Below are 60948 nucleotides of genomic sequence, written 5' to 3'. Positions count from 1 at the left end.
ATAGAGCTCGTATCCTCAGAAGGTGTCCATAACCTCCTCCACTCAGCCATCACCCTTTCTCTCCCCATTGATCCTTGAGTCTTTAACCCCATATTCCTTTCTTCCTCTAGATTCCCACACTCTGGCCATCTAGCGTTCTGTGGCCTCTTTCACTGAGAACAGCTTTTCCTGGTCCACCTACATTAGCACATGTCCACAGTTCAAACGTTAACTACAGAATCATATTCCATGTGCAGAAGGGCTACATCTGGCAATTCCTTCAATTGTTGATGAAAAATGTGCTTCTTTCTACTCCCTTGTACTAGCTAACAGCAGATACGCAGATTTTAAGTGAGGTTCTCAAAGAATTTTATTGAGAACGCAAGCCTGAGAAAAACCCTCTCACTGCTGGCAGAGAACCCCAAATTTGGGATTGTGGAGTAGAGATTTTATGCACTGTGTAATGCAACCCAAGCACGAAGGTTCTGATAACTGTATTAGGGATGCAACGATTTGTGTTATCCAGAGAACATGTGTCCTCTCTTGGTGTTTTCTTTACACTAAGACAAACAGCAAGGTCCTTAATCTTTCCTTGTCTGTCCTGTCTCCACTTCTGGAACTGAGAATGGTGTCCTGAACCTGCAGTTTTCTTTATCCCTGATAGTTCAGGATCTATCTTGCCTTTGGTGCTCTGTTACTTTCTGCCTATTTGGAGAGAGTTCAAAATCACAGGTAGTTCCTGTCAGGAATGGGGTGTTTTTTTTTGGTATGCAAAATAATTTTTTAAATTTTATTTTCATAATGTTTTCCACAATAATGAATTACATTCAATATTTCAATCCCACCACCATTACACCATCCCAACACTATTATTTTTAAGCTTACCACCACCACCACTGAAGGCTGCCTAACAGATACTTTATTTTGTATAGCTTATTATGAATAGCATGAGAAGTCATATGGCCACAAAAGTGGCTGCACGCCCTGGAATTCTAAAATTTTAAATAATTAGTGTCTGATGAAATCTCTGCAGCTGGCTGCTCAATTCTGAGATTCATTTTTGAGTCTCTGGATCATGGCCATTACTGAGCTTAAATGGCACAAGGAGGAATGCAGTTCATGGGCATGACATAGAGGCGAGGAGATGGGAAGGAGCAGCTGTCCCTGATCACTTGAGGACTAAAGTTAGCAGTCACTGGTCTCACATACCTGGGTTTTCCATTGGGCTCTGGATTCGTCAGGGGCAGGTGGAGGGACAACACCTGCCCCTGTCTGAGGCACCCCGGTGAAATCGGCCTGCTGCAAGATCAGGAGACATCCCTTTAGCAAGCTTCCTGGTTCCGAGATTCATTTCTTGTTGGGAATGTTTTAGGGTAACCTTGAGGCTCCTCCACAGCACCAGTAGCTTCTGGTGTGAAGTGAATCAACATGCCTGATCATGCATTTGGTCCCTAGAAGCAAGAACAGTTCCTGGGCACCACACTAGTTTTGTTGTACTTTCTCTAAAACTGTGATCAGTGTGGTAGAAATGAAGTATGTCCAGACTCTATGGCACAATTGAAACAAGGCAGTCAGACCATTCTACTGCTCCTGCATGCTCCTTTATGGGCACACAAAGTCCAGCATCCAGACTTCAGAGCAGATCAGCTGCCCTGCAGGGGACCCAGATACAGCAGCGGGGTCTGTGCTCATTCCCATAGACTAGCCCATAACCTCCAGGTTGTTCCTGTTGGCGTGCTCCTTGCCACCTGGCCCCACCCCAGCAAGCTCTGGGAGTTTAAACAACACTGACCTGTCTGGAGAAAGCTCTGCTCTCCACTGGGGAGCACTGAGGAAGCCCTGCAGTCACAGTCAGGGAGCTGATGGGTCCGTGGGCTCTTCCTCCTCCATGGAGCAGACCCTAGAGGGGCAGCCGGGCTGTGGAGGTGGATTGGATGGAGGAGACTCTGAGGTGGTGGTGCTGATAAAGGACCTGAAAAGTTGGATCAAGCATCTGGAAAGCCCTGGGGACCTGGCTTTTACCTGTTAGAGCAGGGATGGCAGCTTGCTGAGACCAGCTCTTCATTCCTTTGAAATGGGAGGGGAGTGAGGGTGGAAAAGGGTCTATCTGGGGCTTGGGAGGTATTAACACAGTCTGCTACCATGAAAATACACATCTCAAAATCCCTGGAGAGGGAGCCATGAATTATGTGACCAGGATAAAGATTGAGGGTTGCATTTTCTTGGGATAGGTGGAAAACAAAGGTCTCATTATCAGGCCTTGAGGATCCTGGAGCCCCAGAAAAGTCTCGCTGTTTGTGTCAAGTTCTTGGGATTGGGTTGTGTCAGACTAAAGCTATCCCAGATCACATGCAGGTACACCTGTGGCTGTGACTGGAAAACACTTGCAGGTGTACCTTCAATTGTTGGTGCTTCGGCAGGCTTTGGTGCCCACTTTGCCCAGGTCCTGTGCTCTCTGTATGTGTTGTTTCCAAAAGGGGACACCTGGGATAGGCTCTGGAAATGGCAACAGCCCCTGCAGTAGCCAAAGGGCCATGTTGCACACCCCACAGTTGGAACAGCTCTGGTGAGGGTCCAAACTGCACATCCAGTTGTGGGCTAGGTAAGGGCTCAGGCACTCGATCATGGAAGGGAAAACAAAACCCGCACCAGAGCTAGGTGAGAAGAGTTTCTGCAAATCTGTGTAGGCAGGTTCAAGCTGTGCAGGGGCTAGGGACTTACATGAGTAGATGGTCCACAACTCTGTGCCAGAGGAGAAGTCCTAGCGAACCCTTCATTGATGGGGCTGGATCAAACCCAGGTTCTAGTAGAAACTTGGTATGTGGATGACTCTAGTTATGGCCAGGCAGATGGAGGCCAGTGTTAATCCAGCCTTCTACAGAGGGGATTTGGTGTGGTCCCAAGAGGAGGTAATGCGTGCCTTCTGGCGGCACATGCACTCTTGGCCTCCCTGCGAGTTGCCAGGCTGGGCTCTGCTGAGGGACCTGTGACTCAATGTGCCCAGGAGACACAGGGCCTGGATACATGCCACCCAGTGGCTGCCTGCCAGGCTGCTGCATGCTGGCTCCAGAGCTCTATGGGCGGTAAATCGGGCTTGGTTTGATAGCTCCACCCTGGAGAAGGAAGTAGTGCTATGGGCCTCAAAGGTGTTTCCAAAGATCAGACCCATTGACAGGGACAGCTCAAACAAAAATACACAAATGGGACTTCATAAAATTAAAAAGCTTCTGCCTAGCTAACAACACGGTCTACAACGAAATGACACCAGACTGAATTGGAGGAAATATTCATGTGCAACACATCAGGTAAATATGAATATCCAAGATCTATAAAGTACTCAAGAGGACTCACCCCCCCCCCCATTCACAAACCCTATTTAAAAATTGTGAGAGGAAAGAAATAGACGCAACTTCAAAGTAGACTGATGGCCATGAAATAACACATGAAAAAGGGTTCATTATCACATGTTGCTGGTCTTCACTGGGCTGGAGCAATAGCACAAGAGGTAGAGCGTTTGCCTTGTACATGGCTCACCTGGGTTTGATTCCTCTGTCCCTCTCAGAGAGCCCAGCAAGCTATTGAGAGTATCCCGCCATCTTGGCAGAGCCTGGCACTCTACCGTGGCATATTCGATATGCCAAAAACAGTACTAACAAGTCTCACAATGTACACGTTACTGTTGCCCACTCAAGCAAATTGATGAACACCGGGAGGACAGTTTTACAGTGCTATCACTTACTCTCAGTGAAATCCAAATCAAGATGATAATAAAGTATCATATCACACAAAGGAGAATGACAACTGTCAGGGAAAAAAAAGTGGGCACAATCTGTGGTGTTGTTGGGATGTGGTGGAAAAGTAATCCTTACCTGCTCTTGTTGGGAATGTTGTCTGGCTTAGCTCCTGTGGAAAACAGTTTGGAGGTTTCTCAGAAAAGTAAGAACAGAGCTGCCATATGATCCAGCAATGCTGCATTTTCATATTACCCCCAAGACACAAACACATTCATTCAAACGAACAAATGCACACCATTATTCATTGCAATACTCAACACTATAGCTAGACATAGAACCAACTTAGGTATCCAACATCGGATAAACAATTCATGAGAGTATGATATGCAAACACAGTGCAGATATAACGGAAGGTGAAGTCATACAGTTTGCCACAACCTGAATGGAACTGAGTGAGTCAGAAGGAGGACAAATACCACAGACAAATGTCACTTGTCTGTGGTATATAGAGTAACAGGGTAATGAATGCAAGGTAACAAATGGGATACCTATATGACCCTTGACCCCTGATTACAGAAGTAAGGAATAAAGGGAAGGAAAGAAACTGAAGGGAGGGAGAAGAAAACGAAAACGATGGAGGGTAACTGGGGTAGGGGGCATGCACAGTAGTAGAGGGGAGAGTTTTATCTGTATATTATGTCTGAATAATACAGCTAACAACAGTCAAAAATAAGACTCAAACTACATCAGCCAAATAAAAAAAATGTGCTCGTCCAGGGGTATGTTGCTGCCATGAGTCAACCTGCATCTGTGAGGAGAGCGCATCAGCAGCCAGACCTTCTCAGTGTCTGGATGGGCTACCTGCCTCCACCTCCCTGTACTTGTGGAAGCCTCAGCAGTTACATCCACACCGCAAAGCTGCCACACTGTTAAAAAGCTACTCCAGCCTTACCGAGTCAATAAAAATACTGAATTCTCTGAACAAACTCCATGACCTCTTAGCACCTGTATTGTAAACCATTATGCACAAAAGGAAAAGGAGAGAGAGAATAAGAAGAAAAGTGCCTCCCATAGAGGGAGATTAGGGATGAGGGATGGGGCGTTGGGGGATGGTGGGAAGGAAACAGGGGACACTGGTGGTGGCAAATGTACACTGGTAGAGAGTAGTCATGTGCTGGATCATGATATGACTAAAACCCAACTATGAAGAGCTTTGTATTGGTCCATCTCATGGACATTCAATTAAAAAAATTTTAAAAAGTAATGTGGAGTTCATGCTAATTCAATCAGCTTAATCAATGGCTGAATAAATAGCAGTACTACTACATTTAATATAATGGTAATAACAAAATATACCTGTCAAGGAGACAGGCTGGGGGGTGGGAGGAAGCTTTGGGAAACTGGTGGAGAGAGGTTAACACAAGGGGTGAGATTGTATTGGAACATTGTATACCTCAAAGTCAGCTATGAATAACTATGTAAGTAACAACTCCTTAATGCTTAACAAACTTTTTCTACATTTAAAAAGGAAAGAATAACTGTAACACTGAGAGGATCAAAGAACAAATATGATTTCATCATCATGGGGAATGAGCAGCTACCGCAAAATATCACCCATAAGGTAGGGCCAGAAGGGTCCATAATTCTCTCACCAGTCAGTGGTTCATCATCTGAGGTTGCCTGAGGACCACATACCTGTTTTTCTGAAGGGGAGGAGGGAGAGGCACATGGAGTTGATGGAGCCCCGTGAGTGGAGCCATAGGTGTCAGCTGACCTGACTGGAGAGGTAGAGCTTCATCCCCCACCCCTAGTAAACTCCACAGAGAAAGGGTAGGTTTGTGCTAACTATCAAGACTGGACATTGTACACAGCCCCTTGGCTCTGGACACTTGGCTGTGACAGGTGTGTTCTTTCCCCCACTGCCCTCCCCTCTTCCCTGGGGATTCAGAGTCTGAGGTCAGAGGGAAACCCAGATGCTGTCCTCCGACACCATAGAGAGGGGATGGGATGGGGAGAACTGTGAACTCTGTGCTCAGGTTTGCCCTCCCTGCCCAGGGCTGTGGGTGGCTAAGGGAAGCTGTCTCTGGCCTGCCTTTCCCCTCCTCCAAAAAGGACCCCAAAGAAACTCAGAAGTAAGGTCACAGCATCACCTGCTGGTATTGGAAGAAGAGGCGATTGAGAAATCACAAGCTCGCAGGCTTCAAGAGAATGAACCTGTGAGGAAGCATTCACATTCTTCTCAGTGCATGTGGATCGTTGTCCAGTTCAAATAAATCATAGACCTCTACAAAAGTATCAATAATCATATAAATATTTAAATGAAATTAAGCATCTTTTCCCACTACAAAGTGATGAAGGAAAAAAAATCAACCCAAAGCAAACAGTAAGAGTCACACTATACAGATGCAGAACAAGATTCTTCTGAAAATCTCTGAAAAATGAGTAAATAAATAAGATATATGAATATTAACAAGAGACACAGTAAAAAAAACTAGGGGATGAGGCAAAGAAAGTGATGGGAATGAGGGAAGATCAAAGAAATACAGGCCTACCTTTCAAAAAAGAAAAGAACAAGTTAGAAAGTCTCAAATAATCAATTTGAGCTCACATGTGATGACTATGGAGATGGATAGATCAAAAAATTAGCAGAAGGAAAAGATAAAAACGTGATCATAAATAAACAAAATTTTAAATGACATAGGAGCCCATATTATTTGAATCTCCTTCCTACAGAGCCTGGTGGATGTGATGGCAGAAAAAAATGATTATCTCATGCATGCTTCTTTTTCTAGAAACTCATAAATGACAAAGTAAGGGCCTTTGATTGTAGATTTCTGAGATATTCTCTCAGACGGGGACCTCCTGTTTACCACATGGCAACCGGCTGGTCATCACAGTGTGCAGGAAGCCCAGGGGTTATGGATGATCTCTGGTGGCCACGAGGCCGTGGAAGGCCAGTGGCCATGGCAGGCCAGCCTGCAGTACCAGAGCATTCCTCCCTGTGGAGCTGTCCTCATTCATTTCCACTGGGTGTTCTCTACTGCCCACTGCTTTACAAAGTGAGTTGTTTCTCAGGTCCTAGCAGCCGGGCTGGCAGGGGGAGAGGGTTAAAAGATTAGAGCCCCTGCGTCCTCAAGGCTGTGTGCTGGGACAATCTGTGTCCTTCTAGTCCAAGTTTTTTTGCCTGTGACCTGTCATCTCCTGTATTGTCCTCTCTCCTCACCTGATTTTGCTCATCTTCTATCCTCATCCCTGTGCCTTTCCTCGACACAGGTCTGCCCCCTGAGATGGCAGTGTTCATCCTGCCTCCCAGGAGCAATGTCATCTGGCTCTGTGTCACCTCACACCACGGCTTCTCTCAATGTCCCTGCAATCCTGGTTGTCAGAGGGAGGCTGGAACCTGAGATGCAGTGGCAGATGCTGGTGTTCTGTACGTCTCTGGCCTGGGGTCTCTGCTCACCACATGTCTATTGGTCAGCTGCATGGACACTAGATATGGAGTCCCTGACCTTGAAGAAGAACAGAGCTGCTCTCTGTCCTGGGTCCGGTTGGGTGTTCCCAGTGGTTTGGGAGGGGCAGTAACCTGGAGTTGGATCTTTGGTACATACAGAGGACCAGAAGCATCTGCTTTGTGCTGTGTCCCACTGGAGCCCCACTGTGGATTAGGTTGGCTTGACCCACCTCACTGTGTCTCCATTTAGTCAGAGCAGAAGTTCCCCCTATGGGTGAGAAGGACTGACACCATTGGAGTGGAGAACTCAGATGGGCAGGCTCCAGTGGGCAGGGATCAGTTTGTGGATGCGAGAGTTTGGTTACCGGCTGTGTGGGGAGGAATTTCCAGGTGAGTGAGTGGGAAGGTGGAATGTTTCGTCCCTCATGGTCAGAACACAGGACATCCTGCACGCATGGTCTCCTTTGACCAATGATTTTGTGCAGTTTCAGAACAGGTGAGTACCAAGAAGGAGTGAGAGAAAGGAGTGGTGCGAGGGCAGTTTGGTCATAAGTGGGGGGTCAAGAGCCAAGATGGAGCCAGGGCGCTCTGCATGTGCCCAAGGTAGGTCAGGATTGTCCAGCCCCATGGGACCTGCAGCCCTCCATGATCCTTTCCAATAGTGGGTGTGTGCTGAGATGTGATGAAAACCGCCCTGATTGCTAGGGAGTAGGTCTGACAGAAAGGGAGGGTTCTGTGCGGTGGTGCAGACAAGGCAGTGCTGGGGGTCAGATGATGGTGAAGAGGCACAAGCTGCCATATGCAGAAGATGATGACTGTCACCTTCCATTCTGCAGGAAGTCTCAGGCCCCTGAGGATTACTGGGTGTGTTGGGGAAGTACCCAGCTCTACCAGGACACACAATAGGCCAGGAGGGTGGCTGTGAGCTGCCTTATCATCCATCCAGACTTTTAAAGGCTCCACCATTTTGCAGCGGTGTTACAATTGCAAGGTTCCATCCCAATGGAAAACCAGCAGGACTGTACTACTATACAAGAAAGGAGACATCTACGACATTGGCAACTATCGCCCAATCTGCCTATTGTCTGTCATCTACAAGCTATTCACTCGAGTCATCCTGAATAGGATTAGCAGAACACTAGATGAAGGACAACCATGTGAACAAGCTGGATTCCGAAGAGGATTCAGTACCATCGACCATATCCACACAATAACCAAGCTCATTGAGGTATCTCGGGAGTTCAAGATGCCGCTCTGTCTAACGTTCATTGATTTAAAGAAGGCTTTTGATTCTGTTGAGACGGAAGCGGTCATGGAAGCCCTAGTCAATCAGGGCGTACAAACTCAATACATCAGGATCCTTCGTGAGCTCTATTGCGGATTCACTACCAAGATCTCACCATTCTACAAAGAAGTAATCATCCATATCAAGAGAGGGGTTCGGCAGGGTGATACCATTTCACCAAAACTCTTCAGTGCCACCCTCGAGAACATCATGCGACGACTGGAATGGGAAAACATGGGAGTGAAGATAGATGGTCGGCAACTACACCACCTCCGCTTTGCTGATGACATCGTTCTAATAACACCAAACATCAACCAAGCGGCACAAATGCTGAACGACTTTGACCGTGAATGTGGAAAGGTCGGACTACAGCTGAATCTTACGAAGACAATGTTTATGAGAAACAGCCTTGTTCCTGACGCTCCATTCGCTCTCAACGGAACCACCATCTCCGAATGCAACAGTTATATATACCTAGGTCGAGAAATCAACATGATGAATGACCTGGCACCTGAGTTGCCCAGGAGGAAGAGAGCGGCTTGGAATGCCTTCAAGAGCATTGAAGAAATAACTAAAAGGACAAAGAACCTCCAGCTACGAACACATCTCTTTGATTCCACTATTCTTCCTGCATTAACATATGCCTCAGAGACCTGGACCCTACGAAAAAAGGATGAGAACACTATTCAGGTCTCTCAAAGAGGAATTGAAAGAACTATGCTTGGAATATCACGATTCACTCAAATGAGAGATAGAATCCGGAGTTCTGATCTTCGTCAACGCTCAAGAATCAGGGACGCTGTCTCATTTGCCAAGACATCAAAAATCAGATGGGCTGGACACGTAATGAGGTTTACAGACAACCGCTGGACTAGAGCCATTACTGATTGGATTCCACGAGACATCAAAAGATCATGTGGACGCCCACCTATAAGAGGGTCAGACTTCTTCGTCAAGACCCTAAATGATCGGTTTGAGGCTCTACATGTTCCTAAAATGAACAGATACCATTGGGCTACGCTAGCACGCAACCGGGATGAATGGAGACGTTACTGGCACCCGCTCGAATAAATCGATGAATAATGGGGATTAAGTGATTAAGTGATTAAGTGATTAAGTTACAATTGCACCAACCTGTGAACTTCAGCTCCTATATCATCCCTGTCTGACTTCCAACCCCTGGCATGGAACTGCTTCTTGGCACATCTTGTTTGATAAATGCCTGGGGAAAGCTCTCTGAGGTCAGTGAGTGGTTATGTTGTGGGTGTGTATGGGAGACAGGGACTAGGATTCTAGCTCATCAAAATCTCTAGTTAGCGTGGAGGCCTATGGACCTTGCGCCTCTGTGCCTTATTTCCTGAAAACTGGACTTATCCTGTTCCTCTTGTGAAAAATGTGTCCTTCTGAAAGCTTCAAGTTACTCAGGTCGAAGACACTGAAATTCTGGGTCCTTTGATTTTGGGTGTCAGGAATCTGGAAATCAACGTTTCTCTGTCTTGGGTGTAAAAACTTAACTAATAAGTGAATTGATGTAGGGTTTCTCAAAAATGCTGTTTAGGTGGCCTGAGAACTCCTCTCAGTGATGTATGGCCCACCTTCTCAGTTTGAGGATGCAGTGTTGTTAGGTTCTGCAGTGACAGGGTTAACCAGGCCATCTCAGTGATGCTGGGGAAACCTCTAGGGCACATCTGGTTGTGCTCAAGGGCCTGTAGGGCTTTATCTTGATGCTCAAGGAACATGTCATGCCAGAGATATAACTAGCAACGATTTTGGGAGAAGCATGTATTTCACACTTCTGTTCTCTTCTAGCCCCTTGGTTCGAATATTTCAATTTGATGTAGATCAGACGTGACTTTGTCAACTCAATTTGTCTGAGTGTTCCTCTTTCTACTGTGAAATACCTTAATTTTTCCATGGCCATAGAAGGAACATGTAAAAGTAAGAAAAAAGCTCTTGGAGAACCTTGGGGAAGAATGATCACGACCTAAAATCATCTCAGTTCCATCACCTAAGTTTTGTTCTTCTCCTTACCTGTGTCTCCTATCTGCATCTTGGATTTGTCAGGTGAATGGAGTAATAGGGTGAATACAGGGCAAAACTTTGTGGAGGTTTTCAGTAAAATGAGGAGAAGTATAAAAATTTGTATAAACATGAACTTCTTCAGAGAAGTGTGTTTATCCTTTAGTGAAATATTGATGCATAATGATTATGGAAAAGAACATATTTATTTGCCTTTTAAATTTTTTATATTTATAAAGTTGTTCACAATAATTTATTATATTAAATATTTCAACACCAATCCCACCATCATTTACCTTCCCACCACCATTATTTTGAATTATATCTTTAACTTTATATTTTTATATCTTTATATCTTTATGGGCTGGAGCGATAGCACAGCGGGTAGGGCGTTTGCCTTGGACGCAGCCAATGTGGCCGACCTGAGTTCGATTCCTCTGCCCCTCTCGGAGAGCCCGGCAAGCTACCGAGAGTATCTTGCCCACATGGCAAAGCCTGGCAAACTTCCTGTGACGTATTCGATATGCCAAACACAGTAACAAGTTTCACAATGAAGGCGTTACTGGGCCCGCTCGAGCAAATCGATGAACAACCGGAGGACCGTGGACCGTGATATCTTTATATTTATCTTTCTTTTTTTCTGTCTGTCTGTCTTTTTCTCTTTCGGTCTCACCCAGCAATGCTCAGGGGGTTGCTACTGGCTCTGCACTCAGGAATTATTTCTTGGGATGCTTGGGGGACCATATGGGATTCTGGGAATCGAACGTGGGTCGGCCGCGTGCAAGACAAACGCCTTACCTGCTGTCCTATTACTCCAGCTCCCCAACTGCCTTTATTTCTAATGTCATTATTTGGTACAGTGCTTCTCTTCAAAGGTGCTACATGCATTTCAGACAGACCATATCTTACGGAAATGGGGTACAAAAGCATTCCAGATTCTTGCCTGAATCAGTGGCAGGAACACTTCCTTCCTCATAACCAGCCCCCAACTATACATGCACATGCACACACACACACACACAAACACACACACATGCTCACAGACACACTCATACTCTCACTCAGTCATACAAGCTTATACTGCGTTTGTCTTGAGGTCCAGGACCATGCCACAGACTTATCATTAGTCAACCTATAGAATTTCAGACAATCAGCTTCTGACTTTTATGGGCTTAGCTGTGACCAGGTGGCCTCACCTCCAGTGCTCCCATGCCAGCCCGCCATCACAAACATCCTTCTGCCCATTACTTCCTCTCCCCTTCTCCTTTCTCTCTAGAAGCTTCTTTGTTTTCACTGGGTCTGCAAGTTAGAGTTGTCATTTCTTCGTGATTGTTTTCCTTAGTAAATCATCTTCTACATTTGAGCAAAATCTGTTAATTGTCTTTGGATAACTAATTAGTAGTGGTACTTTAGAATCATATGGAATTTCCGTATTAATTTTTTAAGGACTGCATATCGTTATCCCTAGCAACTACACTAATTTCATTCCCATTACCAGAGCCCTTTTCTCCACATCCTTGCCAACAATCATTTCTTCTTGAACCATTTTCCCAACTATGAGCCATTTCCCTAGTTATAAGTAATTTTGAAGTTTTTAATGTGTCTGTATGACATCTTTGAGGAAGTGTCTGTTTATGACTTTTGAATAATTTTTATTGTAATTTTTTCTGTTTTTTGGTTATATGTGTTAATATATTCTGGGTATTAATCCTTCCTTAGGCATGATGATCAAACAGCTTTTGCCTATTGCTCAGTTGCTTTTATTTGTTTGTTTGTTTATTTGTTTCCATTGTAGTTTCCTTTTCTTTGTAAATGCGTTTTAGTTTTATGTTGTCCCATTCTATTGGATAACATTGGGTATCCTTGCTCCTCCTGCAGAGAGCTTAGGTTTTATGAGCTGCTCTCACAACAGTGCCCCTGAGGCATACCCAATTCCATCAAGCACCAATAATCCTATATTACTTTCTCTTTCCTTCATGCCATTTGCAAGAATTATTTAGCAATGTCCATTTTGTATAGACACAGAAAGACACTTGATGGTTATGCTTTGTAACATGAAAGTTAATTGGCTCCAAAATAATATTTACTCCTGGTCATCCATATTTACTTGACTTAAGCCTCAGTTTTGCTTGGTTCCAAAAGCAGGATCCTGACAAAGGGACTGGATGGGCCCAGGGTAAGCTGAAAACTACCCTGGCATTGGAAAGGGACAAGCTAAGTGTATGAAGTATAATAAGTTAAGAGCATCATCATGGAACAGACTCTGTCATGACGCAAGAAGAAGTTACTGAATAAGGACCCTGCTGAGGTTAGGGTCAACTAGCCTGGCCTGAGGACTGTGGTTTGGAATATATAGCAAGATGTCCCAGGAAGATCCAACCTTTAAGCTTAATATAGTTCTTACTGTGTTCATACAAAAATGACTAGAAATTTTATAAGAAGTTACTATGGTTGTTTAAATGAATTACTTACTAGCTGAGGAAAGGAGAAAGCAATACACCCTAAATGCAATCCCACCCTTGTACAGATCTCCTAGTGCTCCTAGTTATCTGGAGTGCTGAACCCTCAGATGAGATTTTGTCCTTGAGTTAATCTCCTAGAACTTCCCCTGAATGACTAGCTTTATCTCTGTTTGATATTCTGATATTGTTCAACCCCACCTATGTGTACCCACACCCTTCATGATTTCTATATTACTATACTGTAAGGGGAAAGAGGGGTCTAGGAGGATGACAAGGAATCCAAGGACGATGACTGGAAGTAGAAGACTTTGAGATCTATAAGGAGACTATGATGATGGAACTATGATGACTGAGACTATGAGCAAAAGTACAACGATGGTTCTGCAGTAAGGAGAGAGATCAGACTACATTGGGGAGGAGAGAGAAATAAACTGGCTACTGAGAATTCTGGGGCCTAGTTCCCCTGTTCCCGCAATCCTTTGTCCATCTCTTGCTGTCATCTAGCCTGAATGGTGGCTCTCGTCCACCAAACACTTGAGTCCCACATGTGTGCCCACTCCTTTATTTGGAAACTCACACCATTCATGTATTCTTGATTGCTTTTCCCTCCCCATTGGAGATGTGTCTGAATGTATCCCTGATGTTGAAATCCCAGAATATACCCCCTAACTTTTCTTCTGTGTGTTTTATGATTTTATAGACAACATTTCTCTGTATGTGTTTCTCTGTGTGTTTGGGCCATTTCTCAGAAATTTCAGGAAATTTCTGACTCTGGAGGTGAGGGTTTCACTCCTTTAGCTTCAAGGGGACCTGCAGTGTCGGATAGTGACCTTTACTCCAGCAAGCTGAACATATGCTCAGCTCTTTGACCGAACAATCTCTCTGACCCAAGATCCTTATGTCCGGGCAATATCTCCAGACAGTTCTCCCAGCCCCATGCTCTATATGATTTAGTGTCCACACAACTTTATGAGGGTTTGCTGTAAGACTTCAATGCATCATGATCTGAAAAGTTAGTGGATACAATTTCTATCTTCCTGATTCTATTGAGTTATGTTTTGGGACCCAGCACATAGTCTATCTTGGAAAATGTTCCATGTGCACATTTGCAGAAAAGAATGTGTGTTCACATTTTGGGGGATGGAAAGGCCTGTATACATCTATTAGCTCTCTCTCTCTTCCAGTTCTTCCTTCAAAGCCATTCTTCAAAGCCATTCTTCCTCCAAAGGCATTCTTCTATGTCTTCCTTCTGAGTTTTAATCTTGTTGATCTATCCAGACGTGATAAGATGGTGTTCAATTCTCTAGCTACTATTGTTTTGCTACCAATATCCTCCTTAAAGTTTCTTAGAAGTTGTTTTAAGTGTTTTTGTGGTCCCTCATTGGATGCATATATGTTTAGGAGCGTGATTTTCTTCCTGCTGTACATATTCCTTGATCATTAAAAAATGGCCTTTGTTGTCCCCTATAATCTTTTTCAGCCTAAAATCTTTGTTGTTGGATATTAGTAAGGCCACCCTGGATTCTTTTGACTTTGAGGCTATGTTTGCACTGGCTGTTCAGATATGTTTCCTGTAGGTAGCAGAATGTTTGGTTCAGGTTTTTAATTCATTTTGTCACTCTGTGCCTCTTGATTTACATTGAGAGAGATTATTGTATGGGGTTTTGTGCCATCTTTCTGTAGAGGTTTGTTGTGCTTGTAGGGATTTGTCTTGTCTTACAGTAGCCCCTTTAGTCCTTCTTTTGAGATTGGTTTTGAGTCTATGAAGTTCCTGAGTTGTTGTTTATTCATGAAATAGTGCATTTTTCATTTGAGTTCATCATTTTCCTCCTTTCCTGAGGGGCTTAAATTTTAGTATCAGCTAAATATATTCTCCCTATAATTTCATCTCCCTACTGAATTTTCTTCACATTACTTTCTAGGTTTAGCTCTAAAATAATTCTTTTTATTTTGCTTACCTTTTTATCTCTTAACTAAATATATTCTCCTGTATTTTTGCTGTCTAAAGGTATTAATGCGATGGCAGATGATACTGGAATCCAGGTGGGAGGGTAACAGGAAAGATGGTTGGGTCTGTCATTGGATGGTGGCAGATCAATGGAAAGGGAAGATATATTGGCTGATTGGGGATTTCTATGAGAATGATGGGAGAATGGATGGATAGATGGACAAAGGTGAATGGATAACCAAGGGATAGGAGGGTGTGTGAGTGAATGTACACGAGGAGAGAGAGGCCAACGGAAGGGTGACTGCTGATCTGGAAGGACGGGAGAAAACTGACTCATGGAGAATGAATGGATCTTGAAAGGGGAGTTGTGCTGGTGATTGGTTCTGCTCTGTGTATTGCATGCATTGGTGGGGGAATTTGACATTTTTTGTGTGTAATAACAGGGTTGGGTATTTATTTATGGGAGAGAGATGAACAAAATAAGATAAGTTAGGAAGCATAGGGAAACAGAAGGAGGCTTTTCTTGCTGGTGGGTAGGGGGCTGAGGCAGTGCTGATGCTCAGCTGGGCTGAGAAATCTTGTTCTTTGGGAATGCTAGAGAGTGGCAGAGTGAGGTGGGGGTAACTGAAATGCCGAAAACATCCTCTGTCCTTTGAGAGCCGGAGACTGTTAGTGAGTTGGAGGCTACAAGGACTCCTGGTGGGATTTTTAGGGAAAAGGATGATTGGCACATTCCCACTCTCCAAGATTAGCCCAGCTCTCAAGCACCAGGGAAGCTGTGACAGCTCACCTCAAAGTAGGTGACTAACATAGTGTAACTGTGTTATGATGTTTGGGTCACACCCAGTGATGAACAGGGGTTACTCCTGGCTCATGCACTCAGGAATTACGCCTGGCAGTGTTCAGGGGACCATATGGGATGTGGGAATCAAACCCGGATTGGCAACATGCCCGGCAAATGCCCTACCCGCTATACTATCGCTCCAGCCACAGGAAATGCATTATGATGTCGCTGGAAGTGAACATCTGAAATCGAGGTGCAGCCTCTGGTTCCTTTGGATGGTGTAAGGCACATGGTCGCTTTGGCTATTCCCGTTTCCAGATGCTGCCCCCATTCCTGGCCCAGTACCCCTTCTAGCATACTCAGGGAACAAATCTGAGTTTTCCTCTGTCACCGCATCTGTTCTCTCACCTAAGTCTCCTGCCTCCTTCAGGTGAAGGACCCTGTGATGATATAGGACCCACTGACATGATCCAGGAACATCTCCAATTTCCCGGTCCTCAATTCCATCATGGAGTCCCTTTGCCATGATAAGTATGTGTCCCTTGTTGCAGGGATGGGGATGCTTACATTGTCACATTGTTTGCACCATCTTATTCAGGTTCTGTGCTCCGTCAAGACTGACACCCAAGGAGAGTAGACACAAGGGCCAGGAAGGATTGCTCCACAGTTGGAAACCTGCCTTGTGAGCTGGGGGAGAAGGCAATTGGAATAGAGGAGGGATCAGTAGGTCAATGATGGTTGGAGAGGTCGACCAGGATGCTGAAAGTAGATAAAGGACCGAATGTGATAGCCTCTCAGTATTTATATTTTAAACCATAATGCCCAGAACTAGAGAGAGAGTATGGGGGAAATTGTCTGCCAAAGAGGCACGGGGAGGCTAGGCTCGGGGAATAATGGGAACATTGGTAGTGGAAAATGTGCACTGCTGGAGGGATGGGTGTTCGATCATTGTATGACTGAAACTCAAATATGAAAGTTTTGTAACGGTATCTCATGGTGATTCCATTTAGAAAAGAGGCACATCCACTTCCTCCTCTCCCTTTCATCTGGAGAGCACGCTGCCTCTTCTTGAGAACACAGAGCAGTGGGATGGCAGTCAGTGATGTTCATGTCCTCCTCTCCGCTCCCCTCACCCCTGCATCTTCATCTCTCCACGCCTCCACAGTGCCCCACTGCTGTGGTCTGCTCTGGGTGCACAAAGGCTCTCCACCTCAGTCTTCACAACACTCTTTCCTTGCGAAGAACAGATGCGCAGGAACAGTGTCTGGTCTACTACTGCCTTCCCTCTGTCTACCTTCTTTGTGTCTCCTCCTCCTCACCCTTTGTTTCTTCAATCCCCACACCCAGTTGTGTCTCCATTCTGCCCCCATCACCCTGCGGTCAATTCCTCGACATCTGTAATCTCGCCACTGATGAAGTTTACATAGGTGTGCATAGATCTATCCCTCATATGTGGCACATAAAGAGACATAATAAGGAGATAATAAATGCCAGACACTATAAAAACTAAGAACTGACTTACAGAGTGGAGTATCCTGAGTGGCAGGGGAAGAGAATCTGGTGGAGAGGAACTGGCTGGGGAGAGGGGACTGGAGCCATGGCTGGGGTGGGCAGTGGGCCCTCTGGTGCTGGTGTGGTGGAGGGACACTTTGTCCATGGACCGCTACCATTGTAGCAGTGGGCAGTGCTGAAAGGAGGTAAAGGGATACGCATGATACCCTTTCAGTAACAGTATTGCAAACCATACTGCCTAAAAGGGAAATGAGATGGGGTGGGGGGAGACAGACAGACAGACAGACAGGCGCTCTGGTCTGGTGTGTAGGACACTGTGTCCATGGTCCCCTATAACTTTAGCAGTGGACAGTGAGCAGTGGGCAGTGGGTGCTCTGGTGCTGGTGTGCTAGAGGGACACTTTGTCCATGGAACCCTATCGCAATAGCATTAGAAATCATGGTACCAAATGTTTTAGAAATATAAAGAATTACTCATGGAGACCCCAGATCTCCTGAGCTTCATATGGGTAGTCTCCCCAACCCCAAGAGAGGAACCAGTCCAGTGGTTGCACATGCATACTGAGGGGTGCAAAGGCCATGTGCTGCCAGACACACGCCCAGCCCAGCACCACTGCCAGGGGGTGTCCTGTCCTCTTGCAGGCCCAGCAGCCAACATAGCCTTCCTGGGGAACATAGCTGAGGTGCCTCGGGCCTCTGTCCAGGCGCAGCACCCGCAGAGGGGCAGTCCTGTATGGGGCAGCAGACAGGCACCTTCGGAGGCAATAAGGCCCCAGGAGGCCCCAGATGTCTCCCAGGCAGTGAAGGGTAAACTCACAGGCTTGGTTCCCAGCACAGTGTACATTCACTGGAGCATTCAAGAGTGACTCCTCAGTACAGAGCCAAGAGGAGCCCAAGCACTTCTGGGTGTGACTCAACTGCCCCCAAATTGTCTTAATATTTCTGCTTTGGGAGTATATGTTATTCACTTCCATCTCCACTAATGTGTCCAAACACCTCTGCCACTGATTTTTGTCATGTCTAGTCTGTCCCTTCCCTTTCTACAATGTAATTTTATATAAATTTAAATTCACTAAATATTTTAAGAAACACATTTTATGCTTAACTTTTCTTAAATAGTAGCACTTTAGCACTGTCCTCCCGTTGTTCATCGATTTGCTCGAGCGGGCACTAGTAATGTCTCACACCAAATTCTGAGGCTTGTTGTAACTGTTTTTGGCATATTGAATACATCACGGGTAGCTTGCCAGGCTATGCCCTGCAGGCTAGATACTCTCGGTAGTTTGCCAGGCTCTCCTAGAGGGGCAGAGGAATCGAACCTAGGTCGCCCTCATGCAAGGCAAACACCGTACCCGCTTTGCTATGGCTCCAGCCCTCATTAGTAGTAATAAGTGGAAATAATTAAAATATTTAACACTGAAGAGTTGTTTTCCTACGGTTTCTCAATTATTAGAGTTGTAAGTAGTTTTGAAAAACTATGTAGTAGTCTAATTCCCTGGGAATCTATAAGATCCTGAGTTTCAAATATCTTGTCACTGAAAATAAAGAATGGCTTTCAGACACCGGTTCTACAGGTACCAGGACCATCACGATCACGATCACCATCAGCCTGTTGTTTGTCGATTGCCTTGAGCAGGCACCAGTAATGTCTCCTTTCTAGCCCTGAGATTTTAAAAGAGCCATCCATATTCAGTACTCTTTCAGGGGTAGGAGAATGAGACCTATCATATTTTCTGGTATTTGGCATATTGAGTATGACACGGGAAGTTTGCCAGACTCTACCATGTGAGCAAGACACCCTCAGTAGTCTGCCTGGTTCTCCAAAGTAAGAATGAGATAATAAGATTAGTGGCCACGCCCTTCCGGGAGCTGGGTTTTTATAGTCTCTGGGTCTTAGCCGTTGATGTTTTTTCATACATGATTATATTAGGATTCTTTATTTCCTCAGAAGGTCTTTGCTGCCTCCTTGCAGAGAGCCCTTCCTCACCAAGCACACACCTTTAAACACTGATGATTCAGCCTGCTGGAGCATGCCTACTCAGGGCTCTGAGGGAACTTCCCCCTGGAAGCAGCCCCATCACCTGCCTGATTTAGAACACAGTTTCTCAAGAGACCCCAGAAGAAGTGGCTCAAGCCAGGACCCACCAAGAATGAAAGCCTTGTCTTGAGTGCAGTTTCAACTTCTCACACAAATGGAAATTTCTTCCTGTTTGTTTTCTTTTGGAGTCACACTCAGTTGTGCTCAGAGCTTAGTCCTGGCTCAGAGATCACTCCTGACAGTGCTCAGGGAGCCACATAGGATACCTGAAGTTGAGCCTGGGTTCACCATGAGCACGGTAAGTGTCCTGCGTGCTATACTCTTTCTTCAGGCCCCCACTTAGGTATTTAAAATAAACAGTTCCTTCTGCTGTTTTATACTTCAGACAGCATCCTAAATCCTGTTGGCTCTCGAAGAGAGATGTGTGTGCACACAGGACAGGAGACACCACAGGGCTAGAGATTCCGGAAAAGGGGGTCCATCAAAATCCTAGTTTCAAGGTATCTTATCCACACTAATAATTCTGCATTGATTACAGTCAGGTGATCTATGCTTATTTCACAGTCTGTATCCAAAGGGGTTTTGCTCCAAAGGGGTTTTGCTAAGGCGGTTTAATGTTCCTTTTTTATACATTTTTTATCCTCCATTGTCAGATATAAATTAAGGGGCTAACTCAGATCTGGCTATTTCATGCTGAAGAAGATCACAATGAAAGAAGTTTGAACAGAATTAATTGATCTGGTGAGGAAAATATCCCTTCAACTGTAAACTACATTCTATCTTCAGAATCCCTGTCATGAAATTCACCTTCAGACCAAGACATATTTTGCTTTTGCTCTTTCATTTTGGAGGGGCCACACTGGTTTCTGTTCAGGGCTTACTCCTGGTGAGACCAGATGGTGTTCTGGCGACTGAACCCAGATCAGTGTTTCTGCTCTACCATCTCTCCAGAAACTCCAAGACATAGTGGCAAGTTTTTGTTTCTCTACTGTCATATCTTTGTATATTCTTGAGAAGCTCCATAACTCAAAGCTGTTTTGTCCAATTATTTTTAGAAAATCCTTTTAACAGCCCATACCAATGGTTTAATCTAATCTTTCCTAATAGTCTCAACTGAATAATCGCCACCTACTTAACTTCAATTTTCAACATTAAATATAGCCAAACCTATACCTTCACTATAACAGAACACTAGTCATAAGCCTAACCAAAGGCTTGACCTAACCTTATCTATTAGCCTTAAGCGAACAATCTCCCTATACTTTACTCTCATCAAGTACTTGTGGGTGGAGTGATAGCACAGTAGATAGGGCGTTTGCCTTGCATGTGGCTGACCCAGGTTCGATTCCTCCGTCCCTCTCAAAGAGCCCAGGAAGCTACTGAGAGTATCCTACCCGTATGGCAGAGCTTGGCAAGCTACCCATGGCGTATTCTATTTTCCGAAAACAGTAAAAAGTCTCACAATGGAGATATTACTTGTGCCCTCTCGAGCGAAGAACAACTGGAGGATAGTGGTACAGTGCTTGTACTTGTACAAGTAGCTCAGTCTATATCCTTACTCTAACAGAACCCAAACCCTAATAACAGTAAACCAAAAACAGCAAAGCCACATTCTTATAATCCCCAACCTAAAGGCTGGGCATAAACTTACCTATTAGCCTCAACCGAAAAATCTCCCTAGACTTTACTTCATTTTCAGTTTTAAAAGCAGTCAAAACCTCATTAAACAAAACTTTAATCCAAACCCAAACCTGAATGAAATCCACATTCTTTTAGTAACCCACACCAAAGGCTCTGCCTAATTAGCCTCAAATGAACCAACACTCTTTCTCTAATAACCCCAACCACGTGCTAATTCACATTGTTTTAATATCCCATACCAAATACTTGGCCTAAACTTACCTGTTGTCCTCAGATGAACAATTGCCCTATGTATTATTTTCTCTTTTCAAATTTAAACATAGTCAAATCAATACTTACTTTACAGAACCTTACCCTACGCCAATTCACATTGTTTTATTCTTTTTTTATTGGATCACCATTATATATAGGTACAAAGCTGTTTATGATTTGGTTTCAGTCATACAATGTTCCACACCCATCCCTTCATCAGTGCACATTTCCGACAACCAATGCCCCCAATTTGTCTCCTGTAGGAGAACATTGGTTTGCCTTTCCTTCCCAGCCACAGGGAGCTTGGGGTTGTTGATTGCTCCCTTAACCTGTCAATTACCTTTGCCTCCTGATCAGACTCTGCTGACTTGTAAATATTGTTTTTCTCTCTTAATGTCCTTTGCATAGTTAGCTACCTCAGAGCAATGGCTTTTTGTATGGACACAGGAAGACAGTTAAAAAAAACATGCTTTTGTAATTTGGGAGTTGACTGACCCCAGATAATATTACCTCCTAGACATCTGCTCTCTCAACTTAAGCCTCAGTTGCCCTTACAGCCTAGATCCCCCAAATCAGGGCTCCAATGAGGGAATGGATGGAACCAGGGCAAGTGGTGAGCTACCCTGGCATCAAAATGGGCATGGCCAAAGTTGCCTAATACTAAACTATAAGTTAAGAACATGGTCATGGACAAATTCTGTCATGATCCAAAAGTAACAACTAGATTTGGGTCCTGCTGGGGTTAGGCATGATTGATCCACCCTGAGCACTGTAGTCTGAGTCTGTGGTGAGATGTCCCCAGGAGAGTTGTCCTACAAGCCTAATTGTGTCGATTCCTGTTTCCATACCGAATGGCAATTATTAGGAAGTTGAATTAAGATGTTAATTAACTTTCTGGTCTAAGGAGAGGAGAAACACACCTTAATTGCTGTTTTTCCCTGGTGGGCTGCAGGTGGTCAAAAAGGTGTGAAAAACATGTTGATTGTACCTGGGTGGGGGGAGGCACGGTTTGGGAGGCTTGGTTGGAGAAGAGGTGGTAAAAATGGTGGCTGCAGAGAGTTGGTGCAAAAAGAAAGAGAGGTAGAGTCAGAGAGAGGCAGAGTTGGAGATGTGGGCAGAGCAAGAGACAGAGTTAGGAGCAAGGGTTGGAGAGAGAATTGTGGAGTGTGTTAAAGAGAGGTTGGAGAGAGTTGCGGGCAAATTCAGGAGAGAGTCATGGCCAGTGGGGGGAGAGAGTGGTGGATAGAGTTTGGGAGAGAAGAGATGGAATAAGGCAACTGATAATCGACAAGCTTGGCCCTCATTTCTCCTCTGTCGGCCTCAGTCAAAGGTCATCCCAGGTGGGGAAGTGGTTCAAGAGCACTGAAAGGCGAGAGAGAGCCACCAGGAGAGCCCATGAACATCCGCTAATCTGTGATCATTCCTAGAGGCACCAGGGGAAAAGGAGTTTCAACAGTCAGGGAAAGGAGCTTAGGGAGGAGCCCAGGAGAGGAGAGCACAGGGAGGAGTCCAGGGCAGGAGAGCACATTGGAGCCCTGAGTGACAGCAGGGCAGGCCGCCCACCAGGTGCGGGGTAGCCTGGGAAGCAACCCACTGCTCACTGCCTGCCTGAGGACGGGCAGCGGGGTCTGCACCAGTAACAGGCGTCTGCATGGTGACCGGGATCTGCACCGTGACTGGAGTCTACACTGGGCGACCGGGGTCTGCACCGGGAAACCCCCAGCTGGAGCCGGACAGGAGGGAGCCGAGCTGGGACCCCTGAGTTCCACCCGGCACCGCCTCCTCACTCAGGGGCGCACCCTCGGCTCCCCTCCTGCGACCGCCCGCGTGCCTGGGGTCTTGCAGAGACCCCCGCAGGATGTGCAAACACCGGAGACTGGTCATACTCAGATAGGAGCGAACGGAGCCGGAGCGACACAGCCCGTCTCGCCCTCCGCCAGGAGCGGGACTGGACTTCGCGCTGAGGTTGCGGTACTTGCACTGCGCCTGCGCACTCTGAACCTCGCGCTCAGTGCGTCAAGCCCAACACATGATCCCCCAAGCACCACCAGGGGGCGATGCGGAGCCAGGAGTAATTCAGACCTTCACCAGGGATATCCCAAAATGTCACATATTTCCACTCATATTAAATTGCCTGTATTGGGGGGCGGCGGTTGGGGGGCCGAATTTCCCTTCTAGCACTACATTCTAAAGTCAGAATGTATTTTAATTACTTTTGCCACTATCGTATAAAGCAACAGGTTTCAGGACTGGACAGGTAGTTCAATGGGTAGGGATCTTCCATTGCACATGCGGACCCGAGGTCCTTGTGGACCCGAGATCCATGCCTGGAATCCCATATGGTCGCTGAGTCCACCAAGAGTAATCCCTGAGCAAAGCCAGGTGTGAACCAAAATCCAAACTATAAAGAGCAGGAGGTAGGGTGCTTGTCTTCATGCTGCAGATCCAGTTCAGATCCAAAGCACCACATGTATTCCATGAGAGTCATTAAAATAGGAGCACTGTTGGACGTGGTCAAATTGACCCCCCACCCAAATACTATTGATGCAGGTGCAGCAGAAGTGGCGGCAGACGGTTTCTATGTTCATTCACGAATCCAGGTTCTTCAATATTTTCAAGAATGAAAATATTAAATACTAAACATTCTCAGGCTGGAGTGATAGCACAGTGGGTAGGGCGTTTGCTTTACCCACAGCTAACATGGCTCACCGGAGTTCGATTCCTCCACCCCTCTCCAGAGCCTGGCAAGCTACTGAGAGTATCTCGCCCGCCCGACAGAGCCTGGCAAGCTAACCGTGGCATATTCAATATGCCAAACACAGTAACAACAAGTCTCATGATGGAGACGTTACTGGGCCCGCTAGAGCAAATCAATGAACAATGGGAGGACCATGACTGTGAAAGATTGTCAGAGTTAGAAAGTAGAAAAGTTTATTGATAAGTAGAAGAGAAAGGAATAGGAGATTCCCAGAGTGGGAGAGAACTTAGTGTGGGCCTGTGGGTCTTTTACAGAAAAAACAGGTCTTTGTGTAACAGAGAATGCAGGGAATCTACAGGGTGGTCATGCTGATTTATCTTTCGGATCATCTGCCTCAGGTATTGTTCCTTATCTTAGCCTTGTGACTCCTAATTCTAGGACAGGAGAATATGGTCCTGGGGAGCTCCAGGAATGTTTAAGATTTGTCCTTGCAGATGAGGTGGAGTAGATCAATGGGGGAAATGGAACTGCTGGTGAGGGGAAACAGTGGACACGCCTCTTGTTGGCAAGGGTAAACTGAGGATTCCTCTTTTACTATCAAATGATGATATATTCATGAAGGTGTTACTTGGTTACATGAAACACGTTATTAAGTTTTTCAATTTTGTTTATATCTAAGTTACAGGATATATCAGTTTGGACTCATTAGTGAGTGAGAAGCAGACTGTCACTATGTATTTGGTGAATGAAAGCTCAATTGAGTCACTTAATACTCTTCTATTCTACTAGATTTTATCAGTTTTTCCTTTAACGTTTTCTCGTTTATTGGTTATTATTTATCTATACAAACTCTGAAATGTAATTAATCAAAGAAACATTATGGTAGGGCTGGAGCAATAGTACAACGGGTTGAGCACTTGTCTTATATGCAACTGAACCAGATTTGATCCCTGGCACTCCATATGTTCCCTTCAACCTGGCCAAGAGTGATATGTGAGCACATATCTGAGAGTAATTCCTGAGTACTCCCAGGTGTGGCCCCCAAAACAAACCAAACAAAAAGAATTTTTATGGATCAGTAATATAATGGACTGAGTGCATGCAAGATTCTCAAGTTTAATCCCTGAACAGATCCCGGCCCCCCCAAGCACTACCAGGAATAATGTTGAAAAACAAAGCAAAAAACACCCATAAACTCAAAATTATTTATTATGATGTGGATTCTGTCTTATCTGGAATGAGAGGCTATGTGTTAGATGACATCCTAGGGATCATCCACTGGGTGGAGTTATCACTGCACCATAGTAGATCTCTAGACAGAGACATTAGAGATTTGCTTAAACAAAGGATTATTTTGTAGACATGTGAAACGGTGATATTTCCGAACAATTTCTTAGAGTGGAGCTTAATTTATCTGAGTTAGATGACCAGATACTTAAAATTTAACACAGAGCAAGGTCTAATTTACCATCTCCTTTTCAAGTTCACTGCCTTAGCAGTGGTAGGTTGATGAGTGGGTTTGAAGTAGAGCATTAATCACTTTTTGGGTTACTAATTGTTTTTTTCCATCTTTAGTATTTTGCCATTCTGGCCCCGGCTAATTTGAGTTGTATTTCCTAATGTGATTGTGTAGTTTGCCCATCCTAGGGGAACATTTGCTTTTGTTTCAATATCTCAGCTGTGCTCCTGTTCTTTCTTCCACCTAAACATTTTCTAAAAAGTGTAACTTCACCATTGCAATGAAGCATTAGTTAACTCTCTCATCTTTCTAGAGGCTTTTCAATTTCTCTGACTCCTTCTAATCCATAAGTACCCCTTTGCAATGCATCCACATAAGATATAATACTGAACTCTGGAGTCCTGTTTGTGGCTGACTTTACAGCCATATAGCTCTGTGTCAGGTGAACTTGATCTGGCACCATTTAATTATTTCTAAGCCATTTTGGGGGTTTGATGGTGGTGGAAGGAAGTACAGTAACTTTATACACACTAAACATGAACATTAACAATTATAAAAAGCAATAATCAAATAATAATACCCATATTTGGGGTGTGTGTGTGTGTGTGTGTGTGTGTGTGTGTGTGTGTGTATGCTGATGCCCAGGCATTGTTTTAGCAGAAGAGAAGTGTTTCAATTCTGGCTGCATTTTCTCCCAGTAGCCAGAGTGAAAGTGAACAAAAAGTGGGAGTACAACTTAGCTTTCAGGATGATATGTTCATGGTTTTATCCTGTTTTAACTGTTTTAAAATGAGTCTCACTCAGTATTGTGAAAAAATCAAGTTTCTCTGATGAACTCATTCTTAGGATATTTCGTGGGGATATGGGGGCACGTATGTTGCTACTACCTCCCAAATGGTGCTCTGAAGATCTGGGACCCTTCTTGGCATTTCCTGGACAGCTGGGCATGAAGTTCATTTCAGGATGCTGCTTGTGCCCTGAGAGTTTGGCCAGGCAACCCTGTTGGTTGTCAAGGGCCTCGAGACCAGAATTTACAGGTCCCAGGGATGAAGCTGGATATGGTGGGGGATTTTGTGATGTCAGGAATCAAACCAAGTTTCCTTTCATGCAAGGCTTGCACCTTAATCCATGTACTGTATCCTCAACCCTATTCTAAGAATCCTTAGATTTATTTATATGATTTAAATCATAGTTTTAATTATTCAAAGTAACGTCTCCCCCCTAGCACAGCGGCAGGACGTTAGCCTTGCAGGCAACCAACATGGCCGACCCGAGTTCGATTCCTCCGCCCCTCTCGGAGAGCCTGGCAAGCTACCGAGAGTATCTCGCCCGCACGGCAGTGCCTGGCAAGCTCCCCGTGACGTATTCGATATGCCAAACACAGTAACAACAAAGTCTCCAATGGAGACGTTACTGGGCCCGCTGGAGCAAAATTGACGAACAATGGGAGGGCTTTTACCTTTACCTTTAACCCCCCCCCCCCGCCCCTTATCTTCTGAAAGTCTTATATACTGATTGGAAAAACTAGAACATACTGAAAATTATATGAAAGGCAAAAAGATCTATAAATCACCTAGATAAAAGGCCCTCCCGTTGATCGTCGATTTGCTCGAGCGGGCCCAGTAACGTCTCCATTGGAGACTTTGTTGTTACTGTGTCTGGCATATTGAGTACTCTCGGTAGCTTGCCGGGCTCTCCGAGAGGGGCGGAGGAATCGAACTCAGGTCGGCCATGTTGGCCGCTTGTAAGGCGAACGCCCTACCCGCTGTGCTATCGCTCCTAGATAATTGCTGTTAATTGAACTTTTATTTCTAACTAGTCTTCCATATTTTTGCACTTTGTATCTTTAAAGTGTTCAAAGAGAGACGCCTGCAGAAAAGTAGCTCTGAGACTCAGTCTTTCCCTCTTCACCGCTCACACTGCACTGATCTTGTCCCAAACCCAGCAACATGAAGAAACAATGCAAAGACCCACCACATGGGGAGGACAACAAAAAGAATGCAGAAGAATCTGTCAATACTGTTCACCTAAGGGACCTCTCAGACAAAGAATTCAGATACGAAGTCATGAAAATTTTCTATCAACTCAATCAGACAGTTAGACAGATATCCAGTAACATGACAGAAAAAATTGACAAATTGCGCTAGGAAATGAGAGCAGAAATGTCACGAATAAAAGATTCCGTAGATGAAATGAAAAACTCAGTCTCTTCTCTCAAAAATAGAATGACCACAGCTGAAGAGAGAATCAGTGAGCTGGAAGATCAGCTGCACCAAACCAACAGGCAACAACACACAGTGGCAAGGCACCTCAAATTAGCTCTACAGAGAATCAGAGTCCTAGGAGATGATTCCAAGAGGAACAACATTAGAATCATTGGACTACCAGAAGCTCAGGGAAACAATCCCAGTGAAAAAAACACGGTGAAACAAATCATTGCTGAAGTATTCCCAGAGCATCCACAATGCAGCCATTCAGGTTCAAGGAGCTCGAAGGGTACCAGCTAAAAGAGACCCTAACAAAAACACTCCAAGACATATCATAGTTAGAATGATTGATGCTCCTGATAGAGATACAATACTGCAAACAGCAAGGTCAAAGAAGAAAATCACATACAAAGGAGCATCCCTTAGATTCACAGCAGTTCCATCAGGGGGAACCCTCCAAGCCCAAAGGCAGTGGCAATATATAGTGAAAAAAAAAACTCACTGAAATGAATGCTTCACCAAGAATACTCTATCCAGCTAAACTCTCACTCAAAATTCAAGGAGTGGTACAGTATTTTCTAGACAAACAGAAGCTCAGGAACTTCATAGACTCAAAACCAAACCTAAAGTAAGGGCTAAAGGGTCTACTATAAGACAAGACAAACCCTACAACCACAACACACCCTTACAGAAAGATGACACAAAACTCCATAACAATAATCTCTCTCAATGTCAACGGTCTAAATTCACCAATTAAGAGACAGAGAATGGCAAAATGGATTCAGAGACAGAACCCAACATTCTTCTGCCTACAAGAAACTCATCTCAACAGCCAGAGCAAACACAGACTCAATGTCAAAGGATGGAAAACAATCCTGCAAGCAAACAGCTCCCTCAGAAAAGCTGGGGTGGCCATACTAGTATCCGATAGCATTAATTTTGCATTGAAAAAGATTAGAAGAGACAACGAAGGCAATTTTCTCTTCATCAAGGGACACGGACAACAGGAAGAAATCACACTCTTAAATGTATATGCACCTAATGAGGGAACAGCTAAATATTTAAAACAACTGCTAACAGATTTTAAGGAGGACATTTCTAGCAACACAATAGTAGCTGGAGATTTCAACATCATCTTATCACCTCTGGATAGATCAACAAGAACAAAACTCAGCAAGGAAACGTTGGCTTTGAAAGAAGAAATAGAAGAGGGAGGGCGTATAGACCTGCACAGGGCTTTGCACCCAAAAAAGAAAGAATACACATTCTTCTCCAGTGCGCATGGAACATTTTCCAAAATAGACCATGTCCTAGGCCACAAAATATACCTAAATAGAATCAGGAAGATAGAAATAGTATCAACAATCTTTTCAGACCAAGATGCACTGAGAATAGGAGTGAATCACACACAAATACGGAGAACCAAATCAAACACCTGGAAATTAAAAAACTCAATGCTTCAAAACGAGTGGATCAGGAGGGAAGTCAATGATGAAATCAAAAGATACTCGGAAACAAATGAGAATGAAGACACGAGCTACCAAAACTTATGGGATGCTGCAAAAACCGTTTGAAGGGGAAAATTTATAGCTCTGCAAGCATATCTCAGGACAGAAGAAAGGATGCACATAAACAACCTGAATTCACAGCTCAAGATCTTAGAAGAGGATCAACAGAAGCAGCGCAAATTGCGCAGAAGGAAAGAGACTATAAAACTTGGAGCAGAAATCAAAGACGTAGAAACCAAAAAAAAAAATTCGAAAGATCAATGAAACCAAGAGCTGGTTATTCGAGAAAATAAATAAGATAGATAAACAACTAGCAACACTCACAAAGAAACAGAGAGAGAACCCTAATAAATCGAATCAGAATTAAGAATGGGGATATCACAACAGAAACCAAAGAAATTCAAAAGATCATCAGAGACTACTTTGAAAGTCTGTATGCCATGAAACAAGAGAACCTAGAAGAAATGAATAAATTCTTGGATTCCTATTATCCCCCAAGGCTGAATCAAGAAGATACCGTGTACCAGAATAGACCTATTCACATCAAGGAAATTGAAACTGTAATCAAAATTTTTCCCAATAACAAAAGCCCAGGTCCAGATGGATTCACTAGCCAATTTTTCCAAACATTTAAAGAGGACCTATTCTAGGTTATTCTCAAGATTTTCCAGGAAATTGAAAAAACAGAAACTCTCCCAAACAGGTTCTATGAAGCCCATATCTCTCTAATACCAAAAGGAAACAAAGACACCACAAGAAGAAGAAAACTCAGATCGATATTCCTGATGAACACGGATACGAAGATTCTCAACAAAATAGTAGCAAATAGAATTCAACAACTCATCAAAAAGATCATACACCATGACCAAGTGGGATTCATCACGGTGATGCACGATGGTTCAACATTCGGAAATTCGTCAACATAATCCATCATATCAATAAAAGAAAAGACGAAAATCATATGATCATATCAATAGATGCAGAGAAAGCATTTGACAAGATCCAGCAAGCGTTTATGACGAAAACCCTCACCAAAATGGGAATAGCGGGGACTTTCCTCAATACAGTTAAAGCCATCTACCACAAACCTACAGGAAACATCATCCTCAATGGGGAAAAACTGAGAACCTTCCCACTAAGATCAGGGACGAGACAAAGATGCCCACTCTCTCCACTACTGTTCAATATAGTACTGTAACTACTTGCAATATCAATTAATCAAGAAAAAGATATTAAGGTCATCCAGGTAGGGAAGGAAGAAATCAAGCTCTCACTATTCGCAGATGATATGATACTATACTTAAGAATCCTAAAACCTCTACCAAGAAACTCCTTGAAACAATAGACTTGTATAGTAAATTTGGAGGCTATAAAATCAATACACAAAAATTCATGGCTTTCCTATACTCAAATAGTTAAAGAGAAGAAAGTGACATAAAGAAAACAATCGCATTCACAATTGTACCCCAGAAAATCAAGTACCTAGGAATCAGGTTAACTAGGGAAGTAAAGGACCTGTACAAAGAAAACTACAAAATGCTTCTCCAGGAAATAAAAGAGGGCATGAGGAAATGGAAAAATATCCCCTGCTCCTCTTTACAATAGCCAGAAACTGGAAGAATCCTGAGTGCCCAAGAAAGATGACTGGTTAAAGAATGTGAATGGAATTGACCGGACAGAGGTCAGCACTGGTGTCTGCACTTCCAGAGACCGGCCTGTGCCCTTATGGCCCATTGACCTTCTTCGGACTGCCTGTAACTAAACCATTAATAGTTCTTATTCTAGAGCAGTTTGGGTACACTGCGCTGTCTCTCTGCTCTCTCTTCTCACATTCTCTCTCTCTCTCTTTCTCTCCCTCCCCTCTTCTCTTTCTCTTTCTCTCTTGTCTGTCCTCTTTCTCCCTCTCCATTTCTTTCTCTCACCCCCTCTTCCTTCTCTCTTCTCTCTCCCCCTCTCACTCTCCCCTGTCTTCTCTCTCTCTCCTGTCTTCTCTCTTTTCTTTCTCTCTCTTCCCCCCTTCTCTTTCTCTCCTCCCTTCTCTTTCTCTCTCCCTGTCTTCTCTCTCCTCTTTTTCCCTCCTCTTCTCTCTCCTCCTTCTCTCCCCCCCCTCCTCTCTTCTCCCTTTCTCTCTTCTCTCTCTCTCTCCCCTCTTCTCTCTCTCTCCTCTCTCTTTCTCACTTTTTCTCTCTCTTTCTCCCACTGATTTTTGTCCCACACCTAGAGATACTCAGTTACCACAGGCTCTGTACTCTGGAGTTGTTGGTGGTATTGCTCAGGGAACCGTGAAGCTTTGGCCTGCATGCACAGCATGCACTCAATCCATCGAGCTCACTCCAACCCCTGGCACACTTGTCTTTGTTTTAGAGAAGGCAGGAGACATAGTGCATCAGGTATGGTGCCTGTCTTGCCTGTGGCCTACCTGGGTTTGATCCCTGACACTCCATATGGTCAATGTAGCCTGATACACCAATGGGAACAGTACATCACTGCTCAGACCACCTTCAATCCAGGATTTAACCCAAAACTCACATGAAGCACTAGTAATAATGAAAAAAGTTAAGAAATTTCACCATTCTTTGGACAGAGACAGAAGCCCAGAACACTTCTCAAGTGCTTCATAAATTCTGACACTGACTGACATGACCTAAAGCAACAAAATGTTCTACATAGCTACTGAACTACTAAAGCATCACAAGAGTCAATGAACCTACAATAAGACCGAGGGGAGAAATAATAAGTAATTGAACAGAAGAGGTAAAGAATACAATAGTAGGACTCAGCATTAGAATGGAACAAGCCAAAATTGAATCAGTGACACACGTGGCCGGGGTGGAGGGAGTATGATTCTGCCAGCAGGTCAACCTGTACCTTCAGGCAAGCGCATCAGCAGCCTGTTGGTGTCTTCATTGCTGCTGTGCCTTTGGTCGGACCCCAACAACTTGGGTCCAAGTTTACCAGGAAAGTAAACCAACAAAAGTGACATATGTGGGAGCTACACAGACAAACCACCGCTGGCTCAGCTATACAGGCTCCTTTATTGGCCTTATTTTCAGAGACCCATAAATTTCGAAAGAGAACAAAAGCCATAGTTAAGGCCGGTGGTGCACTGTGGGAGAGCAGGCATGCCCTACATGGCATATGCCAATTTCTCTGAAAAGATGGAAACAAGGGCTATGATCCAGAGACACAAAAGAGTCTCGAACAGAGCAGCTCACTGCAGAGATGCCTCCAGAATTCAAGAAGACCAACTTCACTGACATGCCCAGATTTGGTGGTGGTGGTGGTGGGGGCGGCAGGCATTGTCCCTCCACCTGCCCCCTAAACCCCACCTCCCTGGCGGTTGCCAACTTTCAGAACTCAGAGAGAAGTGCAGGTAAGTGGGTTCAGAGACAACAAACTCCTGGCGTCAAGGGTTAGGGGATGGGCCGGTCCCTCTCTTCCCCCATCACCATAGGACCCTGGTTGTCATGCCCACAAACTGCCTCTGGCTGCTACTTAAGCTTCTTAATGGCCATGATCCAGAGGCACACAAAAGAATCTCTAATCAAGCAGCTTGCTGCAGAGATTTCTCCACACCCTACTTATCTAGAATGTTAGAATTACAAGAGCAAGTTAAGGCTCTTGTGACCATGAGACCTCTTAAGTGAATCATAACAAGCAATTCAAAAGGGAGCAGAGGGGAGATTGTCTGCCATAGAGGCAGGGGAGGGGTGGGAAGGTGGGGATACTGGGGACATTGGTGGTGGAAGATGTGTATTGGTGGAGGGATGGGAGTTTGATCCTTGTATGACTGAAACTCAAACAGGGAAGCTTTGTAACTGTCTCACAGTGATTCAATAATTTTTTTAAAAGACAGTACACATGTCCTCATCAATAAGCAAGAGATGGAGGCCAGAAAGATAGCAAACCAAGTAGGGCACTTACTTGCACATGACTGATCTGTTTGATCCCTTGTTCCCCATGTGATCTGCTTAGCCAGCCAGGATTGTTCTCTACATGCAGAGCCAGGATAAGCCCAGAGCACCAGTGGATGTGGCCCACAAACAAATAAAAAAGAGGTCTAGAAAAGAAAATTTTTAAATAAATAATGTAAGCTATTTAACTGACAACAGAAGAGAAAAATCACTGAATTATAGAATTTCTAGAAGGACAGTAAAGAAACAAATGCAACAGTGTAGTGGGTAAGGTACTTTCTTGCATGACGCTAACTTGGATCCAATATTGAATATCACCCACAATCCTCCAAGTCCCACCGAGAGTGACCTCTGTGTACAGAGCTAGGAGTAAGCCCTGAGCACTGCTAGTGTAGACCCCAAACAAAAATTAAAATAAAAAAAAATCAGTATAAAACCTCCCCAAGCAAAACTACAGATCCAAAATGGATTCACTAACACACAGCCATGGCAAATTAGATCCTCAGCACCCACATATTTCCCAAGCCCCCTGGGTGTCACTCACAATCACTGAGCCAGCAGCAAGACCTGAGCTCCTCTGGGAGTGATGCAAAAAAAATAACCTAGAAATCAAACTAATATTCACAACAAATGTAAAAATCTACATGAGTATTATCAGTCATTTTACAAAGGAACAGGAAAGGAACCCCGGGAATGGGAAAATACTACATGTTTATGGGTATGAAAAATTAACATTGCCCAAATGATAATACCCAAATTATACGTATTTAATGCAGTTGTTCAAGATTCTGATGACATTCATCAACAATTTAGAAAAACTTTTAGTGAAATTAATACAGAATCATAAAACTCCTGGAGAACTAAAAGCAATTCTAAGAAAAAAAGGAGGGAAGTATTGCTTTTCCTGGCTTAATATTGTACTATAGTAAATTTTCCCAATATAAGGATGTACGGTTGTGAGATCCCAGAAATACCCAAAAGGGCCATGGGTGAAAATTAGTTAACTGGCGGTGGTGGTGGTGGTGGGGATAGCCTAAGACTATATGGTTAACCAATAAGATAGGAAGATATAGGAAGAATCAAGATTGGAAGGGGGCACATTAAAGATAAGGTCAGAAGCAACGTTGCAAAACATAGTAATCAAAATTGTGATCTATTGAAAAAAAAGCAAACTCTCAGGGCCATGGGGTAGAATTGACAGCACACAGATATAACTCACATATTTATTGAAAAATCTATGACAAAGTTGCTAGGTACATGAAGTGGGGCAGGCAAGTCCTCTTCAACTAACATGTGTGCAAAACTGGAAAAAAAATGTAAAAAAAGAGAAAGAAATACGTATCTCATATCCACCCCAACTTAATTCAAAGTGAGAATTTAATTCAAATATAGACTTTGAAATTGGACCATAATCCATACAATACATTTATTTATTTATTTATTTATTTTTTAACGTTTTTTTTATTAGTGAAACACCATGAGGTACAGTTTTAGATTTACAATTTTTTGTGCTTGGCTTTCGATTATACAATGATCAGATACCCATCCTTCCAGCAGTGCCCATTTTCTACCACCATGGATAATATTTCCCCATCCCCATCCCCCCCATCCCACCCTGCCTCTGTGGCATGGCAATCCCTTGTGTTCTCTCTCTCCTTTTGGGTGTTGTGGTCTGCAAAAGAGGCATTGAGTGACAAACATGTTCAATCCATTGTCTACTTTCGACATGCATCTCCCCTCCTGGGAGGATCCTCCAAACACCCTTTTTTTGGTGCTCCCTTCTCTATCTGAGCTGCCCTTTCCCCTAGAATGCCCGGCTGGCCTCTAAGCTATGGAGCAATCCTCCTGGTGCTGATCTCAGCTATTCTTGGGTATTAATCTCATATTTTGTTACTTTATATCCCCCAGATGAATGCAGTCTTTCTATGTCTAACCCTCTCTTTCTGACTCATTTCGCTTAGCATGATACTTTCCATGTTGTACCACATATGTAAATTTCATGACTTCATCTTTTCTAGCAGCTACATAGTACTCCATTGTGTAGATGTACCAAAATTTCTTTAACCAGTCATCTGTTCTTGGGCACTCAGGTTTCTTCCAGTTTCTGGCTATTGTAAAGAGTGCTGCAATGAACAAATAAGTGCAGATGTCACTTCGATTATAGGATACATTTTTGAAAGAATATACAGACCTGTCTAGGAAAGGAACCTCATAGCTGTGTGCAATGGTTTGATTTCACTGGTAAAAGAAATAAAAATACAAAGGTGATTAAAACAAATGTACAAGTGATTACAGAACAAATAAAACTTGAAATAAAATTTTAAAACTGCCCTACTGAGTGGGAGAAAATATTTTCAAACATATAACAAATAAAGGACCAGTATCAAATTGTGTAAAGCATGCAAAAGCTCAACAAAACCCAAATCATCACATCAAAAAAGGAGAGAAGTGAGACCCATCCACAAAGGGGACATACAAATGATCAATAAGTGTATGAAAACATGATCAGTATCAAATATTACGAGGATATTGCAAGTCAAAACAATGAGATATTATCACACACCAGTGAAAATGGCATATGTCACAAAGAGTAGAAACAACTACTGTTGGCAGGAATGTAAAAAAGGATCCCTCACTGGGAAACTGAACTCCTTCAACTTCTAGGGTAAACACTCCAGAGATTTCACCAAAACAATAAAAATGTAATTTCCAAAAGTTTCAGTGATTTCACTTGTTGGCATTGCCCCTCTAAAAACAAAAAATATTAATTTGAAAAAATATATGTATACCTGTGTTCATCGAAGCACTAATTAGAATAGCCAGGATATGGCGACAACCCAAACATCAATGATGGATGAATAAAGAAGTTAGGACACACGTGCACACATGCAGACATACACAATGGAATTTTACTAAGCTATTACAAAATAATGAAATCTCTGACTGGAGCTGGAATAAGTCAGAGGGATTAAGACAAAAGCCTTAATTTCAATAAGTAAGTTAGTTGAAATAAGTAAGAGAGATTAAGACAAAACTCACACAATCTCTCTCGTGTGTGATATTGGGAGTCAGAAAACAAGGAAAGAGAGAGTGTCAAACATGGCAACCTCTTAACCTTGAATTCCAAGCCTGAGATTACCATGCACTTGGGGGAGGAGTTGGATAAAACAAGAGGTGAAGCTGGAAGTAGCACATGGATAGTGGTGGAATGTCTTGGGCATTTTGGTGAGATGAAATGCAATGACTGTAATAATAAATACTGTTCCCCCCCAAAAAGCAGTGGTTAGAACTGTTGGTTATTAATTATTTGTTAACAGGGAAGGCACATATGACCTGCAAAGATTAACCTTAGACCATCATCCTCATTTAGGAGGACTTGAAATGCTACCGACTGAAGTAGTGATGGTTTGCAATGAGAAAAATTCTCTCTAGCTTTCACATGACTCAAACTATGCACACAGGCTTATTATTTTAACCATCTTAGACATATATATATATATATATATATGTATATCTCTGTTCCTGTCCTCCCATTGTTCATGGATTTGCTTGAGCAGCCCAGTAACGTCTCCATTTTGTGACTTGTTGTTACTTTCTTTGGCATATCGAATAAATCACGGGTAGCTTGCCAGGCTTTGCCTTGCGGGCAAAATACTCTCAGTAGCTTTCAGGGCCTTTGAGAGGGACGAAGGAATTGAACCCGGGTCAGCCACATGCAAGGCAAACGCCCTACCGCTGTGCTATCGCTCCAGCCCAATATCTATGCACAAAGGGCTGAACCTTTAACAACAGGCTCATAATCTCTTATAAAAGGGTTTAGTGGTTCCTGCGTGAAATACAACAATCTTCACACACTTTTCTCTAAAGAAACATTTTGGAGCATTTTTAGCATTTTTTTACCTTTATTCATAACAAATAATGCAAAATAAATTATTTTGGTTCTGCTATGGGGCAGGGGTTGGGGTTTGGGGTGAAAACATCCGAAATGTGGTAGTGGGAATGTGTAATGGTGCTGGGATTCGCGACCAAATATAAAATCTAATCAAATATTGTGAACTAATTTATAAAAATAAAATTAAAAATAAGAAATAAGAAAATTCTCAAATGAAAGGAATAATTAGCCAATTCACCAGTTGGTTCTGGAAGAATAAACAAAATTGACAAGAAAAAAATATCCAAAGATGAATAGCCTAAGATGCAGTGTGGGCAGGATACTCTCAGTAGATTATCGGACTCTCTGAAATATATAAATATAATACATATTTATATAATATATAAATGTAATATATGTAATATTTATATATTTATATATTTATTTATGGGCTGGACCTGTTCTCTATAAATGAAGTGCCTGTGTCTGTGTCCAAAAATACTGCAGATGATGAACACACATTTAAGAGGTTTTTAAGGCATTACAATATACAAAAACATAGTTTCACTGTCAATTTTGTAAGCTCAACTGAACCTTACATATCCCAGTCGATATTTGCTTAATTCTTGCATCTCTTGCCAAACAGGCTACCAATTGCACAACAATTGGATGTCAGATTATGATTGTTTCAAAATTTTAAGTCAAGAAAACTGTTTCAATTATTGACGAAGAAATAGTGATGGAACCTAATTTTTGGTTTCTAAAACGTTTCGGGAAACAAAGGTGAAGCTTTTCTATGTATGTATTTTCTATGTATGTCAGAGCTTCCCATTTTCCCCATTTAGGAGTGACCTGACTTTTTTCATGTTCCAGGGCTAAAGTTTTCAATAAGGAAAAACTTTGTGTTTGCTTTTGCATCCTACACAAAAGGTCCACATGGTAGTAGGGCTTTGTTTGCTCCTGCTGTTTTATTGCTGTTGTATTTTGGGATTCTTTTGTTTTGGTTTGAAGCTACACTGGCTGTGCTGAGGAATTCCTTTGCACTCAGGAATTACTCTGACGGTACTCAGGGTACCATCTGGGATGAAGAGGATGGAAGCCAGTTTGGCCATAGGCAAGGCAATGGTCCTACCCTGCTGCACATTCGCTCCGACCCCAAGTAGCAGTCTGAATGGTCCCAGGAGTCCTTTACCACCCTAGCTCTGAGCGTCCAGATCCGGAACTGATCTGGCGCAGGCGTGCGGCGCTGCCACAGCCTGGGGGAGACGCGCCCCCGAGACAGCTGGACAGTGCCACATACCCCTCTGTTGAGCCCGACATAGGCATGGGTGCTACTATCCCAAAGAGGAATCATTACACCCATAGCTTGTAGGACATTGGCAGTTGCAGACCCCGCGAGAGATGCAGGTGCGCGTGCGTGTCCGTTACCTCTAACTGCTTAGAACTGAGCCAGGACAGCCCCAATGCGCGCGCACCTACAGGCTGCAGTGGTGCAAATGTCGGCCAGTCATGCACGAGATTGGTGGCTTTTCAGGCATAATAAGGATTCAGTTAGGGACTGCAGAAGTTCATGCTGTGGGGATGGAGTCTCCTGAACAAGACAGAAGCTGTTTGACCAATATAAAGAAATCAATACACATGCCAGCTGGTAGAACGTACATGTACTTTTAACCAGAGTGGAAATCAGTTATGAGTTCATAAAAATGAGATCCTTAGGGATTTCAGTTCATAGTACATGTCTAGAAATATGTTGACAACAGAAAACCAGTTTAGTGTGGGAGAGAGCATTGTATTACAAGGCGAAGTTGAAGGGAACACCCAGCCATGCATTAAAAACACATCATTGAGCCTCTGGCAAAACTTAGCTTTGAACCACTAAAGATATTCCTCAATTCAACATTATATTTTGGAGGCAAATCATACATAAAATGTATTGCAAATGCAAAGAAGTAAGTTTGAGATTCGTAGCTGTTTTAACATGAAACTTCATGGCTATTCCAGGAAGGATAAGAGCTTCCAGTAGAAAGAAACTTTGAAAAAGCTAGTCAAACATGTTAGACAAATCTACATTACTTTCAGTCCTAGGGATTGGACCCTAATGAAGGATCAGCAAAACAAAGAAACAAAAAAGCAAAACCCACTGCATTTGCTTGGGAAAACTCCTTTTAATTTTTGACCTCCATGGGTTCACAAGTCACAAATGACTGAATATTGCAAAGAAAGCGTAGACTCTGTTGAAGGAGGTAAACAGGAAGAGAGGAAGGAGAGAGATTTGAGGGGCACACAACTAGACTAGTGGATAAAGTATTGAGATACAGCGAAGACCAAGCCAACCTGTGTGCTGAGAATCGGGAAACTTTGTCTAAGTGGCTGGAAGAGGCCATGTGAGCTGCTCTGCCATTGAGCAGTTTGAAGGAAAGTTCTGGTTCTGGCTGTCCAATCAGAGCCCTTCATGGAATGTTTCCCCAGCCAGGCCCTCCTGGCCCTCCCCTCCCCCACTGCAGAATGTCTTGGGCCCAAGATTCTGAGGTTTGAATTCAAACTTCACCCTCACCCACTGGGATCCTGAACGTCTGCGTGAGCAGTTCACTCTCTGATCCTGGTCCTGATTTTTGCCGTTGTCATGGCTGATAAACTGCAGTGGCCTCTGGCCTCATCAATGGCGATGGCGTCAGGAGGAGGTAAGCCTGTGAGGGTGTCTGTGTATGTGAGAAAGTCTCTGCCACCCTGAAATCATTTGGGTTCATAGTCACCCTGACTGGGAACACCACGTTTTGAGTGGGTGAAAGAGGAGAAAGACCTGGGCTCCATAGATAGCTCACCTGTACAGCAAAGGGAGCCCAGTAGAACCTGAGGGGTCTGGGAGGGCATCCTTGGAGGTGTGTCAAATTAACTGGGGGAAGGTCATTGGTATGGACAGAGGGAGGCAGCAGGCATATGGCTGCTTTATATGTGAGTGTCCCGCTGGTGTATGGGGGAACAAGGCCATTTGTCATGTGTCTGGAGGGACTGTTTTGTGGAGGCACAGGGAAGACCCAGGCATGCTGAGTCCATGTCCCCTCCTGTGCTCTAGAATAAGTTTAGAAGTAATTAGACTTGGGCTGAGCTCAACCTGATGTGGACAGCTCAGCCCAGATGGTCCAGCCTGAACCGTGTTGAGTGAGGCTGTCTGTGTGTATTTCTGCCATGATGCGTCCTCCCCAGAGCTGGGCTGCAAGTGACTAACTGCCACAGTCAGAGCCTGACACTTCTGCAGACTTAAACTCTCTGCTGGCTGAGCCCAGCAGCTGTCTTGGGTCAGCAGGTTGGGAGACAGGTGACTTCAGTGTAGTTACGACTCAGCTTCCTGAGTTGTTCTGGATTGTTCTCCTTTTGGTGAAGTTTGTTCTTCCATGGTCTGGCATCTCATGGTGCCGCCCCAGCAAGCATTTCAGCTCTGAGGTGAAGATTGATTGAGAATTGCATACTTCCCTCACAGACAAGGGATAAATGGATGTGTGAGTCTATGTGTGATTTTATGAGAATGAGTGTGTGTTTCTGTGTGTGTGTGTGTGTGTGTGTGTGTGTGTGTGTGTGTGATATGTGGGCTTTTGCTGAGAAAAGTCTGTGAAGGTCTGTTCCTTGCAGAGAGGTGAGTGTACTGAGGCAGAAAGAGCATCGTCAGAGCAGTTGGAGACATCAGGGCCTCTGTCCTGAGCATGATGCGCACAGGCTCTGGGACGTCTCTAGGGCGAGTCTCTGCGTGAATTCCTCCCGTGTAATGATGGTTGCAGATAATTTTCTTTCCTGGCACCTGGTTTATGCCTGATGTTTATTATCCTGTCTCTGCCTCTGGGATAAAGTCTTAGATTATTTAGAAGTTGTTAACAATTTTCAATCTAACACGATCAGCAGCTCCAGAACTCTGGAAACATCCCCAAGTGTCTGACTGGTGAAATCTCTGGCCATTTCCACACCTGCTGCCATCCCTGATGGAACTCTCCCAGAACACAAGAACCCTAGCCTTAGGATCTCCACGAAGTATAACCCAGCTGGAGGGGAGGGATGGCCTTTGCCCGGGACTCAGGGCTGAGACAGGGCAAACCACCTTTCAAAGGGCCTGATCTAGAGATGGTTGGGCCAGTGAGGCCTTGCTCCCCCCTACACCGTCTCCCTCTCACTCCCCTCCCTCCTCTCCACAGTGTCTCCTGTGCTGCTCCCAGAGATGACCATGAACCTTGGGGTCTCCGGCTCTGCATTCCGGGTCTTGCCCTTTCTCAATCCAGGGCTCCCCCAGCCACCACCCTGGGAGCCGATCCAGATGCCCCCTCTGGAGACCTCGGCCATCGCTCCTGGCAACCCTCTGGTGCTGTCACCTTTCCCCATGATGCCTGTGGTGGCAGGAGCGGCCAGCCATGGTCCCCGCGTTCCTGAACCTTGCAAGGTCATCATGCAGGTCAGCCCTGAGGTGGGGCTTGTGGAATCAGACCAGAACCAGCCTGTCACCATGACACAAGCTTCACTCAACTGGGGGGGGGCCCAGAAGTTCCATCTGCTGTGAATGGGCATCCTGCACCCATCTACCTGGTGTCATCTGTGATGGAGACCGTATTGCCTACCCCAGCTACTACTGTCACCCAGGCTGAGACAGGAGACTATCCTCTTCAGGCTCCACTGCCAGTGGCCCAGGGGATTCCCATCATCCTCCCATCCAGTGGTGGACCACTGCCCCAGTGGGTTTGTGGGGAGAGTGGTCCTGCCACCACCCGGAACCAGGCATCACCTGAAACCTCCAGCAGCCCCAGTAGTGTCTATGAGAACTTTCGGCGCTGGCAGCGCTTCAAGGCCCTGACCCAGAGGTACCTTGCTCAGACTCCGGACACTGAGGCCGTTTCCTGCTTCCTCATGTAAGTCCCTCGGGTGTCCTAGACTTAATGGGAGCTTCACAGGAAGGGACTGGGGTGACCCCCATGGTAGGGTCCATGAGAGCATGACCTCAGGAATGCCATCCCGGGGTTTCGGCTCAAATCCCATAGTGACCAGTCATGCCCTAAAGCTTCAACTCAGTCCCCTCATCAGGGTTGGCCCCGACCTGTGGTCTGTAGGACAGACATTCTGTTCCTAAGACCAGACACAGCACAGATGCAACAGGGTTCAGACAGGCCAGGACTGCTCGGACTTGGAATCTCATGACCTATCCCCAGAGCTGAGGGATCACACCAGCATGGCCACTGAGCTGCGATGTGGGAGGCAGAGTCAACTCAGCGCGGGGAGACCAGGCCGCCATCGGGGGTCTAGGCATGGGTGTAGGGCAGCGGGGGCTCCTGGCAGATACAGACCCTGACCGAGCCTGTCCTTGCAGCCCGGTGCTGCGCACCCTGGCCCGCCTGAAGCCCACCATGAGCCTGGAGGAAGGCCTGCGCCGGGCCCTGCGGGAATGGGAGGGCACGAGCAATTTTGACCGCATGATCTACTACAACATGGCTGCCAAGTAAGTCAGTCCTGGGCAGAGAGTGGGGGTTGGGGCTGGCTGCAGGACCGGCCTTCAGGGGCTGCTCCCAGATGGCCAAGGGGTCCTTGGCATCCCCGTGAGGCCCTTCCCCTGCGGAAGATTGTCCCTCCTGGGGCCAGGACACTTCTCCCCACCCCACTCTGGGGCTCCTGACCACAGTCTGAGGGTCACAGTCCCTTATTTTCTGTGACCCTCAAAAGGCTGATGTGGGGAATCACTGGGGGCGCTGGGGTCTGTGCCCACCCATTCTCCACCCTCCTGAGGGCTTGGCCGTGAGTGTTCCCTGTCCCTACCTCATCCAGTGTGGTCCAGGCCAGCCCAACTCAATGGGGTCTGTGCTCCCCATACCAGGTTCATGGAGTTTGAGGCTGAGGAAGAGATGGAAGTGCAGAAGCTGCAGTGGATGAATGGAGTACAGGGCCTGCCAACCACTGCCCCACCCAGGCCTGAGCCTCAGGGGGCTCCAGGCCCATTGCTAGACCAGCAGCCAGGTACCGACCCTGTTCCCCAGCTAATTTTCATAGGCCCAGGAAGGTGCTAGGGTTCCTGCCCTGCCAGGGAGCCTTCACTCTCCCGGGGACACCCAGGCCTATGCTCAGTGGCCCCCTGTTCCTGTGTTTCTCCCTCTCCCTGAACACAGCACGTTGCCTGAGGGCGTCAGACTCACCTTTGAAGTGGGGTTGGAGAACCTGGGGACACGGTTGACCCCTATTCCTTTTGAGGGCCCCCTCATCCTTCACGCAGTATGGGATTCTAGTACACACAGATGTAGACACACACCTGACCTGACCCAGCCCACAGGTATCCGTCCCCATTTCTGTGCTCAGTGCTGTGTGTCTGCGGGCAATGGACGCGGGGTCCCCTCATGTCCCTCTCTCCTTCTTCCTCCTCAGCCTGTGTCCCTAAGAAATCCAGACCCCGGGCTCGGGCAGCCTGCCCCAAGACGCACACACCACAGCGGGCCCCCCAAACCAAGGCCCCCAAGGAGATCCCCCCTGAGACCGTGCAGGAGAACATGGATATCATGGACGAGCTGCTAAAGGCTCCTGACACAGTCTGCAGGGCGCCGCTTGGCCTAAGTGCAGCAGGCAGGAAGGAGCAGCAGGAGGAAACCGGGACCTGCCCTGACGTGGGGCTCCTGAGCTATGTGTATGATCTGTGCTCCCAGGAGGCCTTTGTCACCAAGGTGGGCTTTGGGCGCTGCTGTAGGGTGGGGAGGGCGCAGGGTTGCTTCTGTCCAGGGCTTGGTAGTGACATATTTCTACTTGTGTTTGTGTGCATGTGTGCATATGTGTCTCCCTGTGTACAAACATGGCCCTAGTTTGTGAATTTCTGGGTTTGGTCGATGTGTAAACATCTCTGTGTGTCTCCATCTGTGTGCACTGTGTGGGCTCTGCGCAGAAACGTGGGGATACATGTACATGTGCCTAGAGGTGGAAGAGTGTGTGAATTTGTGTCAAGTGTGTACATGACAGAGACTTTATGCAACAGTGCAAGACCCTGCACTGTGCTGAGAACGGGTGTGTTTGCATCTTAATTCCTTCCTAGTCCTTACGAGAACCCTCACACCTGCTTCCCCCTCCCAGGTAGAGGCAGTCATTCACCCCAGCTTCCTGACGCACCTGCTATCCCCAGAATCCCAGCTGGATCTCCTGGACCTGGCTGAGGAGCTCGAGGAGGAGGAAGGACTCACCCCCACACAGGTGAGGCACATAGGTCTCTGGGGTCCATGCAGGACCCAGGGGAATAATGTGAGGGTTTCCTGTAAGGCAATGGTTAGCGGCTCACGGCAAACAGGAGGCATTTTGCATGTGATTGCTGGAAAAGAGAACCTGAAGGGGACACAGGGGACAGGTCCCAGGGCACTTAGAGCAGCAGGTGGGTCATGAGTCAGGGAGGGGCGCCCAGCACTGGGGCCTAGTCACTTGGTGCCCTCCCTGCCCAGGCCATGGCCAGGGGCCTCCCTCTGAGTCCTCAGGGAAGATGAGGACATGAATATGGGGTGAGATAAGGGTTGGCGGGGGTGAGGGCCCTTAGTGGGACAGAGATCTGGGTTTTCTACTCTGGGAGGAGTCGCGGTCACTCTCTGTCCCACCCTGCACCCCCACATGCCCACACTGTCCTTCCTCCCTTCAGATTGTGGAAAAGCGTCTACGGACTGCGCCGGACAAGGAGGTCCAGAAGGCTTGTCCCCAACACCAGCTGACTCCAAAGGACTCAAGTCCATCTGAGAGTGCAGCAGGTCACTGCAAACCAACCCCTACCTGGGGCCATAAGCCAGGGGCCAGCGCTGAATCCTGCCCCCCTGAGACTGACTTTGGACACGCCTCAAGTCCTGTGCAGGCTGAGGCCACTGGGATGGCACCTCGAGCCTCTGTCCTCTCTTTGGGGAGCCTGGAATCTCCATCTCTTCAGGCAGAACAGGCCCCCTGTCCCGGCCTCGCTGCCCCTACTCTGGACAGCAGGGTCTCCCTCATGCTGGGAGAGGCCCCTCCTGGCCAGGGGCCACATGGGGCAGCAGAGGGCTCCAGTGAGGAGGAGGAGGAGCTGCCCAGCCTGGCCTTCCTCCAGGCCTCTCAACACAGCCTTCTGCCCTGGGGTTTCCCCATGAGCCCTGGCTCAGACACTGGCCCCCGCTGCCCGAGGGCCTGGGGGGCTTCTCGGACCCAACCCACTCAAAGAAGGGCCTGCAATCCTGCTGCCCCTGCTACTGCCCCTTCCAGGAAGCGTCCTCTGTGTGGGAGCGCAGGACTGGGCACTACTGAGAAGACCCCCTTCCCTGGGGAGCACCCTATGGTGTCTGGGGGCTCAGCCTTGACTGTGGAGCTGGTGGGCCCTTCCCTGCCTCCAAAGAGAAGGTTCCAGCCTGCTGTAGCCCAGAGGAGTACAGTACAGGATGGGTACAGCATCCAGTAGGATACCGGGGGGCTCCCTCCTGGGCCTGGCTGCCCCTAGCAGCCTTGTCTTCCACCTGATCTTCATCCAGCTAGGACTTTTGTGTATTGTTTGGCGGGCCCAGTGGTGGGGTTGTGCTGGAGCAGCCCCTTTGTGTCATTGTGTAAATAGTTAATAAATTTCATTTCATTGAAAACACTCTTGGTATCTCCTGTCACTCATGCTCCTTGGACAATCCTGAGATGAAAACAGGTAAGGGCATTACAGGGGTTGGGTCCTGTGAGACATTGTGCTCCCTGTAGCAGGGAGGAGTCCTCCCCACCCGTAGGGAGATGTGCTCAGTTTCACTAGACCCACCCAATTCTTTGATTATAGGCGAGGCTCACGTTTGCTGCCTTTTCCTTGGAATGCATCAAAAAGCACATCAAAGATTGAGGGCATCACGCTGGGAAAAATCACAGCATGGGAGAGAGCAACACAAAGGAGCTCTCACAGATGTGGGAGACAGACTCTTTCTATTTCTTCCCTGAGTTCGTGGGTCACACCCAACAGTGACTGCTCTACAGAGCTCCATGTCCTAGGACTCACTCCTGGTATAGCTCAGGGGACAACGTGGTGCTAGACATCAGTAGAACGAGGGCTGTGCACATGCAACACAAGCACCTTAATGTGTATACAATTTTCCCAATTCTCAACATTCAATTTGATTTGTTTTTGTGTCACACAAAATGGTTCCTGGAGCTTACTCTGGCTCTGCCCAGGAAGTACTCCTTTCTGGGCTCAGGGGACCATATGGAGTGCCAGGAATCAAATCCAGGTTGGCCATGTTCAAAGCAACTGCCCCATCATCTGTACTGCTTCTTCAGCTCCAAAATACCTTTTAAAACAATTTCACCACACTTTAAAATAGAGCTCGTATCCTCAGAAGGTGTCCATAACCTCCTCCACTCAGCCATCACCCTCTCTCTCCCCATTGATCCTTGAGTCTTTAACCCCACATTCCTTTCTTCCTCTAGTTTCCCACACTCTGGCCATCTAGCGTTCTGTGGTTCTGTGGCCTCTTTCACTGAGAACAGCTTTTCCTGGTCCACCTACATCAGCTCATTGTCCACAGTTTAAACGTTAACTACAGAGTCATATTCCATGTGCAGAAGGGCTACATCTGGCAATTCCTTCAATGGTTGATGAACAATGAGCTTCTTTCTACTCCCCTGTGCTAGCTAACAGCAGATACGCAGACTTCAAGTGAGGTTCTCAAAGAATTTTATTGAGAACGCAAGCCTGGGAAAAACCCTCTCACTGCTGGCAGAGAACCCCAAATTTGGGATTGTAGAATAGAGATTTTATGCACTGTGTAATGCAACCCAAGCACGAAGATTCTGATAACTGTATTAGCGATGCAAATATTTTTGTTATCCAGAGAACATTTGTCCTCTCTTGGTGTTTTCTTTACACTAAGACAAACAGCAAGGTCCTTAATCTTTCCTTCTCTGTCCCGTCTCGACTTCTGGAACTGAGTATGGTGTCCTGAACCTAAAGTTTTCTTTATCCCTGATAGTTCAGCATCTATGTTGCCTTTGGTGCTCTGTTACTTTTTGCCTATTTGGAGAGAGTTCAAAATCACAGGTAGTTCCTGTCAGGAATGGGTTTTTTTTTTTTGGTATGCAAAATAATTTTTTAAATTTTATTTTCATAAAGTTATTCACAATAATGGATTAGTCATTTAGTGAGTGAGTGGCTGGAGCGATAGCACAGCGGGTCGGGCGTTCGCCTCACAAGCGGCCAACATGGCCAACCCGAGTTCGATTCCCTCTGCCCTTCTCGGAGAGCCTGGCAAGCTACCGAGAGTATTCGATATGCCAAACACAGTAACAACAAATTCTCCAATGGAGACGTTACTGGGCCCGCTCGAGCAAATCGATGATCAACGGGAGGGCTTTTACTTAACTTACTTTATACTGTAAGGGGAAAGAGGGGACTAGGAGGATGACAAGGAATCCAAGGACGATGACTGGAAGTAGAGGACTTTGAGATCTATGAGGAAACTAGGATGATGGAAGTATGATGACTGGGACTATGAGCAAAAGTACAACGATGGTTGTGCAGTACGGAGAGAGATGAGACTACATTTGGGAGGAGAGAGAAATAAACTGGCTACTGACAAGTCTGGGGCCCAGTTCCCCTGTTCCCGCAATCTTTTGTCCATCTCTTGCTGTCATCTAGCCTGAAAGGTGGCTCTCGACCACTAAACACTTGAGTCCCACATGTGTGCCCCATCCTTTATTTGGAAACTCGCACCATTCATGTATTCTTGATTGCTTTTCCCTCCCCATTGGAGATGTGTCTTAACATATCCCTAATGTTGAAATCCCAGAATATAACCCCTAACTTTTCTTCTGTGTTTTTTATGATTTTATAGACAACATTTCTCTGTATGTGTTTCTCTGTGTGTTTTGACCATTTCTCAGAAATTTCAGGGAAATTTCTGACTCTGGGGGTGAGGGTTTCACTCCTTTAGCTTTAAGGGGACCTGCAGTGTTGGATAGTGACCTTTACTCCTGCATGCAGAACATATGCTCAGCACTTTGACCCAACAATCTCTCTGACCCAAGATCCTTATGAACACGCAATATCTCCAGACAATTCTCCCAGCTTCATGCTGTATATGATTTAGTGTCCACACAACTTTATGAGGGTTTTCTGTAAGACATCAATGCATCAGTCTGAAAAGTTAGTGGATACAATTTCTATCTTCCTGATTCTATTGAGGTATGTTTTGGGACCCAGCACATAGTCTATCTTGAAAAATGTTCCATGTGTACATTTGCACAAAAGAATGTGCATTCACATTTTGGGGGATGGAAAGGCCTGTATACATCTATTAGCTCTCTCTCTCTTCCATTTCTTCCTTCAAAGCCATTCTTCAAAGCCATTCTTCCTCCAAAGGCATTCTTCCATGTCTTCCTTCTGAGTTTTAATCTTGTTGATCTATCCAGAGGTGATAAGATGGTGTTGAATTCTCCAACTACTATTGTTTTTCTACCAATTTCCTCCTTAAAGTTTCTTAGAAGTTGTTTTAAGTGTTTTGGTGGTCCCTCATTGGATGCCTATATGTTTCGGAGCATGATTTTCTTCCTGCTGTACATATTCCTTGATTATTTAAAAAAATGTCCTTTATTGGCCCCTATAATCTTTTTCAGCCTAAAATCTTTGTTGTTGGATATTAGTATGGCCACCCTGGATTCTTTGAGGGAGTTGTTTGCTTGAAGGATTATTTTCTATCTTTTGACTTTGAGTCTGTGTTTGCTCTGGCTGTTCAGATATGTTTCCTGTAGGTAGCAGAATGTTTGGTTCAGGTTTTTAATTCATTTTGCCACTCTGTGTCTCTTAATTGACATTGAGAGAGATTATTGTATGGGTTTTTTTGCCATCTTTCTGTAGAGGTTTGTTGTGCTTGTATGGATTTGTCTTGTCTTACAGTAGCACATTTAGTCCTTCTTTTAAGATTGGTTTTGAGTCTACGAATTTCCTGAGTTGTTGTTTATTCATCAAAATAGTGCATTTTTTCTTTGAGTTTATCATTTTTCTCCTTTCCTGAGGGGCTTGAATTTTGGTATCAGCTAAATAAATTCTCCCTATAATTTCATCTCCCTACTGAATTTTCTTCACATTATTTTCTAGGTTTAGCTCTAAAATAATTCTTTTTCTTTTACTTACCTTTTTACCTCTGAACTAAATATATTCTCCTGTATTTTTGTTGTCTAAAGGTATTAATGCGATGGAAGATGAGTGCTGGAAGCCAGGTGGGAGGGTAACAGGGAAGATGGTGGATCTGTCATTGGATGGTGGAAAGGGAAGATATATTGACTGATCGGGGATTTCTATGAGAATGATGGGAGAATGGATGGATAGATGGACAAAGGTGAATGGATAACCAAGGGATAGGAAGGTGTGTGAGTGAATGTACACAAGGAGAGAGAGGCCAACGGAAGGGTGAGTGCTGATCTGGAAGGTCGGGAGAAAACTGACTCATGGAGAATGAATGGATCCTGAAAGGGGAGTTGTGCTGGTGATTGGTTCTGCTCTCCGTGTTGCATGCATTGGTGGGGGACATTTTTTGTGTTTAATAACAGGGTTGGGTATTTATTTATGGGAGAGAGATGAAAAAATTAAGATAGGAGGCATAGGGAAACAGGAGGAGGCTTTTCTTGCTGGTGGGTAGGGGGCTGAGGCAGTGCTGAGGCTCAGCTGGGCTGAGAATTCTTGTTCTTTGGGAGTACTAGAGAGTGGCAGAGTGAGGTGGGGGTAACTGAAATGCCGAAAACCTCCTCTGTCCTTTGAGAGCCGGAGGCTGATAGTGAGTTGGAGGTTACAAGGACTCCTGCTGGGATTTTTAGGGAAAAGGATGATTGTCACATTCCCATTCTCCAAGATTAGCCCAGCTCTCAGGCACCAGGGAAGCTGTGACAGCTCAACTCAAAGTAGGTGACTAACATAGTGGAACTGTGTTATGATGTTTGGGTCACACCCAGCGATGAACAGGGGTTATTCCTGGCTCATGCACTCAGGAATTACTCCTGGCAGTGTTCCGGGGACCATATGGGATGTGGGAATCAAATCTGGATTGGCAACATGCCAGGCTAATGCCCTATCCACTATACTATTGCTCCAGCCCCTGGAAATGCATTATGATGTCGCTGGAAGTGAAAGTCTGAAATCGAGGTGGAGCCTCTGATTCCTTTAGATGGTGTATGGCACATGGTCGCTTTGGCTATTCCAGCTTCCAGATGCTGCCCCCATTCCTAGCCCAGTAACCCTTCTGGCATACTCAGTGAACAAATCTGAGTCTTCCTCTCTCACCGCATCTGTTCGCTCACCTAAGTCTCCTGCCTCCTTCAGCTGAAGGACCCTGTGATGATATAGGTCCCACTGACATGATCCAGGAACATCTCCAATTTGCCGATCCTCAATTCCATCATGGAGTCCCTTTGCCATGGTAAGTATGTGTCCCTTGGTGCAGGGATGGCGATGCTTACATTGTCACATTGTTTGCACTATCTTATTCAGGTTCTGTGCTCCGTCAAGACTGACACCCAAGGAGAGTAGACACAAGGGCCAGGAAGTATTGCTCCACAGTTTGAAACCTGCCTTTTGAGCTGGGGGAGAAGGCAATTGGAATAGAGAAGAGATCAGTAGGTTAATGATGGTTGGAGAGTGTTGGAGTACACGGAGCTTAGGTTTATCAGATTGTACCCATCACAGTGCTCCCGAGTCACTCCCATTACTTTGTCAGTCTGTAACCACTTCTATGCTCTCTTCCCCAACCAATTTGTAAGGTCTCATCCTTCTTAGACACTGAAGCTGTACTGTAAGTTAATATTGCCTTTCTCCTCTTCTTATGTCTTTTGAGTAGTTTACTTTAATGCAATGTCCTTTTGTATAGATACAGGAAGACAATTAATTAATATGCTCCGTAACTTAGGAATTGATTGGCTTTGAATATTATTCACTCCTGGGCATCTGCCTTCTCAACTTAAGCCTCAGTTGCCCTCACTTCCTAGCACCCCAAGGGCAGGGTCCCGACGTGGGACTGGTTGTAACCAGGGCAAGCCGGTAATTTATGTGCTACCCTGGCATTCCGATGGGCCAGGCCAAGTTGCCACGATTCTTAACTATAAGTTAAGAGTTTGATCATAGGCAAATGATGTCATGATCCAAAAGTAACGACAAGACTAGGGCCCTGCTGCTAGGAATAGGATAGATATCTGGCCTGAGCACTGCAGTCTGAGATCGAGATGGCCCGAGGAGAGCAATTCTATAAGCTCAAAGTATTTCTTACTGTGTCCATACGAAATGATTAATATTATGTATGCTTATATGTTGTTTTGACAAGGAGAGGAGAAACACGTCCTAGAAGCAGTTTTCTGTGTGTCCTGACTAGCTTGGACAAGACTGCTTTTTTGGAGATGTAGATTCCAAGCTCTAGCAGACTGGTCTTTGTTGTGCTAATCTAAGTGCTTGTAGCTTGTGAAAAGGTGAGGCCAGGATTACTGGCCTGCGGATGTAAGGAAACAATGTATATTTGCGGCCTCAATGTTCTTTCTGTAACTCCTTTTGATGACATGACTATATTGCGCCCTTTAGGGGTACTATGATCTATATAAGGGAGATTTCAGGGCTCTCTGGGGGGACACGTGCATCAGAGAACCTGGGAAGATGGGGCTGAGGACAGAAGCGGAGAGAACAAAGGCGCACGTGCTCGAGGATTCCTGAGGCCTCCATGACATACATCTCTTCCATGTAATAAACGGCTACTAAGACCAACTAGCTTGGCCTCGTTTCCTTCCTTCACCTGACCATCGCCATCGACCTCCCTGGAGTGGGGAAACGGCCTGACCGCCGGCTTTTTATTTTTTGTGTGTTTACATAGTCAGGACACACAGGAAACTGCTTCTAGGATGTGTTTCTCCTCTCCTTGTCCAACCAACATATAAGCATACATAATATTAATCATTTCGTATGGACACAGTAAAAAATACTTTGAGCTTATAGAATTGCTCTCCTCGGGCCATCTCGATCTCAGACTGCAGTGCTCAGGCCAGATATCTATCCTATTCCTAGCAGCAGGGCCCTAGTCTTGTCGTTACTTTTGGATCATGACATCATTTGCCTATGATCAAACTCTTAACTTATAGTTAAGAATCGTGGCACCTTGGCCTGACCCATCACGATGCCAGGGTAGCACATAAATTACCGGCTTGCCCTGGTTACATCCAGTCCCACGTCGGGACCCTGCCCTTGGGGTGCTAGGAAGTGAGGGCAACTGAGGCTTAAGTTGAGAAGGCAGATGCCCAGGAGTGAATAATATTCAAAGCCAATCAATTCCTAAGTTATAAAGCATAATATTAATTAATTGTCTTCCTGTATTGATACAAAAGGACACTGCATTAAAGTAAACTGCTCAAAAGACATAAGGAGAGGAGAAAGGCAATATTAACTTACAGTACAGCTTCAGTGTCTAAGAAGGATGAGACCTTACAGATTGGTTGGGGAAGAGAGCATAGAAGTGGTTACAGACTGACAAAGTAATGGGAGTGACTCGGGAGCACTGTGATGGGTACAAGCTGATATACCTAAGCTCCGTGTACTCCAACAGGAGAGGTCGACCGGGATGCTGAAAGTAGATAAAGGACCGAATGTGATAGCCTCTCAGTATTTATATTTTAAACCATAATGCCCAGAACTAGAGAGAGAGAGAGTATGGGGGAAATTGTCTGCCAAAGAGGAAGGGAGAGGCTAGGCTCGAGGAATAATGGGGACATTGGTGGTGGAAAATGTGCACTGCTGGAGGGATGGGTGTTCGATCATTGTATGACTGAAACTCAAATATGAAAGTTTTGTAACTGTATCTCATGGTTTTGTAACTGTATCTCATTTAGAAAAGAGGCACATCCACTTCCTCCTCTCCCTTTCATCTGGAGAGCTTGCTGCCTCTTCTTGAGAACACAGAGCAGTGGGATGGCAGCCACTGATGTTCATGTCCTCATCTCTGCTCCCCTCGCCCCTGCATCTTCATCTCTCCACGCCTCCACAGTGCCCCACTGCTGTGGTCTGCTCTGGGTGAGCAAAGGCTCTCCACCTCAGTCTTCAAAACATGCTTTCCTTGCCAAGAACCGATGCGCAGGAACAGTGTCTGGTCTGCTGCCGCCTTCCCTCTGTCTACCTTTTTTAGGTCTCCTCCTCCTCACCCATTATTTCTTCGATCCCCACACCCAGTTGTGTCTCCATTCTGCCCCCATCACCCTGTGGTCAGTTCCTCGACAGCTGTAATCTTGCCACTGATGAAGTTTACATAGGTGTGCATAGATCTATCCCTCATATGTGGCACATAAAGAGACATAATAAGGAGATAATAAATGCCAGACACTATAAAAACTAAGAACTGACTTACTGAGTGGAGTTTCCTGAGTGGCAGGGGAAGAGAATCTGGGGGAGAGGAACTGGCTGGGGAGAGCGGACTGGAGCCATGGCTGGGGTGGGCAGTGGGCCCTCTGGTGCTGGTGTGGTGGAGGGACACTGTGTCCATGGACCGCTACCGCTGTAGCAGTGGGCAGTGCTGAAAGGAGGTAAAGGGATACGCATGATACCCTTCCAGTAACAGTATTGCAAACCATGCTGCCTAAAAGGGAAATGAGAGGGGGTGGGGAGAGATAGACAGACAGACAGACAGACAGACAGACAGACAGGCGCTCTGCTCTGGTGTGTAGGACACTGTGTCCATGGTCCCCTATCTCTGTAGCAGTGGACAGTGAACAGTGGGCAGTGGGTGCTCTGGTGCTGCTGTGTAGGACTCTGTGTCTATGGGCCCCTATCACTATAGCAGAGGGCAGTGGGCACTCAGGTGCTGGTGTGCTAGAGGGACACTTTGTCCATGGAACCCTATCACAATAGCATTAGAAATCATGGTACCAAATGTTTTAGAAATATAAAGAATTGCTCATGGCGCCCCCAGATCTCCTGAGCATTATATGGGTAGTCTCCCCAACCCCAAGAGAGGAACCAGTCCAGTGGTTGCACATGCATACTGAGAGGCGCAAAGGCCATGTGCTTCCAGACACACATCCAGCCCCGCACCACTGCCAGGTTGTATCCTGTCCTCTTGCAGGCCCAGCAGCCAACATAGCCTTCCTTGGGAACATAGCCGAGGTGCCCCGGGCCTCTGCCCAGGCGCAGCACCCACAGAGGGGCAGTCCTGTATGGGGCAGCAGACAGGCACCTTCTGAGGCAATAAGGCCCCAGGAGGCCCCAGATGTCTCCCAGGGTTTAGCAGCACTGTAGGCTAAACTCACAGGCTTGGTCCCCGGCACAGTGTACGTTCACTGGAGCATTCGAGAGTGACTCCTCAGTACAGAGCCAAGAGGAGCCCAAGCACTTCTTGGTGTGTCTCAACTGAGCTCAAATTGTTTTAATATTTCTGCTTTGGTTGTATATGTTATTCACTTCCATCTCCACTAATGTGTCCAAACACCTCCGCCACTGATTTTTGTCATGTCTAGTCTGTCCCTTCCCTCTCTACAATGTAATTTTATATAAATTTAAATTCACTAAATATTTTAAGAAACACATTTTATGCTTAAGTTTTCTTGAATAGTAGCACCATAGCACTGTCCTCCTGTTGTTCATCGATTTGCTCGAGCGGCACTAGTAATGTCTCACAACAAATTGTGAGGCTTGTTGTTACTGTTTTTGGCATATTGAATACATCACGGGCAGCTTGCCAGGCTATGCCGTGCGGGCGAGATACTCTCGGTAGCTTGCCAGGCTCTCCTAGAGGGGCAGAGGAATCGAACCTGGGTCACCCGCATTCAAGGCAAACACCGTACCCGCTGTGCTATCGCTCCAGCCCTCATTAGTAGTAATAAGTGCAAATAATTAAAATGTTTAACACTGAAGATTTGTTTTCCTACTGTTTCTCAATTATTAGAGTTGTAAGTAGTTTTGAAAAACTATGTTGTAGTCTAATTCCCTGAGAATCTATAAGATCCTGAGTTTCAAATATCTTGTCACTGAAAATAAAGAATGGCTTTCAGACACTGGTTCTACAGGTACCAGGACCATCATGATCATGATCACTATCAGCCTGTTGTTTGTTGATTGCCTTGAGCAGGCACCAGTACTGTCTCCTTTCTAGCCCTGAGATTTTAAAAGAGCCATATTCAGTGCTCTTTCAGGGGTAGGAGAATGAGACCTATCATTTTTTCTGGTATTTGGCATATTGAGTATGCAACGGGAAGTTTGCCAGACTCTACCATGCGAGCAGGACACCCTCAGTAGCCTGCCAGGTTCTTCAAAGTAAGAAGGAGATAATAAGATTAGTGGCCACGCGCTTCCGGGAACTGGGTTTTTATAGTCTCTGGGTCTTAGCCGTTGATGTTTTTTCATACATGATTATATTAGGATTCTTTACTTCCTCAGAAGGTCTTTGCTGCCTCCTTTCAGAGAGCCCTTCCTCACCAAGCACACACCTTTAAACCCTGATGATTCAGCCTGCTGGAGCATGCCTACTCAGGGCTGTTAGGGAACTTCCCCCTGGAAGCAGCCCCACACCTGCCTGATTTAGAAAACAGTTTCTCAAGAGACCCCAGAAGCAGTGGCTCAAGCCAGTCCCCACCAAGAATGAAAGCCTTGCCCTGAGTGCAGATTCAGCCTCTCACATAAATGGCGATTTCTTACTGTTTGTTTTGTTTGGGAGTCACACTCAGTTGTGCCCAGAGCTTAGTCCTGGCTCAGAGATCACTCCTGACAGTGCTCAGGGAGCCACATAGGATACCTGAAGTGGAGCCTGTGTTCACCATGTGCACAGTAATTGTCCTACGTGCTATACTATTTCTTCAGGTTCCCACTTAGGTATTTAAAATAAACAGTTCCTTCTGCTGTTTTGTACTCCAGACAGCATCCTAATGCCTGTTGGCTCTCGAAGAGAGATGTGTGTGCACACAGGACAGGAGACGCCGCAGGGCTAGAGACTCAGGAAGAGGGCGTCCACCAAAATCCTAGTTTCAAGGTATCTTACCCACACCAATAATTCTGCATTGATTACAGTCAGGTGATCTATGCTTATTTAACAGTCTGTATCCAAAGGGGTTTTGCTGAGGGGGTTTAATGTTCCTTTTTTATTCATGTTTTTATCCTCCATTGTCAGATATAAATTAAGGGGCTAACTCAGATCTGGCTATTTCATGCTGAAGAAGATCACAATGAAAGAAGTGTGAACAGAATTAATTGATCTGGTGAGGAAAATATCCCTTCAACTGTAAACTACATTCTATCTTCAGAATCCCTGCCATGAAATTCACCTTCAGTCCAAGACATATTTTGCTTTTGCTCTTTCATTTTGGAGGGGCCACACTGGTTTATGTTCAGGGCTTACTCCTGGTGAGACCAGACGGGGTTCTGGCAACTGAATCCAGATCAGTCTTTCTGCTCTACCATCTCTCCAGAAACTCAAAGACACAGTGTGATGTTTTTGTTTCTGTACTGTCATATCATTGAAAATTCTTGAGAAGTTCCTTAACTCAAAGCTGTTTCGTCCAATTATTTTAGAAAATCCTTTTAACAACCCATACCAACGGTTTAATCTAATCTTACGTAATAGTCTCAACTGAATAATCGCCACCTACTTAACTTCAATTTTCAACACTGAACATAGCCAAACGTATACCTTCACTAAAACAGAACACTAGTCATAAGCCTAACCAAAGGCTTGACCTAACCTTATCTATTAGCCTTAAGCGAACAATCTCCCTATACTTTACTCTCATCAAGTAATTGTGGGTGGAGTGATAGCACAGTAGATAGGGCGTTTGCCTTGCACGTGGCTGACCCAGGTTCGATTCCTCCGTCCCTCTCAAAGAGCCCAGCAAGGTACTGAGAGTATCCTACCCACATGGCAGAGCTTGGCAAGCTACCCATGGCGTATTCTATTTTCCCAAAACAGTAACAAGTCTCACAATGGAGATGTTACTTGTGCCCTCTTGAGCCATGAACAATGGGAGGACAGTGCTACTACAGTGCTTGTACTTGTAGCCCAGTCTATATCCTTACTCAAACAGAACTCAAACCCTAATAACAGTAAACCAAAAACAGCAAAGCCACGTTCTTATAATATCCAACCTAAAGGCTGGGCATTAATTTATCTATTATCCTCAACTGAACAATCTCCCTAGACTTTACTTCATTTTCAGTTTTAAAAGCAGTCAAACCCTTATCAAACAAAAGTTTAATCCAAACCCAAACCTGAATGCAATCCACATTCTTTAGCAACCCACACCAAAAGCTCTGCCTAATTAGCCTCAAATGATCCAACACTCTTTCTCTAATAACCCCAGCCACGTCCTAATTCAAATTGTTATAATATCCCATATCAAATACTTGGCCTAAACTGCTGTCCTAGATGAACAATTGCCCTATGTATTATTTTCTCTTTTCAACTTTAAACATAGTCAAACCAATACTTACTTTACAGAACCCTACCCTACCCCAATTCTCATTGTTTTATTCTTTTTTTTATTGGATCACCATTATATGTAGGTACAAAGCTGTTCATGATTTGGTTTCAGTCATACAATGTTCCACACCCATCCCTTCACCAGTGCACATTTCCGACAACCAATGTCCCCAATTTCTCTCCTGTAGGAGAACATTGGTTTGCCTTTCCTTCCCAGCCACAGGGAGTTTGGGTTTGTTGATTGCTCCCCCAACCTGTCAATTACATTTGCCTCCTGATCAGACTCTGCTGACCTGTAAATATTGTTTTTCTCTCTTAATGTCCTTTGCATAGTTAGCTACCTCAGAGCAATGGCTTTTTGTATGGACACAGGAAGACAGTTAAAAAGACATGCTTTTGTGATTTGGGAGTTGATTGATTCCAGATAATATTACCTCCTAGACATCTGCTCTCTCAACTTAAGCCTCAGTTGCCCTTACTGCCTAGATCCCCCAAATCAGGGCCCCGATGAGGGACTGGATGGACCCAGGGCAAGCGGTAAGCTACCCTGGCATCAAAATGGGTCTGGTCAAAGTTGCCTAATACTAAACTATAAGTTAAGAACATGGTCATGGACAAATTCTGTCATGATCCAAAAGTAACAACTAGATTTGGGTCCTGCTGGGGTTAGGAATTATTGATCCAGCCTGAGCACTGTAGTCTGAGTCTGTAGAGAGATGTCCCCAGGAGAGTTGTCCTACAAGCCTAATTGTGTCTATTACTGTGTCAATACAGAATGGCAATTTTTAGAAATTTGAATTAAGATGTTAAGTAACTTTCTGGTCCAAAGAGAGGAGAAACACACCTTAAATGTTGTTTTGGCCTGGTGGGCTGCAGTGGTCAGAAAGGCGTGAAGAATATGTTGATTGTACCTGGTGTAGGGGGAGGCACGGTTTGGGAGGCTTGGTTGGAGAAGTGGTGGTAAAAACTGTGGTTGCAGAGAGTTGGTGCAAAAAGAAAGAGAGGTAGAGTCGGAGAGAGGCAGAGTTGGAGATGTGGGCAGAGCAAGAGACAGAGTTAGCGAGTGAGGGTTGGAGAGAGAATTGTGGAGTGTGTTAAAGAGAGGTTGGAGAGAGCTGGAGAGAGTTGGGAGCAAGTTGGGGAGTGAGTCATGGCTAGATGGGGAGAAAGTGGTGGAGAGAGTTTGGGAGAGACAAGAGATGGAATAAGGCAACTGATTATCAACCAACTTGGCCCTCGTTTCTCCTCTGTCGGCCTCAGTCAAAGGTCATCCCAGGTGGGGAAGCGGTTCAAGAGCACTGAACAGCCAGAGAGAGCCACCAGGAGAGCCCATGAACATCTGTTAATCTGTGATCATTCCTAGAGATACCCGGGTAAAAGGAGTTTCAACAGTCAGGGAAAGGAGCTTAGGGAGGAGCCCAGGAGAGGAAAGCACAGGGAGGAGTCCAGGGCAGGGGAGCACATTGGAGCCCTGAGTGACAGCAGGGCAGGCCGCCCACCAGGTGTGGGGTAGCCTGGGAAGCAACCCACTGCTCACTGCCTGCCTGAGGACAGGCAGCAGGGTTTGCACCAGTAAACTGCGTCTGCACGGTGACCGGGATCTGCACCGTGACTGGAGTCTACACTGGGCGACCATGGTCTGCACCGGGTGACCCTGGTCTACACGGTGACCGGGGTCTACACCGGGAGACCCGCGGCTGGAGCCGGACAGGAGGGAGCCACGCTGGGACCCCTGAGTTCCACCCGGCACCGCCTCCTCACCCAGGGCCGCACCCTCGGCTCCCCTCCTGCGACTGCCCGCGTGCCTGGGGTCTTGCAAAGACCCCCGCAGCATGTACAGACACCGTAGGCTGGTCATACTCAGACAGGAGCAACCAGAGCCGGAGCGACACAGCCTGGCTAGCCCTGCGCCAGCAGCGGGACTGGACGTGGCGCTGAGGGTGAGGTACTTGCACTGCGCCTGCACACTCTGAACCTCGCAATCAGTGCGTCAAGCCCAACACATGATCCCCCAAGCACCACCAGGGGGCGATGCGGAGCCAGGTGTAATTCAGACCTTCACCAGGGATATCCCAAAATGTCACATATTTCCACTCATATTAAATTGCCTGTATTGGGGGCCGGCGGTTGGGGGGCCGAATTTCCCTTCTTGCACTACATTCTAAAGTCAGAATGTATTTTAATTACTTTTGCCACTATCGTCTAAAGCAACAGGTTTCAGGACTGGACAGATAGTTCAATGGGTAGGGATCTTCCATTGCACATGCGGACCCGAGGTCCATGTGGACCCAAAATCCATGCCTGGAATCCCATACGGTCGCTGAGTCCACCAAGAGTAAACCCTGAGCAAAGCCAGGTGTGGACCAAAATCCAAACTATAAAGAGCAGAAGGTAGGGTGCTTGTCTTCATGCTGCAGATCCAGTTCAGATCCAAAGCACCACATGTGTTCCATGAGAGCCAGAAAAATAGGAGCACTGTTGGACGTGGTCAAATTGACCCCCCCACCCAAATACTATTGATGCAGGTGCAGCAGAAGTGGCGGCAGTGGGTTTCTATGTTCATTCACGAATCCAGGTTCTTCAATATTTTCAAGAATGAAAATATTAAATACTAAAGATTCTCAGGCTGGAGTGATAGCACAGTGGGTAGGGCGTTTGCTTTACCCACAGGTAACATGGCTCACCGGAGTTCGATTCCTCCACCCCTCTCCAGAGCCTGGCAAGCTACTGAGAGTATCTCGCCCGCCCGACAGAGCCTGGCAAGCTAACCGTGGCATATTCAATATGCCAAACACAGTAACAACAAGTCTCATGATGGAGACGTTACTGGGCCTGCTAGAGCAAATCAATGAACAATGGGAGGACCATGACTGTGAAAGATTGTCAGAGTTAGAAAGTAGAAAAGTTTATTGATAAGTAGAAGAGAAAGGAATAGGAGATTCCCAGAGTGGGAGAGAACTTAGTGTGGGCCTGTGGGTCTTTTTGTGAGACTTTTACAGAAAAAACAGGTCTTTGTGTAACAGAGAATGCAGGGAATCTACAGGGTGGTCATGCTGATTTATCTTTCGGATCATCTGCCTCAGGTATTGTTCCTTATCTTAGCCTTGTGACTCCTAATTCTAGGACAGGAGAATATGGTCCTGGGGAGCTCCAGGAATGTTTAAGATTTGTCCTTGCAGATGAGGTGGAGTAGATCAATGGGGGAAATGGAACTGCTGGTGAGGGGAAACAGTGGACACGCCTCTTGTTGGCAAGGGTAAACTGAGGATTCCTCTTTTACTATCAAATGGTGATATATTCATGAAGGTGTTACTTGGTTACCTGAAACACGTTATTAAGTTTTTCAACTTTGTTTATATCTAAGTTACAGGATATATCAGTTTGGACTCATTAGTGAGTGAGAAGCAGACTGTCACTATGTATTTGGTGAATGAAAGCTCAATTGAGTCACTTAACACTTCTATTCTACTAGATTTTTTCAGTTTTTCCTTTAAAGTTTTCTCATTTATTGGTTATTATTTATCTATACAAACTCTGAAATGTAATTAATCAAAGAAACATTATGGTAGGGCTGGAGCAATAGTACAACGGGTTGAGCACTTTTCTTATATGCAACTGAACCAGGTTTGATCCCTGGCACTCCATATGTTCCCTTCAACCTGGCCAAGAGTGATATGTGAGCACATATCTGAGAGTAATTCCTGAGTACTCCCAGGTGTGGCCCCCAAAACAAACCAAACAAAAAGAATTTTTATGGATCAGTAATATAATGGACTGAGTGCATGCAAGATTCT

The 60948-nt window shown here is 45.5% G+C and overlaps 1 protein-coding gene across 1 annotated transcript; it reads left to right on the top strand.

Moving 5' to 3' along the window:
* Nucleotides 1–2816: 2816 nt before the first annotated feature.
* Nucleotides 2817–43940, top strand: LOC130031245 (NUT family member 2G-like; the record flags this gene model as incomplete). Its single annotated transcript, XM_056122506.1, has 7 exons — nt 2817–2888; nt 7415–7554; nt 41492–41647; nt 42103–42231; nt 42604–42743; nt 43185–43438; nt 43839–43940. Coding segments are annotated over exons 1-7 (993 nt in total), but the record flags the coding sequence as incomplete, so codon positions are not given.
* Between the last annotated feature and the right edge of the window lie 17008 nt (nt 43941–60948).

This window comes from Sorex fumeus, unplaced genomic scaffold (genome assembly GCF_029834395.1).
Source record: "Sorex fumeus unplaced genomic scaffold, SorFum_2.1 ptg000046l, whole genome shotgun sequence".
Taxonomy (NCBI): domain Eukaryota; kingdom Metazoa; phylum Chordata; class Mammalia; order Eulipotyphla; family Soricidae; genus Sorex; species Sorex fumeus.
Note: the sequence above shows the minus strand (reverse complement) of the source record. Positions and strands in the feature narration are given on the sequence as shown.